Raw genomic sequence first — 70,961 nt, 5'->3', positions numbered from 1 at the left:
ACATGTGCACTTGTGTTAGCATTTTCACAATCATTTTCTTCGAATGAGTTAAGTTAGCTCACTAGGTTCTAAATGCATGCACATGAACAATGACACCTAGTGGCACTTGATAACCGCTTAGCCAAAGAATTCCCCTCTTTATAGTACGGCTATCTATCCTAAATGTGATCACACCCTCTATGGTGTCTTGATCACTAAAACCAAAACCCTAAGCAATACCTTTGCCTTGATCTCTATAGGGTTTGTTTTTCTCTTTCTTCTTTTCCAAGTTGAGCACTTGATCATCTTGTGGTCATCACCATCATCACCATGATCATCACTTGCTCCATCACTTGGCATGTACCAACCTTATTAAGTCTACACACACTTAGTATAGAGGTTAGTACTTAGGGTTTCATCAATTATCCAAAACCAAACTAGGGCTTTCATAAGCTTACTGGTACTCGCTGTTATTTGTGCGCGAAAAAATATAGATGGATTAGATGGAGATACTATAGAGCTCAAATTATTTTATAGTTTTTAAAATATATTTTGAAAATAATTTTTTAATGCGAGTGATTTTTGAGTGTGAATTTTTGGGATGTTACAAACCTACCCCACTTAAAAGGAATCTCGTCCTCGAGATTCGGCTGGGTCCTAAATAGATGAGGAAACTCTTTTCTCAGGGCATCTTCTCTTTCCCATGTTGCTTCCGCTTCAGTGTGTCTACTCCACTGAACACGATAAATTCGGACTGTTGTCGTTCGAGTTTGCTTGGTGACTGTATCTAGGATTTTTATTGGCACTTCTTGATATCTTAGGTCGTCTTGTAAATCAACTGTGTCTGGCGATATTTGTTCCTCTGGTACTCTGAGACATTTCTCCAATTGGGAGACATGAAACACATTGTGTATATCTGACATTTCTTCAGGTAGCCGAACACGATAGGCTACAGCTCCAATCCTCTGTAATACTTGATATGGTCCAATATACCGAGGTGCTAGCTTGCCTCTTACTTGGAACCTTCGAGTTCCTCGAATAGGAGAGACTTTGACATACACAAAATCTCCAACTGCAAAACTTAACTCCCGCCTTCTTTTATCAGAATAGCTCTTTTGACGTAATTGTGCCTCTTTCAATTTTTCTCTGATTTCAGCTACACGATCTTCTGCTTCTTTTATAAGAGCTGGTCCAAGCAAAGTTCGTTCTCCAACTTCTGACCACATCAGTGGGGTTCTACCTCTTCTTCCATATAGGGCCTCAAAAGGTGACATGCCCAAACTAGCTTGGTAACTGTTATTATAGGAGAACTCTGCATAAGTTAGGCTTTTCTCCCAATCTTTACCATATGTGAGCACACATGCTCTTAGCATATCTTCCATAATCTGATTTGTTCTTTCAGTCTGACCATCTGTTTGAGGATGATAAGCTGAGCTAAAATCTAGCTTGGTTCCCATAGCTTCATGCAAACTTTTCCAGAACTTAGAGGTAAATTGGGTACCTCGGTCAGATACAATTCTACTTGGCACACCATGCAATTTTACTATGTTATCCACATATAGCTGGGCTAACTTGTCTCCACTATATTTGGTGCGTACAGGTATGAAGTGAGCAACCTTGGTAAGGCGGTCCACTATTACCCATATTGAATCATTTCCTTTCAGAGTTTTGGGTAATCCATTCACAAAATCCATGCCTATCTCATCCCATTTCCAAACAGGAATAGGCAATGGCTGGAGCAAGCCTACTGGTTTCTGATGCTCTGCTTTAACCCTTTGGCATACATCACATTGTACAACAAATCATGCCACATCAGCTTTCATGCCATTCCACCAATATCTTTCTTTTAGGTCCATGTACATCTTGGTGGCACCAGGGTGGATAGAATAAGCTGAGTTATGGGCTTCATCAAGGATTAATTCTTGAAACTTTTCCTCCTTGGGCACACAAATCCTATTTTTATACCACAATACTCCTTTGTTATCCACTCTAAAGTATGGAGCTTTATTTTCTCCAGTTTGCTCACGAATCTTCATCCGATCCTTATCCTTATGTTGTGTCTGCTTGATTTCTTCCACAAGAGTTGGCTGCACCATCAGACTGCCATTTTGAGGTTGACGTACTATATGCATGTTCAACTGTGCTATCTCTTCTTGTAGGTGAGTGTTCTTAGGCACCAACTGCTGACCATATGACCTTCTGCTTAGGGCATCTGCTACCACGTTGGCCTTTCCTGGGTGGTAATGAATCTCAAGGTTGTAGTCCTTGATTAACTCCAACCATCTTCTTTGCCTTAGGTTCAAGTCTGACTGTGTGAAGATGTACTTCAAACTCTTGTGATCAGTGTAGATTTCACACTTGTTTCCAATGAGGTAGTGTCTCCAAATCTTGAGAGCATGTACTATAGCTGCTAACTCCAAATCATGGGTCGGGTAATTTTGCTCATGAGGTCTAAGCTGACGGGATGCATACGCAACCACTTTTCCTCCTTGCATGAGAACACATCCTAAACCTTGTCTTGAGGCATCACAGTATATGATGAAATCTTGGTGAATGTCTGGCAAGGTTAACACTGGTGTTGTTGTTAGTCTCTTCTTCAACTCTTGGAAACTCTTCTCACATGATTCTGTCCAAGTGAATTTCTTATCCTTCCTAAGAAGCCCTGTCATAGGTCTGGCTATCTTGGAAAATCCTTCTATAAACCTTCGATAATATCCAGCTAATCCAAGAAAACTTCTAACCTCACTCACATTGGTGGGTTGCTCCCAATGGGAGACAGCTTCGACTTTCTCAGGGTCAACTGCAACTCCTTCAGCTGTCAAGATATGACCTAGAAATGCAACCTTCTCAAGCCAAAATTCACACTTGCTGAATTTAGCATACAACTTGTGTCTTCTTAGCTTTTCCAACACTACTCTCAAGTGTTGCCCATGTTCCTCAGCACTCTTAGAGTAGATAAGTATGTCATCAATGAAGACTACAACAAACTTATCTAACTCTTCCATGAATACCTTATTCATGAGGTTCATGAAATAGGCAGGGGCATTGGTTAATCCAAAAGACATCACTGTAAACTCGTATTGTCCATATCTGGTTACAAAGGCTGTCTTGGGGACATCACTATTCTTGATCTTGAGTTGGTGATAACCTGATCTCAAATCAATCTTGGAGAAATACTTGGCTCCTTTAAGCTGATCAAAAAGGTCATCTATCCTTGGTAGGGGATACTTATTCTTGATGGTGACTTCATTTAGGGACCTATAATCCACACACATCCTCATACTTCCATCTTTCTTCTTCACAAACAAGACTGGGGCTCCCCATGGTGAAGAACTAGGTCTAATATAACCTTTCTGCTGCAATTCTCTTAGCTGCTCTTTCAGTTCAGCTAACTCTGCCGGAGCCATTCTGTAAGGTCTCTTGGCTATGGGGGCAGTCCCGGGGATAAGATCAATGATGAACTCTATATCCCTGTCTGGTGGCATTCCAGGTAGTTCCTCGGGGAATACATCAGGGTATTCTTGCACTATTGGTACTTCCTCTATGGTCTTTGCATCCAAGTTGAAGACCATTGGATTAACTTTAGATCCTCGGGTTTGGCATTTCACTTTAATCCCTTCATGGTTAACTAATGATACTTCCTTGGTTGCACAACTAATAATTCCATTGTGTCTGGTTAACCAATCCATTCCAAGGATAACATCTATTCCTTTGGACTTGAGCACTACTAAGTCAGCTAAGAAAACTACCCCACTTAGAATGATCCTTACATTCGAACAACCTAGATGACATTTGATGTCAGACCCAGGTGTTCGGGTTATTAGGGGTAACTTTAGTAGTACTGTGGGTATTTGATGCTTCTCAATAAAACTTGATGATATGAATGAATGTGATGCTCCAGAATCAAATAATACTGTTGCAAGTACTGAATCGACTAAGAACTCACCAAGTACCACTCCTGAAGCAGTCTGAGCATCCTGAGCATGAATATGGTTGACACGGGCTCTACCATAGGATTGTTGAGGTTGCTTCATCATCTGTCTATTATTGTTGGTGTTGCTATTGTTGCGAGGGAAACTACGGTTGACTCCAGACACTGCAGGTCTTGGTCCATTAACAGTGTGGGACTGAGTGGATACTGCTGGTGGGTTGTTCTTGTAGGGACAGTTGGCAATGTAGTGTCCAGTATCATGGCAATTAAAGCAAGTCCTAACGTTGTTTGTGACTTGACCAGTGCTGTTTTGTTGAGTCTTGCCATAAGTTTGATTCTGATAGGTTGTCTTGGGCTGATATGATGATTGCATTTGGTTATTGGAGACACTAGCAGGAGAGCGAAACTACATTGGGGCTTGAGTCCGCTGGCTTGGTTGGCTAAAGGTTTTCAGCCTTTGGGATCTAGCACCATCTTGAACCTTGCGCTCTAGAAACTTGCGCTTGTTTTCTTTCCTTTCTTCAGTCTTGGCCACATCTGTCAGAATGGTCCTGTTCATCAAAGTGTTGAAGTCTGGATAGATCTGTGGGGTCATGAGGGTTCTGAGCTCACAGGTCAATCCTTCTATGAACTTTGTTTGCTTCTTGGCATCGGTGTTGACCAATTCTGGGGTATAGCGAGACAATTCAGTGAATTAGAAGATGTACTCACTTAGAGTTTTATTTCCTTGCTTCAAGTTGCGAAATTCATCAGCCTTCAGCTTTATGATCCCATCGGGAATGTGGTACCGGCGGAATTCGTCCACAAATTCTTCCCATGTGATCGTGTTGGCATTGTCCACAGCTCCACTATAGGCTTCCCACCAAGAAAGGGCAATTCCTGTCAGCTAATGAGATGCTAGCAGAACTCTATCCCTTCCATCGCAGTGGATTGTGTCCAACTTCCTTTCAATCACCTTAAGCCAATCATCTGCTTTCATGGGGTTGTCAGATCCAGTAAAGGTGGGCGGCTTAAGCCTCACGAACTCAGTCATCTTGTCTTGGACTCCGGCTCCATGGTTGTTCCTGGGGCGGTTCATGCCTTGAGCCAAGGTCTCCAGAAGGCGAGTCTGAGTTGCCATGACTTGTGCTAAGTCAATTACTGGAGGAGGGGGCAAGTCATCTCCTTCATTATGGTTCCTAGTCTAACTCACTTCATCTTCATGAATACCATCAACATTTGCATTGGCTTGACTTCCATTTGGATTTTGACTTTGCCTACTAGCTGCACGACCACTTGGTTGAGAGCAGGTAGCTGGTTTGGGAGGCATCTATTGGTTAAGATGAGAAAGCATTAGATAAGGGTTAGATCTATTGAGTGATGTTGTTTTTTTTGTTAAGACGTTATATTTTAAAAAAAGGTGCAAGTTTTAAGACTTGCTATCCCATAAGGGAACAACATAGAGCACTCAATTATTTAGCACAGCCAACAAGCACAAATATATATTTTGAATAAGAGGGCGGTTTACAACATAGTAATGGAGGAAATAAGCGTACTACAATACGGTTCATCTACTTTGGGGGGTTGAACAAAAGTGAAGTAAACTTCACTTCCCCAAGACATAAGGAGGACTAGGTGCTACTATTCTTCAACTTCTTCGGACAGAACAGCTTCATTCCCTTGGTGTTGAGGTGGATCATGCTTCTGGCATCTGTGGTTCTTCCTTTGCACTAAGAGGTGGGTCACCGTCTTCTTTTGGTGGTGGCTGGGTGAGGAGGGGAAATCCTTCTTCCTTACTGGGCTCCAACTCTAAAGCTTCATGAGAGGCTTCTGTGGGTGGGGGAGCTGATGGCCCTTCTATGTCCATCTTTCTTTTGGTTTTTAGGGACATGATTGGGATACCTTTTAGGACTATGGGCTCTTGGTCTCCCTCTGCTAACATCCTTCTTTTGATCCTGGTGATAAGGTAGGCATCCTTCAACTCCTGAGCATGGCGGTCTTCAGCTGCCTTCAAGACTTCAGCAATGGCAGTTTCACGACTTTCGGCTGCAGCTGCTTGGGCCTGAGCTTCTGCAAGTTGCACATGGAGCTTTCTAACTATGATCTCAGCTTCCTCCGCACGATGGATGCACTTCCTTAACTCTGAGGCCTGCTCATCATATTGCTTATCTAGAGCAAGAAGGTATGTGGTCATGAATACCACAGTTGGGTCATCTTCAGGTGAGTAGCGTCCTTGCAAGAGCTCCATGCGGGTCCTCCAAACTGGTCGATCTTTTTCGTCGGGTGGAAAGAACCTCATGGGTGTACGAGTGATGGGCTTCTCGTAGATCTGGCATAGGTACCTCAAGGCTTTGCGGGCGACGGCTTGATATGTATCTGCAAACCGAAACCCGGTCGCAGTCATGCTCCAAGCTTCAGCTATATTAGGGAAGTCCTCACTTTTTCCAATATAGACGGTAACTTCACACCGCTCAGTCTCATGCTCTTCATATTCTCTATCTTCATATTCTGGACGATCCTTGATTCCAAGTTTTTGCATGATAGCATACAAAAGCTTGGGAAAGCCTTCTACACTTAGACAGTAACTGTTGGTCCAAACTCCTTCTGCCATCTGAGAGACATAGATGAGAGTAAATATTTTTTTTCTTTCAAATAGAGGGAAGAGGGTAAGAACTTTTGTAAAATACGTTTATTTAGTAAAATACTGGTCCAGAAAAGCCTAAGGTCACGTCCTACAGCCAACTACGGCTCTGATACCACCTGAAGCGCCCCTGGTAAACCAGGAACTCAAATGTGATACAATACTAGTCCCAGGAGGCTAGTAACACATTTATTACATCAGATAAGTTTCAGCGCAGTAGTCTCGGTATGCGTGGACAAGGAAGGCACGCTATAATAATAAGACACCAAAATACAACATAGGTCTAAAGGACCCAGAAACAAATGATATCGCCATCGAACATCTGACGAGTCCCAATGCCACAGGCTTAGTTGGGTGCAGACACGACCTTACTCGAACGCCACTTCGGGATCGAAGTCCGGATCTTTCTCTGTTTAATAAAGCAAGGGTGAGTACAAAGTACTCAGCAAATCCAATCTTACCCTACGGAAGGGGATAACAATATATATGCATAAGGATAAATCAAGGATGAGGCTTAGTTTTATTTGCATAAAGCTATCTTTTTATACATACAAGGTTTCAGTTCACAAATACTGTTATAAAATACCTCTTTTTCCATATGTGATGGTATTTCTGAAAATAGGGTTTGATCACAATTTTAAGTGTTGTTGAACCCTTGTTCCTACAACACAATGGCAGTCAACCATTTATTTCTAAAATCACACTCACTCTCATGTTTTCACTCATCCCAACCCATCTAGTTGTTGAAACCAAACCATAACCCGTCCGAGACCGCGGACACGGCTATCCAGATAGATTTACACTCTGCAGAGGTTGTACACTTTTCCCACAAGTAGGATACCATAACTTACACCGTCGTGCAAGCACAGATCCATCAAAGTCATTACCCTCCATAGCTAAGTAATGGCGCTCACCACGGGAACACTAAGGCCACATCTCATGATACCATAATAATTCACAAAGCTTTTTCATACATTTCCACAATTTTACATACATCACTTAGTGTTCCGTTGCACACCTGCCTCCAGGTGATTGCCATACTAACTAGAGGGATTTAGACTAAGCCTTTCTCATGCAAGGCGAGTGGTTGTACGATAAATGAGTTAGGCAAGATGAATCATCAACTCAGTCCTTAATCGAGACAAGGCGGATATCTTCACGCTTAACCCCGCAAGGTATAAGCCACAACACCAGGGCATCCCCAAAAGAGATCCCATCCGCCCCATCTCCATAGTAATCACATCTATAACTTGTTCATTAACCCTTTCATAATACCCACAATATATTTTCACCACTCACACCTTTTACTTTTAAAATCATTATATTTGAGAAAATATAGCGATGAGTATCCAGAATGAGTAACAAGTCCTAAGCATACTAAATAATAATATTTCTGTCGTAGCATATTATTTGTTTCTAGGTTCGAACAAGACAATTACCGGGTAATATCAATTCAAGGTGGCTATTCAACAGGTTTTAACTAAGCAGCAAAAATACTTCGTACATATATCGTACATGCAATATTTAAAACGGCTTCTACGGGTTGTGTTTAAAAATAGGATCAATATGCATCAAAGGGAATCGGTTGGACTTGCCTCCGTCGGCGTCCTCAGCAAACTCTTGCTGACAGTCCGGGTCCTCGGCGTCAAACTCGCGGTACTCGTCTCCAACGTTCTCGTTCTCCGGCTCGTTCACTCCGTCAGCTAAACTACGCGAAGACCGACACAGACAACAAGCACATATAAATAATCACATAAATTCAAATAAGCTCTAAAAATCATAAAATTAATATGGGAGATAGATCATGATTTTAGATGAATTTAGAAAAAAGAATTATTGAAATCAGAGTTAGCATATGGTATTTGTAAAATGGCCGAAATTTAATCATGCGAAAAAGGCTAACGGTGATTAAGAAATACATGCTTCACGAGATGAATTTTGGCTGGTAGTGCATGTTGCATGCATGCATGTACTATTTGGAGTTAATGCTTATGGCCCACGCATGCATGGTTAGAGAGAAATTAGCAGGAGTCATTAGAGCTCTTCTGTATGTCATGGTTCTATTCATGGAGTTCTTGGCAGTGAATCGGTACAGACAAATACAAGAAAAAATACAAGAAAATACTACAGAAAGACAGAGAAGAGCAAGGAGATGCTCATGAGCTGCTCACCTCGTCTTGCGACGACAGTCGAGCTCGGCTTGTGCGTATGGCCGTATACGGTATACGCGAAGTGAGAGTGAGTGAGCGAGTGAGTGAACGTGCTTCTCGGGTGGTGAGAGTGAGCACCCGAGGCTGGCTTTTTATAGGCCAAAGCGCTCAGCTGCGTGTCATTAAAAATGCTACTGTAGCGCATGGTCGGTGCCTAATTTACATGCACGATGCATGCAAATGGACGGTGCCTAATCACCGTGTCCTTGCATGTAGGCATGAGATATATATTCGTGTAGGTGAAGTTTACTGATACTCGTTGTTATTTGTGCGCGAAAAAATATGGATAGATTAGATGGAGAAACTATAGAGCTCAAATTATTTTATAGTTTTTAAAATATATTTTGAAAATAATTTTTTAATGCGAGTGATGTATGTGTATGAAGGCCTTGTAGGGGACTCAAATCCTACTTGCTTTGTATCGCTCTGTTCGTTTGGCTAAGTCATGACATAAAGTACTATTAGCCGATTTGTTGTGAGAGAAAAACACTATTGATAAGCTCAAGCGAACAAACTTAAAGAGCAATAATTAGGAGTGGGTCAAGAGGATTAGGCTAAATAGTTCTATTACACTAAATTCTTATATAATGCAAGAGTCAGTGGGCCCTAGAGGATCAAATAGGGTTACAAGAGAGCAACAATCAATTGTAATTTTTAGAGTTATTGCGTGTAACTAGGGGTACCGGTTTCTAACAACTATACTTTGGGAATAGAGAATGCAGAGAAAGACTACTAGAGTTAGATGGTCTCTCATAACTAGATATGCATTTATTTTTTAATGTTAAAAGTGCACTTTTCATAGGAAGAAGGGAGTAGATATAATTTAGTTGAGACCCAATCCAAGCTGCTAGAGTCGCAATACATACCGGGCACATATATTTTTCTTTCTTCCATCCTCATCACACCATCCATTCCTCAACTTTTTCTTCGTCCCCGCTATGGTCTCAGGCTGCTTTAGCATTATGGACTTTATGGTGGTGTCTCTCTTGGGCCATGACCCATGCTTAGGCCTTGTCCGTTTCATCCCAAACGAAGAGAGTTAGAGGGGATGAGAGGAGTTTAATGCTCTACAAGTCAAAACATAGTGCTAATTTTTAGCAGCCAGGATCTAATTAAGCAGGCCCTTGATAAGGGCACTTCCAATGCAAGACTCTATCACAGAGTCCAAGACAATTAATTACATATTATTTATGGTATTTTGCTGATGTGGCAGCATATTTATTGAAGAAAAAGGTAGAAAAAATAAGACTCCAAGTCTTATTTAGACTCCAAGCTCACATTGTTCGAGATAATAAATAACTTTAGACTCTATAATAGAGTCTGCATTGTGAGTGCCCTAAGGCATAGCGCTATAATCTAGGCGCTCGTTGAAGGCATCAAGTATGGTCTAGTGTGATAGAAGGCATAGGCTATAATCTTGCTCCATACCTCTCTGGAGAAGCATCGGTCCAACAAAATACAACTCAATAGGAAACTAAGAAACATTCAATATTATTGATCAATACAAAAACTAAATGAACATCCATGGGAAACAAAGACATGCATTGCTATAATTTATAGAAATTAGAAGGCTGAAATTAATCTATCCTTCTGATCATCATTTTGCTGCAACAAAGGTCAAAGTTGAAGCCACGTCCCTGAAAAGTACCCACAATTTTTTTTGTGAGCTAGTAAGCTTAAACTTTGGCCCTTTTCCTTCTTATATATTTTCATCTCTAGTTATCTCTTTTCTTTTTTTAAGGGAAAGCTATCTCTTTTCTTCGGATTATCTTCTAGCTTGTCCGGCCAGATAAAATCTTATAAAATTTCAGAGGTAACTTTCTCCGGCCAATGAGTGCACGGTAAAAATGGGTAGCAGCACGAAAGGCTGCCTCGAGTTGGACCAAACTTCAGGCGCACAGCGGCTACCAGCTGGAGGAACTGTGATGAAAGTACAGAGCCGGCAGTCTGGCCAATAATTCTAAGGAGAAAAGGACACTGTATCAGTATGTGCATAGTGCGGACGTGTATAGTACTCGTCACAAAAAAAAATATTTCGCTTTTCAGAAATTAAATATATATGTAATACTTAGTACAATATATTTTTATAATAAATAGAGTTGAGATACGAATGCTGCTATTTTTTTATAAATCTAGTTAAAATTTAATAGCGAGAAACATATCGTTTTAGTGATGAGCAGGTAACGTCAGTGCCGGTGTCAAGCAGCCAGCCGGCATGCACCAAAAGCTACAGAGTACTTACGCATGCACGCTGCAAAGGCCGCAGCAGATTATCACGTTTGCTGTCCTTATCTATATTACAAAATAAAAAAGAAAAGTTTATTGCGACGTGCAGATGATCAAATCAAACCTCTGAATTTCTTTGGGTCTTTTCATGGTGAGTCTTGGTGCCCCGGAGTGGTCTGAAACTCTGAACTCCGAGCTCTGAACTCTGAAGCAATTTTGAAACGCTCCCAAAGTACTGTTAGCAACGGATTGAATTGGAGAATTGAGAAATGACTAGAAGAACGAGAGTTGGTAGGACGGATGATTGCTGAGGAGTGGATTCTTTCAGGACTCAAATCCACGACCTACGTATAATACCTTTCTACTAATGCACATATTTAGAATTCATTCTATCTTTTCTATACATATCAAAAATCTTGCATTGAACATTTTGGCTATTAAATGAATTTAAATAAAAAAATCAACTATATAGTTTTAAATCCTGTCAAGCACTGCAACTTCAGCGTTGAACATCAAAGAGGATGAGCACAAAAAATAACCATGTCAGATCGATGAGGTTTGCATTCTGCCTTCCGTTTACAGAACGACTCGAATAGCTTGCTAGAATGCTAGATGATAACTAACCTCTGCTAGAAGGTCGAACATAGTAGTTGGCAAGCAGAGGGCATTTATCAGAAGAATTCAAGGTTCATTCAGCTTAATAGTATTTTCTTTTTTCGAATCACACTGGAGGCAAGCTTTATTGCTGTTTACAGTTCTAAGTTCTTGGCTATGTACAACATACGCCAAAAAGAATGGAGCAATCAGAAAAGGGAAAAGGTGGCAAGAGAGACCACAAGCTGTCTTCTCAAAAATATAAAATAAAAAAGGAAAGAACACGCAACTCCACGAGCTGTTGTCAATGCAATCAACTTTGAGTAACTCAGAGCACTGCTATTACCAAATCAAGCGGCACCGATTTACTCCGACTCTCCGAGCACAAGTGAAACCAACCAAACAAACACACACAAAATTGCGCTCATAGCGACGTGCGACCTGCTTCGTCACTCATCATCCCTTTGAAACTTCTGGCCAGCCAGATAGCGGTTTCTCGTGGGGACACCTTATTCTTCCCAAAAGGCTTGAGAACAATGGCTAGCTCCTCCAGCCTTTGATTCTCCAGCAGATCCGCGGAAAGCTCCAGAAGCCCTTCGAGAGCCTCAGCACGTTGCCGAAACGATGTAACATCAAGTGCTTCCTTAGTAGGGGATGCCTCTTCCTTCATTCCGTTGCTGGTCCCCGATGAGGCAGCAGATAATTTTACATTGTCCGAGGCAGCTAGTGCCTTAGTAGCAACATTGGCTTCTGAGACATGTGGTGTAGCAGTAACTGATGAGGACCGTGCTGGAGGCAGGGTGTTTGATGAGCTGCTCCTTGCATCAACCACTTCTGGTACCACATCCAGTAGTTTGATCACATCAGCGCTCTGAGCTTCTCTTTGAACACTTTCTTGTGTTGTCTGCTCATCACTGACATAGAAAGTGCTGTGTCTTATGGTCTGTATAACATCATCAACTGGAGGGTTTAAATGAGAAACTACATGTCTCTTCCATGACTGAAGAGAAATGGGTGTGTCCAATAGTGTGCCTCTTGTGGCTGGAATAGAATGAGCAACTTCTGGAGCTGATGAAACAGGAGGAGCAACTTCTGGTGCCGATGAAAGCAGCTCCTGGACAGTGAACTTATCTTCACCGCTTTGGAATGCTATGTTGCTCTGCTCATGCTTGCTAGATTGCACATCTTTGGAAACAAACTCTTGTTCAGAACTCAGAAAGGATGGTTCCAAATCTGACTTCAGGCTCGAACCACCATTGTTAGTCACAACATTCTTGTCAGTGTTAACTTCTGAACATGGTATGGAGCCTTTGTCATCCTGTTCAATTGTGTTGGGGGAACAGCCTGTACATGGTGAAACCAAGCAGACAGGTGAATTAGGTTCAGATAGTTCAGGCTGGTCCATATTTTCAGTACAACCAATTGTAGAACTTGAGCAAGCGTTGCTGTGTTCCTTTGCTGAAACAGAGAAAAGCTCCCAAAGATTTGTTGAATTTGCTTGCGAAGCATCCGGTTTCAAATGCTGTCCTTCTGAAGGATTTGGAGAAATCATTAAACTTCGTGGAGGATCACTAAGAGCATCCAGTTTCATATCTGGGCTACAGGATGGTCGCTCTGGAGTTTTCTCTCTCTCTGTCATGAACTTGGCACGTCTTGTCGTTGTGGCTGGGAAGCTTGGAGTCCCTGCTCCAGCTCGCCTCTGAGGGCTAGGACGTCTAGCAGGTGACGTCTTGTTCTTAGTTTTTCCTGAAGCTGCAGCCCCATTTTCTGTGATTTGTTTGGCAGGTTCAGGAGTTGATGGCCCAGCGGTTTTCATCTTTGCACTATGTTCAACAATAGGTGACTGCAGGACCAACACCAGGAGACATAAGTAAGCAATATATGGAAAAAAATGGATTTCATGAAAACAAACAAGTTAACTCATACCAGTTGCTTCAAGGGTGGTGATGCTTCCACTTCATTTACATGTTCATCATGGGATAGAATGTTGCCAGACTTTAAGCTGCATGGCATGTCACTGTTTGTCCTTGAAACCTGTAATGGTTGCTCTACTTGATTATTGCTGCTGAGGCCAGAACTCGGCTTTACACCACCTCTGACAGGAGAGTTGATTTCTCTCAGCCTGCTCTCCTCTCTAAGGGTGGTCATTATCTTCTCAATGATCTTTGGTTGTTTGCTCTCTGGTCTGGGATGGTGATCAACATGTATGGATTTCAATGAATCTTGCCTTTTAAACTGAACACTACAATTGTCTTTGTTGCCTCTAAGATCTTCAGGTGTTGCGCCATTTTCATCTGACTTCACTTGATCCACATCTTGAATGCTTGCAGTATCAATGGTCTTTCTGTCAGTACTTGTAGTTCCGCCTGATGTGCTTCTGTCACTTGATTGGGCACTGTCAATGTCACTACTGGAAATGCTACTGCTTTGGCTGTCAGACATGCTTCTCTGACTGTTCCGTGAAGTGGGTAATGGTTTCTCTGGCATCCGCATTGGGTTTGAAGAATCATAAAGGGGGAGGTATTGATTAACATAAGGTTGCAGGTACGGGTTCTTCAGGATCTCAGATGCCTGTTCAAATGATTTAACATAAACGTTCAAAATCCAGATGAAAGGAAGAACTACTGCATGGAAGGTTCAAGGTTCATAATAGCTTACAGTAGGTCGATGCTCTGGACTCTTCCTCAACATACTTTTGATTAGGGTTTTCCTGTACCCAACAATAAAAAATGATCTTTTGAGCTGTACATTCTATATGAAACTGTTTTAACAAAATGTGTATAAAAATTAAAAAAAGGAAACATTTAGCAGTTTACTATTAACATTACTTGGTTCTCGGGAACAAGAATAAGCACTGCTTATATAGAGAGTGCATACCATGTGATAGAAATGGTTACCAAGATCACTTTTTAAACATGCAAATCACAACTTTTCAACTTCCAAAAGATCTACTTGTGTAGAGAAGTACACTTACATAGACACCGAGTAACAGGCAGGCAAAGGACCCATGGAAGACCGATTTATCTTACTTATTAATCCAGCCATATCCTGCAAGCAATGAAAATCAGGTAAGACCATCAGAAAATTTGAAGCAGTAATTACATACACTAGGATCACCAAAACAGCGCCAAAGAATACCCATGTTCCCTTTATTCTATGTAATGTAACATAAAAGGAAAAAATTCTGACTCAAATCAACCAGAGGAATCAACATATGGGTAACCGTTTTGAGTATCCCCTCTATTCCAAAACAAAAAATGCAAAAACATGTGGATCAAATTAATTTCATTAAATTCACCATGAAATATGTCTTGATAGTGGATTTATTTGGTATTGTAGATGTTAATTCTAAAAACTTAGTCTAAGTTAGAGAAATTTGACTTATGACAACTAAAAAGAACTACATTTTGGGACACTGATAAGAAATAATATCAGACAAAAACTCACAAATGCCTTGAAGGCAGGTCGATGAGCTGCCATCTCATACATACAACATCCTATGCAAATGAAAACATGTTAAGTTAGAAAATTATAATAAATCATCAGTTATGTAAACATATTACATTACAGAAAGAACTGAGCCAGATAAAACATAATACCGAGAGACCAGATGTCTGACTTGAAACCATAGGGAATATCGGCTAGCAGCTCTGGGCACATGTAATTTGGTGTCCCTACAACCTAAAAAAAGCATGGTGCCACCAGTTATTGCACAGATGAAAAACAAGAATTATACCTTCATACATTCCATGAGATGGACTAGCATATGTACATGGTTCATGGTAAATCTATCTATCTACATACAACTATGAATTACGAAGCGATATCGTCTGCCTGGCTACCTTTCGATTCACCATTGCCCCTGACGGTGATGACCACCACCGCCATCTCCCTCGCCAATGCCGCCATCGCGATCACCTCGCGCCGCCATCGACCACCAACCCAGCCCATGGTCTCAAATTGGAGTTGCTAGGCCTCCGGATCCCCTACGAAGCCTGGACGAGGGGGCGAGCATGGGCGCTGAGGCCTCAATGCGATGACGGCCAAGGGTGCTGGTGTCGTGCCCCCCTCCCGGTTTCTCCCCCACCCCCACCCATTAGTCTGGCGTGATGGCACCCCGAGCCTGGTTGAGGCAGGGTGGATCGAGTCAAATTGCCCCCTCCACGCCACCACCTCCCCTTGCATCACCCCTTCAGCGCCGCTCTACGCCATTGCGGACCTAGGACCCGTACAAGCAACTGGAGGTGGCGCACAAGATCATGGCCATGGCCATGGTTGCTCGGGCCTCGCACCTCGAGCTCGAGGCCGTGCGACTACGATAGAGGCTGGCGGACAGGAATTGCCTTTCTATCGTACTCGACGACAGGGCTGCCAAACTCGAGCTGGCTCTCCACGACGTCGACACGCGTTTCTGCATCAAACTCGACAACAACATGAAAGTTCACCACCTCGCTTCACCTGGCTGCTTGCTGCTCTGAATTTTTTGGTTTTGCCGGTATCTTGCTTGACTGATGAGCCAATTGATTTCACTGCTATTCTGGTTTAGACAAAGGACAAGATGGTCAAGGAGCAGGACTCGCTCATGTATATATACTGGAAGCTGGCGAGGGACCTCGCCAAGTGACTGCTTCTTGTGATCTAACAAGATGTTTGGTTCACATTGGTTGTTTCTTTTTTATATATATTTCTTTAACTGAATCCGTATTTGGAAACCTTCAAGCAGCATCTCATGAAGCTGTTAGGCGATGATAATTCCCAAGTGAGTCATCCCCTTCCCTGCATTTCTTTTTCCATTAGTTTGTGCAAATCAGTAAGGCAAAGAACATTCACACCCTGATTCTCTAAGTTTTCTAGATTTTCCTCTCTATTGGTTCATGTGCACATGTGCTGCTGGTGGCAATTTATTTGAAATTGAACATATACACAGGTCCTTGTTAAGTATATCAAATTGTGCTTGGGCGAGGCCGTGCCCGAGGCAAGGTGCGGGCTCACGTGATCCAAGGCTGAACACTGGTGATGGTAGCCAAACAGCAGAGCGACGTGATTGGAGGGACTGTCCATGAATACCTTTCGTTGTCGCTATAGGATGCCTCTAGACTCACGACCTTGCATAAAGGAATTGTTTGTGATTATTGATTGCACTGGTTCTATTAATGTTAATTTGGTTTTTCACCACTTCATTTTTGTCAACTTGTAGCGGAATCCATGACATTGGTAGCGCTGATATGCAACACGTACCAAAGGAAGGCCTTGCAGGTGCGTGCCCCCCTGGGCGCATGACTATGTTGATTGCATTGTAGCGAGTCCTATAAATTCACGGTTGATGAAAACCTTTGTAGTTGTATTGTGTGAGTGATTAACGAACTCAGTAATTTTTTTCTATAAACAGTAGGATTACACAAGTTTTTTAGACAGAACAAAGAGGAAAGAAAGGAAATATGCAGTAACATCATACCGATGAAGCTAAATCATCTTCCTTCAAAGTCTTTGCTAGGCCAAAGTCTCCTGCATGGAGACCAGATAAGAAGATAACTTGATATGATGAAGCATAACAAGAAACATATGTAATATGTCAATTGGAGACTTGCATTACTGTATTTGTTGTGAGAAACTAACCAAGGCGTATGTCCTGTTCTTTGGTGAGAAATATGTTGGAGCACTGCAAGTTTGAGGAGTCATGACCATTTATTGCATAAAAAACTGGCAATTATGATCATCTACTGTGTTTCACTTACCTTCAGGTCACGGTGCAAGACATAGTTCGAGTGCAAATAATCTACAGCCAACACCAATTGAGCAAACCATTTAAGCAATACCTGAGGATTATTCGATGTTATGAGTGAAATGTGGATGATTTCCTTCCTTCAATCAGATAAACAAAACAGACAAGTCTTCTCATACCTCCTCAGAAAAGTAGGTACCATTTGATTTCTTCATCAGCTCATCCCTGAAAAATAAGACCAATGTGAGTATAACACAATGTGGTTATGTTGCAACTAAAAGGATGACCTCCAATTCCAAAGCACTAAATCACACTCACATGTCTCCACCTTCACAATAACCCGTGACAATGCAGACATAACAACCCTGCATAACTCACCTTGTCAACTAAATAAGTTCAAACAGAAGAAACAAGGTAAGAACAAGTTCCTGAACTACAAAACCTTCTCAACCCAAGCCTCCTTGAATTCAACAATGTAAGGGTGCTGCAGCCGAGCAATCAGAGCCATCTGCAATTCAGCTTTTCTCTTACTAACTCTTCAAGGCACAACCGATGAATCAGAAACAAAGCATCACATTTCACCAACCTCTTGATGGGCAGACTTCCGACAGCGCTCCGTCTGCCTTGCAAGCCGGATTTTCTTCAACACATACCTGCAAGGCAATCATACAGTCACCCGAATGGTAGCCATATAGCCTACATACTGATGGAAGAGCGCTGTATCTTACTTCTTCTTTTCAATCTTGTGATTGACTAGGATGGCGGCACCGAAGGCCCCACGGCCAATCTGCTCCATGATTTCGTACTGATCCATCCGTGACTCCATAAGCCTCAATACTTGACAAAATAATCACAGTATAGCAGCAGCAACTCGCAACAGGTACGTCAATCTCTATATACCCGAACCAGTCACATTTCTCCTGCTCAAGCCCAACTGAGGTTCAAACACCGCGACATCCCAAGCCAGCGCTGCAAAAAAGAAAGCACAAAGACACCTAATAAGCCAAGCAGCAAGCTGCTTTGATGAAAGCGCACGCGCTATCACGTGGCGTCCAATCAAACCCACAACATTTGCCTTTTCTTAGAAAGGAGGGGTGATGTTACACAGGACGAAAGTTATTGAACCACGGGAATCGATGAACTACTCGGCGAGAATCTAGTGCATCGGTTATCCAAAACAGTAGTGCTACTGATTTCGCAGCAGCTCTGCACACAGCACGCTGCTCCCACCAACCGGAACAGGGCGCCGACAGAGGCAAGGCAAGGGGCCTTACCGCGGCGGTCTCCACCTGCATTGGCGAGCGGCGAGGATCACCGGATGCCGCGGCAGCGGCGACGAAGCTTCTCCTCCGATTCTGGCGGGAACCAGCGACGCCAGCGGCGACTGGACGACGTCGCGGCGAGATCTCCTGCTCGGTGGATGCCGCCGGCTCGCCGCCTCTGCTCTCTCGCGAGCCGCGGGCTCCTCGCGGCTCCGCCGCCTACCACTCCCTACTGGCTCCGGATTTGATTTGGTTGTTGGTTTGCGCAGTGCGGCGTAGGCTAACGGTGTGGCCGACGGAGTTTTGCTCGGCAGCTTTTATACGGCGCAGCCGCAACAGCGGGCGGTGGCGGTGCGGCTGCGGTGGGGGTTAAAGGCACATCAGCAGAGCCAGGGTGATGGTTGCAGGGTTAAAAGGGACCAATTTTTGGAAGCGTGGCTTCCACTAATCCTTTTTAGGTTATTGTTATGTTTATATCCCATTATCTAAAGTTTAGCCTCTAAAATTTAGTTCATTTTAGCTCTTAAAAAGCCTTAAATGTACAGTTTAAAGTGCCATGTGAAGTTTAATTAACCTCACAAAAAGATCATTACCTTATTAGACCACACAAAAAAATCTTTAAATTTAGCTTATTAAACTTTAGACCATGAGATCCAAACATACCTTAGTTTTTAATGTGACTTACACCAATTTATTGTCATGTGACATGTGCCACACTGCTGAACCCAATTACCATTTCTTTACGGGAGTACTTTCATGGTTTTGAATATTGAAAGTTTCAATAATCAAAATTCTGAATTTAAATTCCATGTTTGAAGTAATAGATAATAAAAATATTATTTGCATTTTGAACATGAATTTAGATTTTTTATATAAACTGAGGCCTTGCTTACTTCCCAAAATTTTTGCAAACTTTTTTCAAGATCCTGCGTCATATCGAATCTTGTGACGCATAGAACATTAAATATAGATAAAAAAAATTAATGAATTAATTATATAGTTTACTTTTAATTTATGAAACGAATCTTTTAATTCTAGTTAGTCCATAATTAGATAATATTTTTAAATATAAACGAAAATATTACGGTATCTATTTTGCAAAAAAAAATTATAACTAAACAAGGCCTGAAGTACATTTTAAAGACTATCTGGCGCTCCTTGCATGTGCTTTTTTTATTTGTTGTTTGAAAGGTCTCTCCTAGTCCTGAAGCCAAAAATAAATAATATTGAAGCTAATCAAATCATTTGATGCCGTATCATGCATGGAGGATTAGTATAAATATTATTATACAAACTGACGATACGAATCCGGTTGGTTTGCTACTATACTACAAATATTCTGCAAGCCATCCAACTGACTGATTTGATGTGTGAACCAAGGCAGAACCATGAGTCATGACACATCCTCACAAAATTAAAAAAATATATTTCCTTTTAGAAAAAGAAAAACACAATGCATCACATATTGGCTTACATGCCGTTTGGAGTGACCAACTATACAAATGTATGTCTGCGAAAAAAATATATACAAGTGGTCAAATTATTGCTTACATGCTATGCACATCTCACGTTCTCAACTTGCCTGATATTTCATTCTAACAATAATATATGGTATGGTTCATTTCGCTTCACTGTACTTTTAGCAGTTTATTGTTCGGTATCAACCATACTATACTCCCTCTATCAAAAATGCAAAACTCATTTTGTTTCATTATTATGTCAAGCTTTTGACCAACAATTACTCTGTTAACAGATACTTTTGTGGCAATGTTGTTCTTTCTGTGGGAGATGGAAGCCATGGTACAAGTTGAACTAAAAGTGGGGTGTGAGATGGAATATTTTCAACCAAATATTTAATTACACCAATTGTACCTAAAAAGTTTGACCATGATAATTAGTCACCATAATTCTATTACAAGTCGAGTGTAAATCTAGCATGAGAGAAACCAATTGTACCTAAAAAAATTGACCATGATAATCACCATAATTTTACTTATACTAATTCTATGTAGCTTGACTTGAATCGCATCTACAAGTGCAAGATTTTTGTGACGGAGGACTGTTAGTAATTCGTTTGGCTGATAAGTCATAGCAGAAAGTACTGTTGGCTGATTTATTATGAGAGAAAAATAATGTTGAGTAGCTGGTAGGTTCAGATGGTAAGATTAAGGCCTCGTTTAGATTCAAAAAAATTTTGGATTTTGGCACTGTAGCACTTTCGTTTTTATTTGACAAATATTATCCAATCATGGAACAACTAAGCTTAAAAGATTCGTCTCATGATTTACAGGTAAACTGTACAATTAGTTATATTTTTTATATATATTTAATATTCCATGCATGTATCGCAAGATTCGATGTGATGGAGAATCATGTAAAGTTTTGAGTTTTTGGTGCATCCAAACAAGGCCTAAGCGAACTTCAGCGCAAATAGCGATAGAGCATGCATGCTGTTACCCCCAGGTAGACGACGTGGGCTACAGCACGCCATGTCGGCATAAGTTCAAACTGGGCAACGATCGGATAAGGAGGAATTCAGAAAGAGGAGGCGCAAGCAGGCAGGCCGGCACACTCCCGTGCTGGCCGCTTGTGCTCGTGCTGATCCGGGACGAGCTCCAGCCCCCGAGGTCAGGTCATGGCTGGGTCTGGGGCTCTGGGCGCTTGGCAGGCTCACTTCTGAAACCAAAGCATTGACCTGTCCTCTTGTCAGGAGTATTACGATTGCAGATCACAACCACTGAGGCAGTGACGGCGTGCCAGTGATTCTCCATGTTCCCGGGTGCCCGCCGTTCTCGCTCGTGCGACCGTGGTAGAGCCAGGCAGCCAGCTGCTCACCGCAATGAAACGTTTATTAGACATATCAGAAGTATACTACTGTTACATACCAAAATATCTTAGGCCAATTTCAATAGTAAGTTTCACATCTCAGTTTCTAAAAGATGAAACTCTAATATATAAAAGGTCTATTTTATAGTGCAAAGTTTCACAGTATGATTTCATAGCTTATTTTACTTTTTTTTTTAAGGTCCCACCAGTCCCTATCCGTTCTGCTCTCATCCTCACTTCCTCCTCTTCCCCGCATGAGGCCGAGCATGGAGACCGGCTGTTCGCACTTCGCAGTAGGTGCTCGCGATGAGCTCAGGGTCAGGGCTGAGATGGACCGCAGCCGGCAGACCTCGCCCGTAGGGAAGGGGACGGTGCTTGTACTGCTGTTCTTCTCTAGTGCAATTAAATGAACTATTTAGTTTATTTAGTTACACTAGAGAAGAACCACGGGTATCTATTTGAAAAGTCATACTCATCTTTACTCACCCGCACCCGGCGTCGAAGGGCCACGACAGACTCGTCCCTTGTGCGGAGGGCCAAGACGGAGGAGCTCTGCGACGGACTCGCCCCTTGCAGCAGAGTCACCCCTTATGCGCGCTCTCGTGGCCGGCGGATCTAGCGGTCGAGCTCTGTGGCGGCAGGCTGCTCCCCCGCGCCCAGCGACCCCTCTTGCAGCAGCGGGCCACTCCCTCGTGGTCGGCGTCGGAGGGCCGCGACCAAGCACAGTTTGCTGATGTGACACTCTATTAAATATACATGAAATTTTCTACGAAACTACATTGAAATTGGCCTTATAGTATTTAAAATAGAGAGAGAGAGAGTAAATACTACTTTTTAAATTTATTAGAGGAGATGTTTTGTATTCTTCACCAATATATTCTAAAATAAGTCACTCTCACCATTTGAAACGTTAAACACTTTGACTAAAATTCTGGGTCTCTAGTATCATGAATATTGGTTTGAGCACATCATTTAGAAAAATAGTCACTCTACCCTTTAGAAATTTGTAATTCTCGTTTGTCAAGGAATCAAATAATAATAAATTTGAGCATATCCATAGAAAAATACTAATATTTATGTTACTAATACTAATAATTCTCGTTTGTCAAGGAATCAAACAATTCTCATTTCTAAATGTTTTTATAAAAATAAGAGGTTAAAGTAGAGGTTAAAGTTGTGTTTTGAAGACTGTGTCGCTGTTCTAAAAGACATCTAAATTCTATACGGAGGAAGTACGTATCGTTTATATTAACTAATAAAAAATATATATTCACAGTAAACATATCTAGAGATATAAATATTGATATTAATTTCTATATACTGAACCGTATTTAAATTTTTTACCCGTTTCAAATTTAGATTTTCATTCATTTTGGAGCAAGGAATTTCTCACTTCGTCCAATATACTGTAAATGTTATTCTAGCTCTGGGCACAGAAAAAAAAGATGTGGTGCACAGGAAATGGGGAAGAGAGAGATGAAGATGTATTAGAAAAAGAGAAAAGTGTGTTACGAAGTGAAAATAAAAGTTATTTTAGGATAAGTATAGAATATGTGAGAAAGACACTTATTTTATAATAATAAATGAAGTGTAGTAGTTGGCAGCGACAACAAGACTGTAGGTAGGATTCAAGCACCGAACCACCTTCCATACGTGCAACTTCAGTGTAAAATAAAATTTGTTGCCTCTCCAGAGAACCATGTCCAAGGACAAGGTATTTTTGCTAGAATAACCGTATTTTTGCTTATCAGACAATATCATTGCGAAACTTGGACGCGTACTTGGGACGATGTGATCCACGATGTATACAGTTCCAAACACATGTCACGGGATGGCTGCTGAAGACAAAAGTCGGATTTTAATTAGCTCCACAACCACGATGTAGTAATCAAAATCCGAGAAAGCTAGCGCCACCTCCGACAAAAAGGGAACAAGGATGAGCGGTACCGTTGGTCACCATGCGTGTCCATGGCCAACCTTCCACTGAAATTCCAGCTTCCAGGATTTGAACCGGAAAAACAAAGCTGTACGATACGAACCCATGCATCTAAGGTTGGTGCCCCGTCGGCGTCCGACCGTCGGCGCGGCCGCCCAGATCTCGTCGCCGGGCAGCCCCCGCGACCGCGAGGGCAGGACATTATCCCGGCGCCGGAGAAGGACGCCGCAACCACCGCGATGGCTCGAGGACGAGGAGAGACAGGACACGGGACTAGCCAACGAAAGCTACAAGCGGAGCAGCCGAGCACGGAGCAGTCACCAGCGACCAGAGGAAGATGCCTTCGGGTCGGGGCGTGCGCGAGGGGTCGTGTCGGAGGCGAGGGTTGATCCGCCGATGGCGACGCCTCTCTTGCAGTTGCGCTGCGCGAGTGATTTGATACCTGCTTCTGCTTTGCCTTTTGGTAAAGTACTACTACTGTAAGTACTTTAGTATGGTTCAATTATTGTTAATCAGGCTGTCCCGTCGTCCATGCGTAAGCTGCTGGTTTCGGATTCTGGACAGAATCGTTTTTGTCTGGCTACCTACGCCTACTTTCACGGAAGGAAGGAAGGAATGTGGGCCGTGGATGGTGGTGGATTTTAGAGGGGTTCCTACGTAACATCAGCACGGTGCGACGTTTCTATTACCAGCTTATTGGTGTATGTACTGCGTGCCTGCCGGCCGTGCAACCACTTCGAATCGATCAGGACTAAACAGGAGATAAAAGTCCGACAACCAAAAGATGGCTAATACTAATGTCTTATTTTCTCTATGTTTTACGTTAATATGAGTCTAAGCACCCCCTAGGACGCCTAACTTTTCAGCACCGGGGATTGGACGTGTTACCAGCTTATCATTGGTGGTGCAGAGGCTATGAGCGGCCTACCCAATGTTGTGCATCTGATTATCTGAACTCCCTCGTCAATCGGCTGAACAACTCATTAGACCAGGCAAAATGAGCGATTTGGGCCAGAGCTCTGATGAACGGCAAAATGAGCCATCACAGGGTTGGGCCACAGACTATACATCAGCAGCTGCCGATGTATGGTCGCGGCAGCATCTCGGTCGATCGTGTGCCCCAGGACGCGCGCGCGCGAGCGAACCTGATCCGAACCCCGCAACAGGAATTTGGCGACGAAGCTGCCTGCGGGCTGCGGCCTGGATCCGTGGAGAGCGCCTGGGTGCACTGGTGGAGTCCACGTGCGTCCGCGTTGGCCACGGAGAGGATGCCAATCCGGCGGGGAGCAGCGGCACGTTGCCTGCACGCGACCCTGACGCCGCCCGTCGAGACCGCAGACGCTTGGAGTTGGAGCTAGCAACTGGCAACTCCTGTGCGTCGGCCGTCGCCGCCATTGGCACCAGTCAAATGGGAACGAATTGTTCAAACCATGTTTCGTTGGCAGAGTACCAGAGCAGTTATGGCTTTCTTATCATCGTAAACCATTATTAACGCCATGCTCGCTTGAGCTTCTCTAAGTGTTTCTCTTATAATAAATTAGCTAACAATACTTTCAGCTATGTCTTCTTAAACAAGTGAACTGGTGAAGTGCTATGAATTTGTACTGGTGGCACGGATGATTGATTTCTGAAGGTTCTGTCTACTTCACTCGATTGTCAGCTGAAATCACCTCACACCTTGGATTTTGCTTTAAGTAGGATAAATTGGAATGGCGCGCGAGAGGTTCCCTTCAGATAAATTTGTCACGGTAAGGCATTAGTATTACATACTTGGCCTTTCATAAGTTATGAAAGTGCAAGAAAAAAGTACTGAATATATCTTGGTAAATTGAGTTCAGAATAGGAAATTCAGAATAAACAAATAAATACCAATATCGCAGTTAAACTGCTTTTTCTGCGCCAAGCGAACTCGTCTGTTGACTCCAGAGTGCAAACCGGCTTTGCTAGTATCCCTGTCCAAAATAAATGAATTTCTAAGTGTATTTTTATTAAAGTATCTAAAGTTTAACAAAATATATAGAGTAGGTAAAAATATATGACATCAACTAGCTATACTAGGAAAATACATCTCATAGCAAATGTAATGACATTTATTTAATAGTTGATACTCTCTCCGTTCATAAATAAATACACGTTTCGCTTTCTAAAGAGTCAAATTATTTTAAGTATATTATTAAAGTATATTTTATGCTCAATCTAATGATAAATATTACATATGATAAATATTAGTATATTTTTATATATATTTGGTCAAATTAAAAAATTAATTCCTTGAAAAATGAAATGTGCATTTATTTGTGGATGAAAATTGTACTTTACTTGAATTTTTGTAATTCTTTTGAAAGGAGAGGGTAACCTTTTGAAAGGAGTATAAATGTATAATGTGCACAGCATGTGAGCAGCCTGACATGACAGTGCTAGCAGTAGCCACATACCAGTATGCCAACTTGCCAAGATGCAAGATCCGAACCGCCCAATAGATTCCATTGGATTTTCTTGGTGTTTTCTAGCTTAGTTTCCAAAATTTTTTAAGATTTTTCATCAACTCAAATCGGTACATGCATGAAGCATTAAATATAGATAAAAAATAACTAATTATATAGTTTATTTATAATTTACAAGATAAATATTTTGAGCTTAGTTAATTCATAATTAGATAATAATTATCAAATATAAACGAAAGTGTTGTAGTAGTCAAATTCGAAAATTTTTATGAACTAAACAAGGCCTAGGTGCACGCAGCCTTTTCTTGGTGTTTGCCACTAGGTGCAAGCGGCAACATATTGTGTTTGTGTGTGGTCTGTGTGTGTGTGTTTTGGCAATGGCAAAAAATGGTAAATTTCAAAACCTACCGTAACCATTTTGGCATATATTCTACAAAATGAAAAGTGCAAGATCCCAACCTCCCAAAATAGCTATACGTTTTGAATTTCAATTTTTTTTTGAAACCAGTTTTGAATTTCAATTGAAAACGAAGAAAGACTCGCAGCAGAACTGCTAGCGCCAAAGGCCCATGTACTTACATCTCCCGAGGAGAGCAGCACAAATTAGAGCCCATGGGCTCTCATTCTGGCCCATGCAAACACCAAGTCCGCTCAATGTTGCTGGGACACTGATGAGTCAGACTGAGGCGTTGAAGGTTGAACAGCAGCGCCGTCACTGGAAGCGAAATCCCCCGCGCCGAGCCGCCGATGGCGTCCGAATCCTCACCGCCGCCGGCGGAGGCGCCACCGCCGGTTCCGGGAAACAAGCTGGCGGTATTCTGGCACGAGGGCATGCTGGCCCACGACGCCGGCCGCGGCGTGTTCGACTCGGGCCGCGATCCGGGATTCCTGGATGTGCTCGACCAGCACCCGGAGAACGCCGACCGCGTCCGCAACATGGTCTCCATCCTCCGCCGCGGGCCCATCGCGCACTTCCTCTCCTGGCACTCGGGCCGCCCCGCCCACGCCTCCGAGCTTCGCTCCTTCCACTCCTCAGGTCAAACCCCAAAGCCGAAATCCCCTCACAGACTTTCTTGTATTCCCTCCACGTTGATAAAAGAAGTCGTTTTGTATAAGGTTTAGGTCAAACATGAGGTAATTGTTGAGTTTGGAAATGTGAAAACCATATGAATAACTTTGTCTTGAAATGTGCTTTCATAAAAATACACATATATCACTTTCCAATAAATATTTTTATAAAAGTAAGAAATGGAAGTTATGCTTTGGAGATTGTGTCGTTGTCCAAAACAACTTCATTTACCAACCTGGAGCAAGTAGCTCTCACTACCTGATCATCATATTCTGGAATCTTAGGTTCACCAAATTCAAATTGTCTCTTTTTGTGGTGTTTGCATTGTATTGTGGAGTATATTTGTAAACGCTGAGCAAAATTCAGTTACCTTCACGGTGCTAAAATCTTCTTGTGGTTGGTTTGCAGAATACATAGAGGAGCTTGTGCAGGCGAACGCCACCGGAGCCAAGAAGCTCTGCGAGGGCACATTCTTGAACCCGGGCTCCTGGGGCGCGGTGCTTCTAGCGGCCGGAACCACGCTCTCTGCTGTGAAGCACATACTAGATGGGCACGGGAACCTGGCCTACGCGTTGGTTCGGCCCCCTGGCCACCACGCGCAGCCCGGCCATGCAGATGGTTACTGCTTTCTGAACAATGCCGGACTTGCTGTGCAGCTGGCTCTGGATTCCGGGCGTGCAAAGGTTGCTGTTGTGGATATTGATGTACACTACGGGAATGGTACTGCAGAGGGCTTCTATCGCACAGACAATGTGTTGACAATGTCTCTTCACATGAGGCATGGTTCTTGGGGGCCATCGCATCCGCAAAGTGGCTCCGTCGATGAGATTGGTGAAGGCAAGGGGCTTGGGTACAATCTCAATATACCTTTGCCTAATGGAAGTGGAGATGCTGGGTATGAATATGCGATGAACGAGTTGGTTGTTCCAGCGATTGATAAGTTTCAGCCTCAGCTTTTAGTTTTGGTGATTGGCCAAGATTCTAGTGCGGTAAGTTTAGTTCACACACTTGTTTTCCACTTTTCCTTGCTACATTACATGTTGCTTCCATTAATCTAGTTAGAATTCCATGTATTTGTGCGGTCAATCCATTGCTTCATGAGCCAATTTTGCTAAGTAAAGATTACATTAGCAGTTAGTGGATGTGGCTGACGTTGACAAATAATGAGAATAGTTGACTCTATTTAACTGGTGCTTTATTGTGATGCTTAAAATCCATGGACCAAATAGCCAATAGGTCATATTTCTAGGTGTTACCTTGGTCCCAGATGTACTTTTGGTGATTTTGATTTGTCAAGTGCAACCTGTTGTAGGATAAGGTGCACTTTAGCAACTAAAAATGATTCCCATACAAGAACCATGATAAGATTGCTGTAAACATGATGAACATTTAATCAGCGGATCAGGACAGATTTTATGCTACTCACAAAGTCATAAGCAAACATCATTTTTACTTGGCACAATAACCAGGTGAATATAACTGGAAAAGAGGCTACAGGAATTATCCTCTAATGATTCTCTCAGTACGGGTTACCAAACAATGATCATCCAAGGCCTAAAAGGCTTTTAGGATCCTTGACTAAGCACAGTAGAATCCATTTCCAGAATTTAGCTCAACTAGTTCACAGTTGATCAATTACACACAATTATCATGAAGTATACAGATCACGTTGCAATGAGAAAGTGCTCAATGGAGATAATGTGACAACATAAACGATCAATGAACAAATTTTTTCATGAGTAAACCAGCCTTTACTAGATTCTTAAATATACATGAATGTCACTGAACCCATATTGATCATCGAGCATCACATTCGAACCCATAGCTGCAATTCAGCCTTTAACCAATAATAAGCGCTTGTTCTGAGGGAAAAAAAAGGCTAAAAAAGAAAGTAGCATTAGATATTGCACATATAACAACAGATAGCTGAGTGCAACACACTTACATAGTCCTTGTAGTTGAAGGCTTGAAGCAGGACAGAGAGGCAAAGCACACTTGTGCCTGTCCCAGAAAATTATTCGCCCCCTCTATGCCGAGGTAGCAAGGCGTTGTCTTCGGAGATATGGTGCTGCTGTGCCAACTGCTGGGCACTCTGCAACTGCCCCCTGAGTAGTAGATCGCTGCTATTCAGAGGGCCCCAAACTAAAGTCATAAACAACTGCAGTCTAGATAGGACAGGCTCAAATTTGGCTAGGTTATGTTTACATGATAGAGAACATTGCTGCTTCATTCGCTCCCTGGCAAATTTTATCAAAGTTGTTCATAATGTCCTATTCTCTTTTCTTCCTTTCCCTGAGACCAACTATGAAAGAAAGAAAGAAAACTAGTGCAAGCTTGATTGGCTCTGCCGAGACCACCACCTGCACTTGTGGATCCAAGTTTTGTAAAGTATATTTCTTGGGTCAATGTCTGGGAGCAACCTGTATGCATCCTCATCATTAACTTCGGGCAATCGCACTTCCACACGTGACTCATATGTGATCACAAGGAGAGAGCTGAACAGGCTGCCAGTCTGAGTTATTATGTAAACGATTCTTTTAGGGTTATTTACTCTTATAAGAAGTTAGTAAGATTCTCTGTTTGAGTTTTATATGATTATTAATCTGACTCAAGTGAATACATGTTAAAAATTTCCACATAACCCAAACCCACATTTGGTTTTGATATAGTATATCCTAGTGAATCCAAACATTATCTTTAGATTTTAGTAGTTATGACATTGAATTTCTTTTGTCATGTGATGCTGCTTGAGCACACCTAAGTTCACATTTTCCTCGTCTTTCTTTACTGTTCATCAAAATTCTGTTGGTTGGTGATAATTGCAAACGTTTTTAGAAAGAGAATTTTTCTTAGAGACACTATGGCACCTGCTAGACAAACAATAATTACATTATGTTTTGACTTATGCAGTTTGATCCCAATGGAAGACAGTGCTTGACCATGGAAGGCTACAGGAAAATTGGACAAATAATGAGGAGCCTGGCTAATCGACATAGCAACGGGCAAATATTGGTTGTCCAGGAAGGGGGTTACCACATCACTTATTCAGCATACTGTCTGCATGCTACACTGGAAGGAGTTTTGGATCTGGAAGCCCCGCTCCTTGATGACCCGATCGCTTACTACCCCGAGGATGAGGAGTACACTATGAAAGTTGTCGACATGGTAAGGAGTTGCTGGAAGGAATCGGTTCCTTTCCTGAAGGACATTTAGAGGAAATCATGTTTTAGACGCCCCGATTGAATTAGGAAGATCACACGTTGGAGTACGTTTTTAGGCCTTGTATTTAAGATTCCCTGGTCACAAACAATATTGCACAGGATAGGTTAAGAACATTGTTTGCTGCTGCTGTTGAGTTTCTGAAAATCAGGATCTCGTCAGCCTATTTTGGATAAACAGCTGATCTTTTCCCTGAGGTGCTCTTGGTGGCAGTAGAAGTTAAACCTTGATTGGCTAGTGTCCAAGCAAAACGGTCGATGCTTGCCCGCTACCAGAACTGGAATGTGCTTTTCCATCTGATGGTCGAAATTGCAGCATGCCGGGCCAGTCAATTCCAGTGCATGAATGAAGCATATATCCGCTGGAAGGAAAAGCTCAATGTTGATGCCAAAAGCGGAAATGACCTGGAGGAAGGAACGGGCCTCCTTGTTTGGCTGCTGGCCAACGTCTTCCTCGCCGTATTGCATCAGATTCTTGCATATACTTGCTGCACTTTCTACGTTACCAAGGTTTTGCAGCAATCATATGCCGTAGTCAATCGTATATCTTCAAGCTTTCCCGGTGTTTTGTAGTGAATTCTTGTGGTTAGGCATGTGCGAACCTATTGTTGGGCGTGAGTAGGTACTAGTACTAGATACCGCTGCTGTTCTTTTGGTTTGGAGGTGCACACGACCTGTTTTTTTTTTTTTTGTTAATGTACAAGCTTGCAGCGCAATCTGGGTGGCCACCTCTTCCTTCGCTGATCGCTGCTGGTTTGAAAAATCATAGCTAAAAATACTATTTATTGATTTATTGTGAGAGAAAAATAATGTTGGTTAATAAAAAAATATGCCCGACAAGACAACCAATGGGCTTTACCTTGCGCCCGGCGTGCTTCTTCTCGGTTACCTTGCGCCGTGCCGATGCCGATGTGGCGCACATTCGGTGCGGTGCGGGGATCCGGAGTCGTTTTACTGCTCGTCATGGGGTTCAGAACCCTCGAACGAGACGCGTTTTTGCCGCGGGATCGTGCCTGCCGACAACGCTTGCGACCATCCATCAATCAGCGCTGCTGTTGAGGCCTTGTTCAGTTCATCCCGAAATCCAAAAAGTTTTCAAGATTCTCTATCACATCGAATCTTGCGGCACATGCATGAAGCATTAAATATAGACGAAAACAAAAATTAATCATACAGTTTGACTGTAAATTACGAGACGAATCTTTTAACTCTAGTTAGTCTATGATTGGACAATATTTACCACAAACAAACGAAAGTGCTACAGTTCCGAAAACTTTTCAGTTTTCGAAACTAAACAAGGCCTCAGTTGTACTTCCTCTTAGTCGAGAAACCTTCGTCCTCAAGTCTTCGGCCTTGTATAGTTCACTCTGAAAACCAAAAAGTTTTCAAAATTCTCCGTCACATCGAATCTTGTAGCACATGCATTAAACATTAAATATAAACGAAAACAAAAACTAATTACACAATTTAGCTGTAAATCACAAGACGAATCTTTTGATCCTAGTTAGTCCATGATTGAATAATATTTGTCACAAACAAACGAAAGTGCTACAGTACCGAAAACTTTTCGCTTTTCGCAACTAAACAAGGCTTTCGGCATGTTCCCCATTCAACAAGATCCGTGTAATCATTAAGCAACGAGGGCCTGGTTTAGTTTACCCCCGAAAATCAAAAAGTTTTCAAGATTCTCCGTCACATCGAATCTTTCAACACATGCATGAAACATTAAATATAGACGAAAATAAAAACTAATTGCACATTTTACCTGTAAATCGCGAGATGAATTTTTTGATCCTAGTTAATCTATAATTGGACAATATTTGCCACAAACAAACGAAAGTGCTACAGTACCGAAATCCGAAAACTTTTCGAAACTAAACAAGGCCGAGTATCGTTTTTATTGTTGCAAAATTGTCATTTTGTTTCGGCGAGAATGCTACTCAAACGAGAGTACCAACAGTATTTTTGCAATTTTCTAGTAGCAAATTCACCGAGGCCTTGTTTAGTTCCGAAAAATTTTGGAAAATTGACACTGTAGCATTTTTGTTTGTATTTGACAAATATTGTCCAATTATAGACTAACTAGGCTCAAAAGATTCGTCTCGTCAATTCCGACCAAACTGTGCAATTAGTTTTTATTTTCGTCTATATTTAATACTCCATGCATGCGTCTAAAGATTTTGATGTGACGGAAAATGTGAAAAATTTTGCAAACTTTTCTGGGAACTAAACAAGGCCTGAGACATTGCTTTTTGTGCACTTTCGTCAGTTGTCAAGCGAACCAAGGCCTTGTTTCTAAAATATTTTGCAAAATAGACACTGTAGCTCTTTCGTTTGTATTTGACAAATATTATCCAATAATGGACTAACTAGGCTCAAAAGATTTGTCTCATCAATTCCGACCAAACTGTGTAATTAGTTTTTATTTTTCTTTATATTTCGTACTTCATGCATGTGTCTAAAGATTCGGTGTGATGGGGAATCTGAAAAATTTTGAAAATTTTTTTTGAACTAAACAAGGCCCAAAATCATCCTTTTGACAGCCAGCAACGGTTACGGGCGTGACGCCCGCGTGAGATCAGCGTCTCGTGCATCCTACGGCCCACCGGCTTTCCCCATTTTGTCCTTCCGTTACTCAAACGCGCAAGCCACCTCCTCTTCGCTTCCGTCCCTCTCCTCTTCTCTTCTCTTCTCTCTCCCTCCTCCGCCGCTTCTGTTCCCGGCTCAAATCGACTCATCGACCGCGCCCGCCGGCAGGCTCCCCCCGTCGCCATGGGTCTCCTCTCAAACAGGTCACCCCTCGGATTCATTCCTCCTCTGGTATTTGTTCCTAGACTCATCATCCGTATTGGCCAGTCTGATGTCTGCAGTGCATGCGCGGTTATTTTCTCCCCCTTCTTTTGTGAGAACTTTTTTTCCCTTGTGTTGTTGGGATAGGATTGGGAAGGAGAGCCTCAAGGCGGGAGATCACATCTACTCCTGGAGGGCCGCGTGGGTCTACGCGCATCACGGTGAGGTGATTCGTATTGTATTGTATTGCTCATATTATGCTTATTACTCCGTTGTATTTAAGCTTTGATTGGATGATTGGATGGCATTAATTTGCCGAGGTTTTGGACTCGTGTATTTGCGAAATGGGGACTTGGCTTACATGTTATATGCACCACTCTCACGCTATTCGATGATGTCTAATCTACTTCATGCCGTGCGTGTAGATCTCATCACCGCATGTTTTGGGTTTAGCAGGGAGGGGATTTCTCTGAACTGATTGGCCCTGAAAATGTTTTTAGGCTAGAGGTCTGAGGTCTCGTTGGCTGCCTGGGGCTTGGATTGATTATCTAGATATCTTGAACACCAGCACCGTTTGGTGAGCATATCTACGGACCCTTTGTTTGTGCATCAAATCAGCATGGTTGATCTCTAGATGCTCTCCATGGTCTGCTGTACCGTTCTTCGAAGTTTGAGGTCCAAACTCAATAGGAGTTTTATGTCAGACCAAACAAAACAGACAAGTCCCATTTGAACTAGATAGACCCCCCTAATCTTGTGGAAATTGAATCGAACCAGGTGAAATTCTTGCCTTCAAAGGAGGTCCTACCTTAAAGCAATGCAATTACATGGTAAATAATTGCACGCTAAACAATAGATTGATTATCCATGGAATACATAGATACATACATAGGCAAGGATCATCTAGGTTAGGTTTATAGGAGTATTACCACCGTTGGATATCCTTGCCTATGGTTAGAAACCAATCTATAGAAACCATACCCGGTCAATAAGGCCTAGCCGGTTACCTGTCTAACACTACTGCCTACGTTCCCTCTTTTTCCCTCTTATTTTTATTTATCATTTCCCAAAAGTTTCTGTTTCTTGTCGCTCTCAAGCTCTAACAGCTAAGAAAATTTAAATTGTAAATTTTAGGTGAGTGGGGTAGCTTCGAAAGTTCACTGTAAAAGAAGATATTTACAGCCTTTTATGTTTCTCAAACTAAAAGTTTGTGAATATGTACACAAAACAGTGCATTGTGATTTGGAACTGGACATACCGGATTGGCTTGGTAATAAATGGTTATAATGGCTCTGGAGACACTTTCATTAGTGTAAAGTTGAGATCATTTAAGTCCTTCCTTCAAACTGCACCATATGAGATACATATGTGGACAGTTTGTTGGCAATCAAATTACTTGTCTTTTTCCGCGAATTGGCAGGATAGATGATTATGTTGAGAAAGAATATATGATCTGGTTACATTTGATATAAAAAAAGATGGACCACATATAAAAGACCACACTCTACAAACTGAAGGTACAAAAACTGCCCGGGAGGAATGAAATTATGTTTAGTGTTTTGCCGTATGCATAGGTGTTTTTGGGTTTACTTAATCACTTTTTGACAGCGGCTACATGGAAAAAGTGAAATTGTTATTGCAGATTGTATATCTTTGGGTAACCTTATAGGAAACATTGTAGGCATTTTGTTGGGGGAATTTTCTTATGTATGAATGTTCACCTTACCTGTTATATGCCACTTCCACTCATTGTGTTACTGACACGGTGATCCAAACAGCCTGAACCTACCTTGTGATGCATTGAGGAATTTTTCAATGCACACAATCCTATGCAATTTTAGGTGTCATTCAAAGTAAATTTCTGTAAACATACATTTCTCACAGGAATATATATGGGTGATGATAAGGTGATCCATTTTACAAGAGGAAGTGGCCAGGAGGTTGGAACAGGAACTGTCGTTGATATTCTTCTTGTGAGTTCTGCCCCAAAACGAAGCAACACGCCTTGCCCGGTATGCACCAACGAAACCAGTGATACCAGCACAGAGACAAACGGCGTGGTATCCTCTTGCCTCAGCTGCTTCCTAGCTGGGGGTGCTCTTTACCGTTTTGAGTATGCAGTCAACCCAGCGCTCTTCCTTGCCAAAGCGCGAGGAGGAACGTGCACTCTCGCGTGCTCTGATCCTGACGATACGGTGATTCGCCGTGCGAAGTACTTGCTGAACAATGGTTTCAGGTGCTACAATCTGTTCAAGAGCAACTGCGAGGACTTTGCGATATACTGCAAGACTGGCCTTCTTGTGGCTGAGCGCGGTGTTGTTGGGCAGAGCGGGCAGGCTATCTCCATCATCGGTGGACCTCTCGCCGCAGTGGTCTCAACCCCGTTCCGCTTGGTTACCACAAATATCTATGGAATGGCAGTGATGGCCGTCGGGGTGTACTGTGCAAGCAGGTATGCAGCTGATATTGGCAATCGCCGTGACGTGGTGAAAGTGGAAGTCGAGGACCTGACGGCCGGACTGGCCAGTGGCAGGATACGTGCTGTGGAGAACATCGCCCAGCTGATGGCTCCGGCAGCAGAAAGCCCGGCCACGGCCACGGCCACACTGGCTGCTTAAAATGTAACATTGTTGTGACATCTCGAGGGACGAGGGATGTGCGTCACAGCGTCAGTCAACATGTTTAGGTTTACAATTGTGTTGGTTCATTGTGTTCAGAATCCGCTTAAACTCTGAGTTCATTGTGTTCAGAATCTGCTTAAACTGTGTTGAAGTGAGCTTTCCATTCGGCAATGTCTGTACGAAGCTCGATCGTGTATGTCTTGTAAGTGTTGTATTTCAAAGATAAAAATGTGACTGTTGTGCGTCTTGTGCTGGTATTATTATCGAACTTGACGTCTAAAGAAACTTGGTTGTTTACACTATGTATGACAGCTTCAGAAAGGTCATTCTCCGCCGTCAGTGATTTAGATCTGTATCATAAGGACCTGACCACCTGAAGCACTCTCATCCGATGGTAGATGAAACTTGTGTACCTATGTCAAACTTCTGTTAAGATGTGAGTTGCTGAGCATGTTACAGTAGGAAAAAAAAAGGCACTTTAGAGTTTCCTGGATCATGGGACATGGGCCAGTTAACCTCATATCAACAGGTGAAGGTATATTTTATAGCTCCTGTTTTATAAGACTGAAAAAATGTCTGATATAATTCAACTTATAGTTCTTCAATTTGGTTAACTATGTCTTCGAAAACAGGTTTCTGCTATCGAGTCCTTATATTTAAGTAAGAATGCTCAACTCTAGATAACCCATTTGGGGGGAAAAGACAACCATAGATATTAAGAATTAATAAACATGTGCTGATTCTATGAAGTGAATTCAATTTCTCTACCTGTATCAGCTAGAATTGGGTGACTCGTAAGAATTGGTGATGGAAAATAGTGAGCAGAGGCATGTCGCGTCGACAGCAGGGTTAGGTGCAGCAAGCATGGGTGAAAACATATAATTGCATCAAAATATTATTTTCATTTAACTAAAGAATGTAGAGGCGGCTATTATTGTCACCCATCTCTAGAAAGTCTATTTTTTAGGTAGTTGGGCATCCACCTTTATAAATCGCCGATTTTTTTCGAAAGACACCAAAAGATTTTGGCTAGATTTTTATTAGACGGGTAAATAAAAAGAAAAAAATTACAGCATTACAAAGTGGAAAACTAGAGATGGCTGTGATATTCGCCTCAATAGAGGCATGCCAACCGCTTCTAAAGTTAATTAAAATCTATTCATATTTTGAAACAGATGACGTAACTTGCTTCTTTACATGCCCGTGCTGCTCGAAGATCGGCACACAACTTAACTAAACATAGAGGCGCATCCTTTATTTCTGCGTGTTCTTCTTCTATTTTTCTAACTTACGCGCCCAAAGTTCCATGCCATTTCCCCGCTGGAGCCTTCGAGGGACCTCAACCGGCACCGCGTGCAGCCGGAATGGAATTGTTTAGCCCCAAAAATCAAAAACTTTTTAAGATTTCTCGTCATATCGAATCTTACGGTACATACATATAGCATTAAATATAATTAAAAATAAAAATTAATTATATAGTTTGCTTGTAAATCACGAGAGGAATCTTTTGAATCTATTTAGTCTATAATTAGATAATATTTACCACAAATAAACGAAAGTGCTATAGTGACCGAAAATTTTTTCATTTCGGCAACTAAACAAGGCCGCTGATGCTGATCGGTTTCCACTCCTACGCAATTTCGCTGCTGTTTGCATGTGCTCCTGCACCCGCTTGCTTGTGTTTGGGCTCGATTGTGACCTCCTCGGATTGTTGTCCTGTGTGTGCATGGTGGAGTGGTTGGCTTTGATTTGTCTCATCTATCTATGATGCACATGCACACGCACTAGGTGCAGTGCATCTCGCCAAGTCGCCATGTCTTAGCACCGGAGAAACGATCCAAAAGGATGATGAAAGGCAGTACCTGTGGCGTCATTATATTAATTAATTCACTATTAGAGCTCCTTTGGATGTAAAGGAGAGCAAAACCCAGAGACGGAAAACTCCTCACTAAGAACTAGAATGATAATTAAAACGATATCCCATAGATTATTCACTTAGGAAAAAGTTTAGGATCCTAGAGAGATTGGAGTTTCCAAATTAGACCTTAGTCAATGCAAAAATGAATCGCTAACCAAACGGTGCATTATAACTTCTAAAATTTATATTAACATGCAATGTATTCTACATAATGACTATATTTCGATTTGGCAAGGTTTGTTTAAAAGTAAGCCACGGTTTGAGAAGAAACTCTATAATTAGAATAATTTATGGATACACGTGTCATTCCCTTAAGTCGTCTTAAAATTTATAGAATATAATGTATTACGGGACAAAGCATGTCCTCTATGTAACACGTTACTATAGCAATAAAGGTAAGGTAGGACCGTAGGAGTGATAGCAAACTTGCATTTGGGCATCCCTTTCACTTTTCTAGTCGAAATTGACAGTCTTAGTAGTCATGCCAATCATTTTCATTATTAGCTCAGCACCTTTGTGTTGACCGTAACTAGGCCAGTGAACTAGCAGATTGTTGTTGTAAAAAAAGAAAAGAAATAGTTGTGCTCTGATGGCCTGTCCGCCTGTCCTTCATATGCACGTGACACGTACTGATATCGCTTATTCAGATTTGCGTTAGACAGGATTATTCATCAGTGTCCCATCCTTACTGTAATCTAACTAGATTACTTAGGATTATTGTTGGCCTCACTACTTTTTTTTTCACTTTTTATAGTCTCATGAATTGGATATGTTCGTGCCCTAAAGGCCTATATCCGCTTTCGATCGGCACACCTGAAATGGTACATGGAGAGCTGGGTGAAAGCCGCGATGTAGCATATGCTTGTGTAACTCAAATTTCATGTGATTTCAAGAGCCTTTTGTATACATCCGTAACATTCATGCCCACATCAGGAAATCAAACTCTGTAACTCCCGTTTCCAGCGATCTGATGAGCTTTTGATTGCCATCTTGCGCAAAATTAGTGGCTTCTATTTGCAGTTATAATATGCTTTGCCAAAATTTTGATGTTGATTTGATGGGGCCAAGTAACTTACGCGGTTGCGTGTTTGACCCTTCTTTCTAATGTGGTAAATTACCATACAAATCACCCATATTTATGTGTATATTTATGCAGGAAGGGCTAGCTTAAAGCGCCTACTTTAGTGTCTGGAATTACTGTATGAGCACTCGAACTAATGCCGTGCTCGAACCACACCATGGTCATGATGTCTCCTTCAGCAGGTGTACCACCACGGCACACCCCACACACCATGAACCATGAGCTGCTCAGAGCTGCCGCCACCGGCGACAAGGCGCTCCTAGAGCAGGTGCTCGGTTTGAGCAGCACTACTGACAATGGAGGCGAGCTCGAAGCTACGCACCGAGGCAGCCGGAGCTGCCTGAAAGGCGTCACCTCGGAGGGGAACACGGCGCTCCATATCGCCGCCGGCCGTGGCTACCTGGAGCACGCCCGCATAATGTGCGACCTTGACGAGTCGCTCGTCAAGGCCAGGAACAACATGCGCAACACTCCTCTGATCTGTGCCGCGAGGGCCGGGCACGTCGACGTGGTGTGCTACCTTATCGGGCATGCCCTTGCCGCCCCTGCGACGATGGCGGCGGCGCCGGCGCCGGCGTGGGATTCCGGCGCGTCTAGCGGCGAGGAGTCCATGCTCCGGGCGAGGAACTCGGAGGGCGCGACCGCGATGCATGAAGCCATCAGGAACGGCCATGAGCCGGTCCTGGCGAAGCTCATGGCCGCGGACGGTGGGCTGGCCGCGGTGGTCGATGGGATGGGCTTCTCCCCGTTGTACCTGGCGGCCGCGTTAGGCCGCGCCGACATGGTCGACGTCCTGATCGCAGGCTCTCCGCCTGATGGGGTGAAATCTCCGGCGTACTATGCCGGACCCGATGGACAGACTGCCCTGCACGCTGCGGTCCTTGCCAGTGAAGGTAAGCTGCCAATCTTCCTTGTGCTGTTGTGCATTTCGTGCTAGCTTTTGATTTGATATGGTTCCTCATGATGTGTTGCATTTGCATACAACTGGAACATTTCAAGAAATGAGCAAGTCACTGTGGTGCTGGGAGCCGACGCTGGCGAAGAAGGTGGACAACTCTGGGAACACGGCGCTCCACCATGCGGCGTCGGCTGGGAAGATCGGAGCAGTGAAGCTTCTCCTGCTGGAGGACTCTTCGCTGGCGTACATCCCGGACGTGGACGGACTCTTCCCCGTGCACACCGCCGCGAAGATGGGCAAGGTCGGCATCATCGAGCAGCTCATGGAGACGTGCCCCAACAGCGACGAGCTGCTGGACAACCGAGGCAGGAACGTCCTGCACTGCGCCATCGAGCACAAGAAGGAGAAGGTGGTGCAGCACATGTGCAAGAACCCGCGGTTCGGGAGGATGACGAACGCGCGGGACAGCAGGGGGAACACGCCGCTGCACCTGGCCGTGAAGCACGGCTGCGACAGGATCGCCATGCTGCTGATGCGTGACGTGAAGGTGAACCTGAGCATCATGAACAACGACGGCGCGACGCCGCTGGACCTCGCCATCAACGAGCTCGACCACGGCTACACGAACCCGATGAACCCGGAGGTCCTGATAGCGCAGTGCCTGGTGTGGTGCGGCGCGCACCGCAGCCCCCGCCGCCGGGACGAGTGCCTGAACAAGCGCACCGGGGTCGGGTGCTCGGAGAAGGAGCTCAGCAAGTACACCAACCTGACGCAGAACCGCGCCATCGGGTCGGTCCTCATCGCGACGGTGACGTTCGCGGCGCCCTTCACCATGCCCGGGACTGCCGCCGACGCCGCGGAGAGGCCGGCGTTCTGGGCGTTCGTCCTCTCCGACGCGCTGGCGTTCATGTGCTCCACGGTGGCGACGTGCCTGCTCATGTACGCGGGGCTCACCACCGTGCACCCGAGGCACCGCAGCCGCTACCACGTCTGGTCATCCAACCTGCTCCACGTTGGCATCCTGCTCGTCATCGCCACCTTCGCCGTCGGCGTGCACCTGGCGCTCAGCCCACCGGGGACCGGGATCCCCGGCGGGAACCTGAACGCCGCCGTGTGCGCCATGGCGTGCGTGTCCGTGGTCTTCGCGCACCCGGGCACCTGGTGGCCCATGGTGCTCGCCAAGCCGATATGGGCGCGGCTCGGGCTGAAGGGGCTCCTCGGCGTGCTGCTGGGACCGCGGCCGATCCCCTGCCAGAAGCTGCTACTCTCGCGCACGCCGTGGCTCAACCTCTTCAAGATGGTGGCGACGCTACTCATCCTCGCATTGATCCTCGTCACGTTTCTGTTGGACATGTCCTACCTGCGGCCACCTGCTGCTCAGCACCGCTTCTCTCCAAATCTTCTCGTGCAACCTCAGCTCCAGTTTTGCTCGTACCCGACATGACCTGACAGTAGTTGAAGACGACCACTACCGGAACACTGAACACTGAACAGAGTATGGCTCCGGCGTCCGGCCAACTCGTGCTTCAGAATTCAGTCTGTTTGAAGCTAGCCAACCATCAAAACAAAGAGAGCTGTGTACTGTGTACAGGCGTTTGTGATTGATAGGATAGTTACATTAATAATTAAGCAGGAGAAGCACTGAAGCAGCTCCTCACATCTTTAAAAACAATACTACTACACAACACATATCTTTTCTACAACTGGCACCGATTTATTATAGAGGCACCGTTCACATACGAAACCACATATATAACTAGAACATGAACACTGTAACTACACCACACCTGAAATTAATTTTAATGGACAAATCCGCTAAGAAAGTAAGAAAGTTGTCCTTATAAATATATCCATTTTCGAGATGATTATTTTAAAAGAGCTGCCCCATCAAATGAGATGTTCAAGGTTGGATTTGTTAAGAGAACCAGCCCTAAAAAATCAGATGTTTCTAGGGACAGTTGTGTTAATAGAAGCGTTCCTAAAAAAAATGTATAGGGCTGGTCGTCTTAGTGAACCAACCCTGAAAAATTATTCCCTTTAAAAGCTTTCTTCTTCCTCACAACAACTCTACATACACTCCATTGAACTTGGAAGCTCACTTGGAGACGAAAATGTTGCAAAAATAGAGGGGGAAGATTTTGCACTTTGAAACTTTGAATGAGTTGGCTTTTAAGTAAGATTATGTCATCTAAATGTCTTCTTAGAGGACTACTTATATATTTTTTTTCTTAATTATGGTCTCCATCTTGCTAATAATTTTGGCCGAATTTTTTTCCCAACTTTTGCATGGAGTAGGCGGACCTCAATATCTAGTTATTTTGTTTAGATTTTGGACCTAGGACTCGATATACTAGTGCTACTACTATGGGCTGCTGACCATCATCAAAAGAAAAAACTCTACATTACATTCTTCAACTTTTGCAAAAGTCTGTGTTTAGGGCCTATTTGGCAGGGCTCTTCTCCGGTTCCAGCTCTGACTTCTTCAGAGGAGCCCTGCCAAACGTTTTTTCTAGAGAAGTCGTTTTTATGTAAAAACCAGAGGAGCTGGAGCCGTTTTGGCGAAGCTACAAATTACGGCTTCTTCAAAACGGCTCTGGCTCCTCTAGAGGAGTCCCTCGTGAGGAGCTGTACCAAACAACCCCTTACCCCCTGAACTCTAAAACCGGGTAAACTACTACTATGATTTTTCTGGAGTCCAATAAAATTAGATTTATTTTATTTTATGATTTTTTCTGTGATTTATAATGATTTTTTAAAGATTCAGTCAAAATAAATAGAAAAAAAAAACAAGACCGCTTATAATAGGTTTGGAAGGTAAAACGAATGGTTTTAATGTTTAGAAAAAAACAGACTTTCGGAAAAATTAAAAAGGTAATATGAATTTTTTCTCACCAAACGGAAGAGGGACTAAGGGTCTTTCAGAACTGAATCCTCTGCAATCAGGCCCATCTATTAGTGAGCCAGCTGAGGATTTCATCGCAGGCCTTCCATCCCGTGCTTTTGCCTTTGCGGAGAGCAGTGGAGGCAAAGGTACGGTGTCTTACGGGTGCAAGCTGCGTTGGTGCATGGCCTATAAAGTTTTAATTTTTCTTCTACACAAAGACCATATATCTCCCTCCTTTTGCTAGTTTTTGTCAACATTTTACTTTCGCAATACGTAACACATTTGATTTTTTTTTTTGTAGAAATGGGGATGCTGATATCTTGGGCCATGAGTAAAACATTTAGTGGAGACAAATGGAGAGAGCACTAGCGTTTCTTGGGCCATGGGTCAAATATACCCCCTCCGTTACCCCCTCGATCAGAGGAAGCCCATGTGATGGTTTGCTTGCGGCCCTCCAGTGTTTATACTGTAAGTCACAGGCATATATCTTAATGTTTCAGCACACAACTCTACAACGGTAAAAGCAACACTGTATGATTTTGGTGGCTTAAGCACTCAAGGCACAAAAGGTTTATTATTGTTCTTACAATGGTAGAGAGAGAGAGAGAGAGAGAGAGAGAGAGAGAAATGAGCGCTATGCTAATGATCTAGGGCTCGGTTGTTCGATTGCCCGGTTCCCCTTTGATCATTATCTTCAGGAGTTCAGGAGCACATGCCTAGCATTATATATATAGGAGGGAAGTGGGCGTACAAGGAGGCATGGTTTTGGGGAGTTTCATGTCCTAATCTTGGGTTAGTAGTGGCATCCGGCGCAATCCCTCGTCCCTGATCCTAGTCCACAATCTTGAACCATCCCTAACATCTTCTGTTAGAGGGAAGTACTTGCCGTTCGGTCACCCATCCGGGGATTTTTTTAGGCCAAGCACGCTTAACTTTAGAGTTTTTTTGAGATGATCTTCCGAAAAAGAAGTTGCAACTTATTGGTATGAGTATCCTATTAATCCTATTAAGCCCTGGACCGAGATATTACACACCCTGGCGATGGTTGTGCGCTCATCCTAGTCGTGATGCATCATGCCCCGGTGTGACCCTGGGCAAGAAGTGGTCAAAGGCTTGCTAGAGCGAGAGAACAGAGCCTTAGCATGATCTTACGTTCTGTGGCTCTGCCCACGTGTTAGGTTCAGGACTCCTAATAGATTTCGAGGGAATATTCCTCACTGCCGGTAGGGGACAGGAAGTTGAGCCAAGCAACACAAGGGCGCTCACACCTATCCTTGGTTGATTGTGGCCTTCCAAGGTTGGGAACTTAGGTGGGCTAGGCCAAGCCCCGGGGCGTGGTTGACTTGGACATGGGTTTGCCCTCCTAACCTAAGGCCTTTTCCCTGAATTAGGAGCGCACATGATGGGTGTAGCCCCCCGAGTCTCTAGCTGACTAGGAGAATCAGTCAAGAGTTAATCATACTATTATGATGCGAATCCGAGAGTTCTGGTAACCCTACTGTTAGGTATTCAACTGGCATGTTTGAGGGCCTTAATGTAGTTGCTCTAAAAGATCCACCCAACTGTATCATAACAAATAACACAAAAAAACCCTAAACTAATTAAATTACATACATATGACATTCTAAAATTATCAAAAAAAATTCTATCACCCTTCTAAATTACCCACTTGTCATTATTTATGTAAAAAAATCCAACTCAGTGTATGCATTCATGTTTCACTGTGCAGACCGTATACATTTATTTTTGCGAAACTAAGGCCTTGTTTAGATGTAAAATCTTTTTGAATTTTGACATTGTAGCACTTTCGTTTGTATTTGACAAACATTGTCCAATTATGGACTAACTAGACTGAAAAGATTCATCTCGTGATTTACAGGTAAACTAATGTTCCACACATGTGCCGTAACATTCAATGTGATGGAGAATCTTGTAAACTTTTGGATTTTAGATATGTAAACAGACCCTAAAATCCAGATAAATTGACGAAGGTTTCAACTAAACACATGTTAAATATACATAAGGTTCTCTTGATGAATTTGCAAATTTGCTACTGGTTTTCAGTTTGTCTTTTTGCAACAGTTCCACCCGAATTAAGTTCGTAGACATGCTTGCAAATTTCTAGTGGCAAGTTTTTGGTAATAAGAGGTGGCAATTTTGCAGTTTTTTCATTTTTTTCTTTGACTATAGGTTCCATAAATCTACCAAGATTGGTCACATGGACATAGCATCGTCGAATTTATTACGGATAATAGTATCATAATAGAGTAATTTAATGGTTTTTGTTATAATTTTTCATCAAAAGAGAGTTAATCAGATCAAATGTGTATACTGGATACCATGTCCCTGCAAAATATCTTACATCTGCGACACAGAGAAAGTGTCTTTTCGCAACAAAATAAAAGGAACAGAAAAAGTGTCAAAACAAAGTGTCGAATTTTTATTACATTCTTTCTATATCTCACATGTATTCCCGTTGATCCCTTCATAATCCATGATCTGGACATGCTGTATATATATGGTCTATATAAATTACTCCTGAACATGATCACAACCAGGAAAAATAAAAGAGTGCATTAAAAACAATCACAAGCACGGTGAAAATCAACAGGGTGGAGTTAAAAATCACGGCCTGCACAGAGCTGCTTCCAGCCCTTGACAAGCCAGCGCACTGCTCCAGACGTCCTCGTCGCCGGCGAAGCCGTCCTGAAGGCTCATGGCGTCCTCGGGTAGCGGATCGAACGGCTCGTACTTGGTCCCAAGATGCCACGTCGACGGTAGGACCAGATCCCCGCCGTCCGGTGGCAAACCCAGCGAGTCGTAGCAGCGCGGGTCCACGCTGAGCGCCCCAATTAGCGCCTCCGCCGCACACGCACACGCGTCGTCGGCGGGGCGCTGTGGCGGGGCGGCGCTTGGCTCCGCGCTCGCCGTCGTCGCGGACAGCTCGCCAAACCCGCCGTGATCTTGCGTCGTGAACGGCTGATGCTGGTCCCGCGGTGGGACGACGACGGGGCTCACGTCGCCCGACGTCGACGACCCGCTCAAGGTGTCGAGCGATTCCGGCACGACGGCGGCGGCGCACGGCTCGGCCGCAGCCGCAGGCTGATGGTTCAAGAACTTGGCGTACAGCAGCGCCAGGTCGATCGTGGATCCCTCGGGCGCCACGACGGCCGGAATTTCGGCTGCGTCGTCGTCCGTCGGCTGGCACAGGCCGACTGGGCTGCCGATCATGCCTTCCAGTAGCAAGTCCGGCCGCAGCGTGGCGGGGGACGACGACGACGACCGGTTCGCCAACGCCGACGCGCCACCGCTGGCCGCCGCCACGGCAGCGTCGACGGCCACGGCTCGCACCACCGGCTTTCCCCGGCGGTTCTTCCGGCACCCGCCGCCGACGGGCACGTTGCGGAGGGAGCCGCCCTTGGTCCAGTACCGGCGGCAGCCCTTGCAGAAGTAGCGGGGCTGGCTGAGGCTGTAGTTGTTGTAGTAGCAGAACTTGGTGTTGGGGGAGTCGCAGCGCGGGCAGCTGGGCGCCACCTCGACGACGTTGGGGCGGTACCGCCGGTGGTCGAGCAGCACCGCCGCCCGCCGCCCCGGCGCGTACGGCAGCATGTTCTCGCAGTGAGAGGACAGCATCCGTGTAACGACGGCGGTGTTGCGGTGGTGCGGCGAGAGGGTGAGGTTGGAGCTCTCAAGCAGCAGGTGGTGCGACGAGGAGGAGAGCTTCATTTGTCAGTGGAGATCGAGTGGACGGGCCGTTATATATGTGTGTGGGGGAGACGAGTGGTTTCGTTCCCCTGCTTGTAGTTTCTTCGGTGGGTGTTGCTGCATGTGGGGTGTGGCATGCGATCGAGCTGATCACCACGGATGCGTCCAAGCTGTGGGTTGCAGACATGAGAGTGACCAGCTGCGTGCCTGCGTACGTCGTGAAATGGAAAACTGGCAAATCAAAAGGTACCAGCCCCAACAACCAGTGTTTGTGCAGTCCCTTTTAGCTGCTACAGCGCTACACAGCCTACAGCGATGGTACGTGAGATACATCGATCGCGCGCGTACGTAATGGCGCCATGACGATAACAGCCATGCACGCACGCACAGTGCAGTGTGATCCATTGATGGGGATGCAGAAAAAACTTTCAGGTTAAAAGAGAGCTTGAGCTGGAGTTTTAATTAGCAATTGCAAGATCGGCATCATCAGGTCGCGATAGATCGCAGGGGTTGGGTTTTAATATATCGCGACTTTGGAGGAAGCAAAATTAAACACAGTAGTAACTAGCGCTGCGTGTGCATGATTGGCGATTTGGCGCAAGCTCATGTGAAGGTACTCCAAAACCGAAGCAGGCAACGCCATGGGCACATGGTGCGCGCTGGGCGCTGTCGTCGCTCGCGCGCCGGCGTGAACTTGGCGGCCGTCGATCGAGTACGTCAGCCTAGCGCATGCAGGCCGTCGTCGTCGTGTGGTCCACCAGGTTCGTTCCTCACGTACGTGGCGGCGGTACACGTGGAGGTGACTTCGGGATCGAGCTCGGCCAGGGAAGTAGACGACGACTATTCCTCGGGATCGCCGACGTTTTCTCCTATGGATTGGGTCGCGCCGCGCATCGTCGGCGTCGCGCGCGCGCGAGTTTATTCCGGCCGGCGGAGCGGAGCTCCCCAACATGTGGTGTGATGGGTTGCCTATGATGCACCCCACACGGTTGCGCATCGGGACGCAACGCTTTTAAACTCCAGCAGTCTGGGTCACTCATTGGATCGTCGGCCATGCACACCTACAGATGTGTGCCCGATCTGGGCAATGCAGCAGCAAGCGATGGATCGACCGACGACGTCAGCGTTATGGTACCAACAGTTCAACCCGGCCTCCACTCCAGCTCAACTCGACGCGCGACGTCGTCAGTGATATTTGCTTGTCGTCGAGAGCACGCCTAGCTATTGCCGCAAGCTGCCAATAATTCGTCGGTAATTAACCGGCCCAAAGGCCATAGGCCCTAACGAGTAACGAGAAACGACGTGAACGCGCTAGCAAGCTGGCTGGCTAGGGCGCCCATGCATTGAGAGCGAATAATATTATACAGGGCACTGAGATCATGCATCTCACATGCGTGTGTCCTGTTATGTCCAGTTCGTATTCGTAGAGTCTCATGTCAAGCAAGATCGTCTCGTATTCATACTCCTATAGGTGTACTTAGTATATATGATCACACAAAGCAAGAAGTACACATATATGCCAAGATCATCTATAACGTACGTGTTCATCATGTACGTACAGAGCAAATGCATCAAGGGTATACATACATGACAACATCATTCGATGGATCAATCATGCGCGCGGCCGGTGCCGTCCCGGTCGATAATAATGCGCGCGCGGACGGACCCAGCACCAGCCACCCACCAATGCAAAGAGGTGCTGGACCTCACGCGCGAGAGGAGGACGACGACGACCGAGAGGGACATGCCAATACATCAGCGGCATGCACCACACCATGCATCATCCGTCGAACAAACCAACAAAAACAAACCCCAAGTACGTACGTACGTACGTACGGTACCTGCGCTGCGCATGCAGTGCGCCCGCCACGCACCCGCGCGCGCACAGAGTCAGTCGATCTCGACCGATCCTTTACACCGGCCCGGTCGTAGTGGAGCAGCGCCGCGCGCGGTAGCGGCCAATCAATAGAGAGCGCGGTGAGGCCGGCCGGCCGCATGCCCTGATCCGTCACGGCGCGCGCGGTTGGCGCGTCGTCCGTCCTGCCTCGCCTACTACAGCCGGCCCGCGCACCGGACAGCACGGCGCCACAGCGCGCCCCGGCGGCCCCGCGCGCGCGGCCGGCATGGTCCATGCCATTGACGCGCGCACGTACTGGAAACTGGATGATGCCGCGCGGGCGAGACCTTTGCGTGACTCGCCAACGGCCGTGCCACGCCGCGACGCTTAATTATTTTGAAGCATGCATTGCATGCATGGCCGCCGCTCGGCGTCGTCGATCGTGGCGTGGCGCGTGGTACGGCCGGCCAGCGCTCGCGCCTCTGGCCTTCTGCTGTCTGTCCCCGGCCCCGCGCCGAGAGCTGCGTGTTGCGTCTCCATCGACCACCGGTGGGCGACAGCGACGGCGTGCGTGCATATGGCTACGGATAGGCTAGCTCCGCGGCTGGTGGAAACATCGTCGGGGGGCGCGCGCCGGCGCGGGCTATTAACTTCGGGACAGCGACCGGTGGCAACGGAATCACATGGGGCATGCGGCGAGCTGGTGGATCGGAGTACCTGACTTGGTTCGTCGGGCAGTCGTGGACCGTTCAACCGCGCCGCTGCGCAGTTGGGGTAAGCCAACGACGGCCGGTCCGTGTTGACCCGGCCATGCACGGGACGTTTTCGATGTGGAGTGGATCTAGCCACGCCATGGAGACCCGGCTGTGTAGTCGAGCACGCAGCGGTGCGGTGCAGGGGTTGCGCCACTGCTCAAGCCGTTGCGACGTGGTCCGGGGGGCACCAAAGGTCCAAGGAGCCGTGCTGACGTGGGCCCGATCCGGACGCCGATCCGTTGCCCGAGACCACGTGCATGGTAGTCGGCTATTGGGCTTTGATGTAAAAGAGATGGGCCCTTGCTTGTCCCTCCGACTGTTCAGGCAGTGTGGGCCTGCTGTTGTTCCATCCATTTACGAGACTGTTGTGGCGAGGGTTTCCTACTGTTTTTTTCTGCCGAAAACTCTTTTAGATACGGAATCTTATTTCGGCCTCAGGAGAACATTTGGACTGAGTCAGTACACTATTACGGTTTTGCTTTTTTTTTCTTCTAGATTTTGGGAGCTCACAGAAGACAAAAAAAAAATGGAGGCCAACAAACTAAGCGCTAAACCTATTAGAAGAAAAGTAACCATACCTGGTGAAATTTGGCACTGCTGCAATTTCCAACATTTGACGGGTCTGTTTTCATTCTTTTGTGGGATTGATCATGATCACTTCCATTGAGTATCCCTAATAATAACATGTACACACGAGTATAACACTTGGTACTCACACCGAGGCCATAACCGGCTTCATAGGCAGGGATAGACCATGTCAATTGGCCTAGGACAAATCCAACCCGAGGGGGGTAGCACACCGACTTGTCAGACAAATCATATACAATGCAAGATATACATAGAAACTAACTCCACACTTGTTGTAACTGACTAGGAAACCAACATGTATAACAATCAGGATGGGACTCTTATCTATAACCTTACCTCGGACAATGCAAGGAGCAGTGGCGGATCCAGAAACCATGTACATCGAGGGCTAAATAGTAAGAGAATACTAGAAATCCTATGGCATATAAGTGCCGGGTATGGCTGAACACCTAGATTCTAAACTATTTTGGACTCGAGATGAAAAGATGTTCTTAGCAATTTTGGACCACACCTCGGACTATAGCCCCCCTAGCCCGGGGTGCAGTTCCGCCCCTGCAAGGAGAGGCAAGGATCCCTAATCAGTAACCTAGACATTATTCAATAGATACATAGTTGCAGTCCCCTACTCACAACTAACCCGAGCAAAAAGCGCATAAGCAATAAAAATATCATCATATATTGAATGCAAGGTATGTATATATCTGAACCAGTATAAATCTATATCGTCTCATATACTACCCTACTATGCATGATACACCGATTATTACTAGTCAATGGTAAAAAAACACAAACAAGTCCATACTAGCTATCACTACTGCATAAACTATTTTTTAGAGGTGATAAAATTGGAATCACCTGTCACTGCCCAAGGGTCTCTAGAAATTAAGCATTCCGGCATGCTTGGTATGCTACCGCCCCTAGAAATATTTTTTTAATAAATTAAATTGAAAATAACTTGTATGAATAGCAACAAATTGTTATAATATCAGGTCATTTTCACTAGCTAATAAGCATTACGATCATGTGTCGCATGTCACAAGTCTTGATTTTTCGTGCGAAATACATGTGTGTTTCTTACGATTTTCATCCGTGACCTCTTCTCACATGCACATGAAACAAACCCGAGCGTGTCCCTACCACTACAACATACACTCAACTGTGACTAAGGATGCTATCTTTCTGTATTTTTGGTACATAGTTTTTAATATGTATCTAGACTTATATTATAACAAGATACATAGCAAAATGATTGTACCAAAAAAGTTAAAACAACTAATAATTTAGGACAGAGGGAGTATTAGGTTTTTAGGGACCTAACCGGTCTCAAATGGAAAAAAACAACTATGAAAATTTGGATTGCAACTTTGGTATAAGTCATGTCTATATCAAGATCCTTTAGAAAATTCATTTTAATCTAAAAATCTAAGAACGTAAACATGCATATTTGGGACACTAAATGCTTTAAAGTTAAAAACTCATCGACTATAAAATTGTACATCTCATCAAGACCTATAACTTTGATATAAAATTTACATGTGAATTGTAAAATAAACTCTTCATCGTTTGGTAGTTAGAGGAAGGCAGACAAAAAAAAGATGGACGAAAAAAGCCTAAAATTTTATCTCTTTATTATTAGGCATGGATATATATAATTAATTAGGTAATAGAGATATAGATATAAATTTGATAGTTTTTTTTCTCCCGTGCGATGCAACGGGCATTTTTGCTAGTACAATACTAAAACGCCAAAAAAAAACATGTAAGCTTTTGGATAATGGTAATTATTATATTTTCCTTTACAATATTTTTGTAGCATCTGAGTTTTAAAATGTCCATCCAAATAAGCCCAGAGGTTGAGTAAGAAGGTTTTTTTACATGTGAATTGGCATGCAAGTATGCTAAAAAAAACTCACGAACATGGAAGAGAAGTGTCTGAACACGCAAGTGAGCACACGGCGGTTGTTTTAAGGAATCTGTCTAGCTAGACGAAAGACTGTTCATGCCATCGCTCGGACGGCACAAGCTGTTTTCATGAAGATGCTACTGTCCACGACATCATAGTTTGCTGAACGTGCGTTGGTACACGTACGTAGCTGGCTGTTATTGTCTTACCGTATTTCACGTCATATATATTTGATGTTCCCGTGCGTGCGAATGCGACAGAGAACAAATAAGTCAAGCACTAAATTATTAGAGGGCTTGTCGGCTTAGGGTCTTGGGTTCACATAAACCGCTCAACAACTAGCAAACATGCCGTCGGTTATATGTTATGACACTGTACTCCAACTAGCAATCATTCTAGGCATCTCTCCAAGACTCCAACTGTGGGAAACATGACTGTGTCAAGCGATAAACAATATGTTTTGCCTATGAATATAAAGTGAGCATAATTTAAGCAGAAGTGCAATTGACACCATTACACTACAATATACTACTTCAACCAACGAGCTACAAGATCAAAGTACTCAAAGTAGAGTCGCAAACTTGAAGAATGATATAAACAATTGCTTACTAGAATGAGAAGTTGATTTCCAGATAATCTCAGAAGCAAGCTCTAGGAGAAACATGATCCTGTAGAATACAACCGCATAGAAGTACCGACGGGCCGGAACTCCTCCAAAACTCTACTCTCTCACTCTATCTCTCTATCTCTAATACAAGACTAGATCCTATGTAGGAATAGTCTTCTTGATTGCTGGTCTAGATCCTGGTGGACATATGAATTAGGATTTCTGGCTCTTCAGCTCTCAGGATCTGACTTGACTCGGGGGTGCAAGCTTCATTATATAGCCCTGGAGAATCACCATGACCCCTTAGATCAAATCGACCTTAACATACGGTGGAGATACATCCTAAGAGGTGATGGAGGAGTCCTCTAGAAGCAGGAGATGAGGCGACGCAAGGTGACATCGGTCGGCCCTCCCTAGAGTCATTTCGGGGTCCGCTTTTGCGTGATGTCTTCTTGATCCTTCTAGAGTCTTCTAATGTATATTTTGTGGAATAAGTCGGTTGTTTCATTTGATGAATAGATCCTCCTTGATTGCTTTTCCAGAATAATACTGTAGAAAATAATAATTCACCAAAACTCATGGAAACTGTCAGTAATAACCTCTTATTCTATCATATTCATTGGTTATATAAGAAAAGTTGACGGTTCATAAAATGCTTTAGCTATCACCAACAGGTACTTTTCTTGAAGTTTGATGACTGACATGGTATTTTCATGGACCATAAAAGCTAAAAAAACTTGTGGGGTGGATTGTTAGATTGTAATAATTTAGTGCTGAACTAGTATTTTAGTGGGTAGTTTTCTCCAAGTTTGATGACTAACATGGTCTTTTCGTGGAACAAAAGCTAGAAAAAAAGCTCGAGGTGGATTGTTGGATTGTGATAATCTAGGAAAAAAGTCTACTTAACCCCATCAACTATTAGTGTTTGTCTATTTCACTCCTCACCTATAAAACCAAGTATCCTACCCCTCAAATTATTGAAAACCATCTAACTAATAACCCCTAAGACGGTTTTGAAGGTGGTTTTATTGATGTGGCATATGCAAAAGTCTATAGAACCCTAGTCAAGGGTTGACTGCAAGACCCCCTCAACTATAAAATATGATACTGTATCCCTTAAAGAATTTAATAATGTTCAAATAATGGTCATGTAGGTCGTTTGGACATCGTATCCCACCACTACACTGGCTTAAGCATGCAGGCTTGCGCGCAGTCCAATTGGCTACCTCCCTCTCTGAACTCTTTTCTAGGCTTTTGCTACCGCCTGATGAGCACCATCTTGTTTCCTAACTTATTCCACCACATGCACTCCTCGACGACATTGAGCACATGCAGTAGATTGTGCCCTTGTCATCTGGCTCTTGTGTGAAGCATGTGTGTTTATGCTAGTGTAGCAGGACAAGGTGTCCAAACGATACTAAAGACCCCATGAGTCATATGAAACACTATTTCATGTTTTATAGGCTATAATTTTATGTTGTACAGTTGAGGGGGACATGCAACCAAACCTTAATATGTTAGGGGGGGTTATATAAACTTTTTAATATGTCCCGTTAGCAAAACCACCTTCAAAACCATCTGAGGAGTTATTTAGATAATTTTTAATAGTTTAAGAGGTAGGATACCTGATGGTGAAGGGGTGAAGTAGACTTTTTCCGATAATCTAGACATGGAATGGTGGAAGAGAAGTTGGTTTCCGTACTCGGATGAAAACAAATAAGGCCTTAGCTGATATACGAACAGCTCTTGCTGCATTCACATCATGGCGAATGCTACTTTAGCTTGGATGATTTCCAATTCAAGCACGAGTCAGACCTCATTTGGCATGCTTTACCACACCAGAAGCTTGGCCGTGTTTAGTTTCTGAAGGGAAAAGTTTTGCGACATTGTAGCATTATAGTTTGTTTGTGATAATTATTGTCCAATCATGGACTAACTAGGTTCAAAAGATTCGTCTCGTAAATTTTGACCAAACTGTGCAATTAGTTTTTATTTTTGTCTATATTTAATACTCCATGCATGCGTCTAAAGATTCGATGTGACGAAGAATCTTGAAAAATTTTGATTTTTGAGGGTCATGTTCAGGTGGCTTCGCTCATGTAGCAGAAAGACGGGTCCTTTCTCTAGAGCTTCTCCCGCTGAACTGTTTTTTTTCTTTTCAGTTACCGTTTGATGGAGCATCGTCTAAAGTCACAAAGAAAACAAAACTAAAGCTGCTCAAAGAGCCCCGCCAAACATAAGCCTAAACCCACGGCAGCTTCTACCTTCTGTATATGTACACTAGCTAGTCTACTGCTCTACAGTCTCTACTGCAGTACAGACGTACAATATGCAAAAAAAAAAAAAATGGTCCGCACAGCGACAAATAAAGCTAAGTACTCCGACAGCTTACGGCACGAAGCCTATAGTTGGCTTAGCCTGCACGCCTGTTGCCCGCTCGCGGGTAAAATTAATGACGGGAACAACTGGAGCAGCAGCCGGTCAGGGCTTGTTCAGTTCCAAATTTTTTTTCCAAAATGATCATTGTAGTATTTTTATTTATATTTTATAAATATTGTCTAATTATAAATTAACAAGACTTAAAAAATTTATCTTATAAATTATAGACAAGTTATGTAATTAGTTATTATTTTTATCATTTAATACTCTGTGCATGCGTCATAAATTTTCATGTAACCAGAAATCTAAAATTTTTATAGAATTTTTTAAAACTAACAAGGCCAAAGCTCTGATAAGAAGAAGCTGGCCCGGCAGCGAAGGACGCCGGTAGGACGGAAGAACTGCGTATGCCTTCGTCTTTGCTGGCAGGTGCAGCACGGATGCCAGGCCGTCCCGCTTCAAGTTGGCGTACTTCCTCATATGTCACGTTTTATCTGACCTTGTTTAGTTCCCAAAAATTTTGTAAATTTTTTCAGATTTTCCGTCACATCGAATCTTTAGACGTATGCATACAGTATTAGATATAGATGAAAATAAAAACTAATTGCACAGTTTGGTCGGAATTGACGAGACGAATCTTTTGAGTCTAGTTAGTCTATAATTGAACAATATTTGTCAAATACAAATGAAAGAGCTATTATTCCTATTTTGTAAAAAATTTTGGAAGTTTAGTTCACCCCAAAAAGCAAAAAGTTTTCAAGATTCTCCGTCACATCGAATCTTGCGGCACATGCATGAAGTATTAAATATAGACGAAAGCAAAAACTAATTACACAGTTTAGCTGGAAATCGCGAGACGAATCTTTTGATCCTGGTTAGTCCATAATTGAATAATATTTGTCACAAACAAACGAAAGTGCTACAGTACCGAAATCCGAAATCTTTTCAGAACTAAACAAGGCCATAGTATTCCAACTCCTAGAGTTTGATAGCTCTGCAGAGTGTCAAACATACCTATAGAGACTCCGTTTTTCTCTGTTGACAAAGGGCTTGTTTAGTTCACCCCAAAAACCAAAATCTTTTCAAGATTCCTCGTCACATCGAATCTTACGCCACATATATAGAGTATTAAATATAGACGAAAATAAAAACTAATTACACAGTTTATCTGTAAATCACGAGATGAATCTTTTAAGCCTAGTTACTCCATAATTGGATAATGTTCGTCAAATAAAAACAAAAGTGCTAACTAAACAAGGCCAAAAGGTAAAAGTAGGCAACAGAGCTAGCGTTATGGGAGGCACACTACTTTGACATCACTTTTTTAGGATAAGTTTAGTCTAGGATAGAAAAGCAGCCTGCGCTCGCCAGGACTACTCGCCAGGACCACGATCAATAGAAATTGTAGTCTGAGGCCCTGTTTAGTTCCCCACCCAAAAATTTTTCATCCATTCCATCGAATCTTTGGACACATGCATAGAACATTAAATGTAGATAAAAAAATAAACTAATTATACAGTTTAGTTGAGAATCGCGAGATGAATCTTTTAAGCCTAGTTACTTCATGATTAGCCTTAAGTGCTACAGTAACCCACATATGCTAATGACAGATTAATTATGCTTAATAAATTTGTCTTGCAGTTTCTTGACGAGCTATGTAATTTGTTTTTTTATTAGTTTCTAAAAACCCCTCCCGACATCCTTCCGACACATCCGATGTGACACCCAGAAAATTTTCAACCCCAATCTAAACAGGCCCTTTGAGCAATAAAAAAAACTTAGTTGCCTCGATCTATGTGGCTCACCACTTTTTAGTGAGGCTAATACTCATAACTGTCTGCGTTGGGCGTACCCTTACTTGGACTGACTGACGAATGACGATGAAGCGAACGAATGGCACGCTGATTAGGGCACGCCCAACGCAGAGTAGTGAGCCACGTAGATCAAGGCAACTAAGTTTTTTTATTGCTCAACACAGACTATAATTTCTACTGATCGTGGTCCTGGCGAATGCAGGCTGCTTTTCCATCCTAGACTGAACTCATCCGGAAAAAGTGATGTCAGACTTGTGTGCCTCCTTGCCACAACGCTAGCTCCATCCACTGACTTTCACCTTTTGTCAGCTGAGGAGAACGCAGCTTCTGCAGCTGACACTCTGCGGAGCTATCAAACTCTGTGACTTTAAATACTAGATAGGACGTGGCATATGAGGCAGTACGCCAACTTGGAGTGTTGGGAACGGTATTTATCTGTAGAGATGATGGTATATATCAGCTGCAGTGCTACGTCGGTGCAGGTTGATACCTGGGCCTTGTTTAGTTACCAAAAAATTTACAAAATTTTTTCAGATTTTTCATCGCATCGAATCTTGCGGCACATGTATAAGACATTAAATATAAATAAAAGAAATAACTAATTACATAGTTTATATGTAATTTGCGAGATTAATCTTTTGAGTCTATTTAATTTATGATTAGACAATATTTGTCAAATACAAACGAAAGTGCAATAGTATCCATTTTGTAAAATATTTTTTTTTTATGAACCGGTGAGGGAGTCCCTCACCCTTTTTTTATTTCAATAGAATAAAAGAATCGATACAGGAGGTAAATACAAGGCACCCAGGCCCAAAAAGAAAAAAAATACAGTAGTTTAAAAGAAGCTATCTCTCCAAAGACTAATTAGTGTACTCTTGCTTCCTCTGGCTTTGGTGCAAACCAAGCCAAGTTCATCCTTGAACTGTCTCTTCCACTGTGCTATACATTTTTGTCCATTGTCAAAGATGACTTTGTTCCGGGTTTTCCAGATAATCCAGCAAGCTGTGATCAAGATCTCCCTGAAAATGATGTTGTGGAAGTCCTCTTTGGCTTGGAGGATCATATCTAATGGGTTGAGGTTCAAATTCCAACTGATTGGAATGGTTGCCCAGCAATCCCTACTGAAAGGGCATTCAAAAAACAGATGAAAGCAAGTCTCTTCAGTGCCAAGATTGCATAGTACACAGTTGTAGTCATCTAGCTGTACATTTTGTAAAATATTTTGGAACTAAACAAGAATCTGTCTTTGCAGTCTGCATCGTTGTCCTAAAAAATTTTCTTTACAGATATAGACAGAGTAATTATAAATAAATAATACAAATAGGGATATTTTCTAATTGATCGTCCGAAGGGCTACAGATATATAATTATTAAATGAATAATCCATATCTGAAACGGAATCCATATCTGAATAGTTGAAGTTGGAGATATTTCTAGACACTAGAAAGACTTATAATTAGAAGTTGAAAGGATATCACAAACAATATATATACTAAGTAATTGTAGGTGAAAGCCTTGTCCTATACTAAATTAAATATATCTATGTCGAGCATCTCCAACAACTCCTTAAAATTCACTTGGAATATCTTGAGTTATAGCAACTTGGTATTTTGTTTGGCAAGTGAAAAAAAGATATGTCTCCAACAAATTGGTATTTTGACTTGGTAAAATTGAAAAATAGGCCCACCTTTATCCAAACCGGTACTGGACCTGGACTTACGTGAAATTTAGCTTACCTCGCGACGACCGATCTCGCGTCGCGTCATCACGTGCGTGGCCGCCGCCGCCGGTCGAGTCGACCGTGACGCGCTACTCCGAACGAACGAAGGCTTCACGGACTTCATCCGAACGAAGCTTCACGGACGAAGCCGGCAATTCCTCCGAACGAAGCTTCACGAACAAAGAGTTTGGCGCGAGATCACTCGCGCGCGCGGGACAGGGACGTCGTAGCCCAAAACCGCGATACGGAGTCTACTCCGCGCGCGGAGATATACGCGTGCGAACTCGATGTTTAGCAAGTTGGGAAATATACCAAGTGAATTTAAGGAGTTGTTGCAGAGGTGTTTTTGTGTTTTTCTCAAAATAATAAGAATACCAAGTGGATTTGAGGAGTTGTTGGAGATGCTCGATCTAAAATTTTAGCCCTATTTTTTCGTCCATCTAGAAGTTCTATCTATAGTCTATAGCCCTCTATTTTATATTATTAGTCTAGATCCTTCATACTGTATATAACATGAGTAGTCAAGACCCCTCCTAATTTATATGACATGAGATAATCTAGATAGCTAGGAAACATAATTCTAATAGATCTCCGATCATGAATAATTTGAATACAAATACGAATCTATATCTATATGTATATGTACTCCCTCCGTATAGGATTTAGAACTTATTTTGGACTACGTTTAAGACAAAGATTGGAAATATAAATGATCAATAATTTTAAAATTATTGAGTTCGCAGATACATATATCATTTTTTCTAAATATTTTTATAAAAATAAGAGGTCAAAGTTGTGTTGTGGAGACCGTGTCGCTGTCCTAAACGACTTCTAAATTCTATATCTATATCTATATCTATATCTATATCTATATCTATATCTATATCTATATCTATATCTATATCTATATCTATATCTATATCTATATCTATATCTATATCTATATCTATATCTATATCGATGTTTGGACTCGTGACCCAGACACAAACAAGTGAGTATGTCTGTGTGTCTCTGAGCCCAGATGGTGATGCAAGAAGGACACAAGAGATTTATACTGGTTCAGGCCAACGCTGCCCTACGTCCAGTGTGGGGGTCGGATCTTGTATTATCTTGCACCTGAAGTGTTTATAGTAGGGGTTACAAACGGGCTGCGAGAGAGAGAAGGAGTCCCAGGTCTCGGCCTTGTAGGTGAGTGAGTGCTCGTGCGAGTGCTCTGCCTCTCCTTTTATAGTCTCAAGGGGAGGTGGGCATTTACATGTGTAAATGCTACTTTTTACTCCTACTGTACAGAGGTAGTGTTTCGGCGGGAGCGTAGCAGCAAGGCGTTCTATCGTCGGAGTGGTGATCTCGTCGTGGCTGCTCCTATTGTTCGTGTAGAGCCATCTCTGACGTTGTGGATCTGACGCCTTGCCCTGTACTCCCTTTGCCGGACCTTGTTTGAAGGCGTGGCCATTCTTTCCGAGGCCTCTTGTCTTGACCTGCGTTGTGGGGCGGTGGTACTTTATCATGGCGATAGTATCAAGATTCGACGTCTCCCATCTTCCCCCTATCCGGCCGTATGTACAGGAATGGGCTGAGACGTAACAGGAGAGGGAGCAGGTAGCACAATAAGCGCCATCCCCTGCCGCAGCATGGGGGAAAACGTGCCCTGCGTCCCATCTGCGGTGTGGATATCGTGCGCAGAAAGCCCGGGAACAAGTGGGCTGAGCCGAGGCCTGGGCTCAGGCGAGGCGTAAGTTTCGCTCGAGGCTAGAGCTCAGGCGAGTCGGAGCAACGGACCGAGACCTAGGCTCGGACGAGTCAGCGAATCGTGAGTGACGCATTGCCCTACTGGACTTGTTTGTTGGGCCGAGAAGAAACAATCCTGGGCCAGCCTGTTACGTGGTAAGCTTTGGTTTTTTTATTCCCTTGATGAGGGTACTTTGGTTTATGGTACCCGACAATCTATATCTATATCTATATCTATATCTATATCTATATCTATATCTATATCTATATCTATATCTATATCTATATCTATATCTATATCTATATCTATATACCTTAACTATGTCTATATCTATTAATCTCTATATCTATATCTATCTATATCTATATCTATATCTATATCTATATCTATATATATATCTATATTCTTATCTTACGTACTCCCTCTGTCCAAAAAAAAATACAATTATCGCATTTCGAGAAGGCAAACAGTTTATACATTAACTAAATTTATATAAAAACTGCTAACAATTATGGTACAAAATAAGTGTCATTACATGAGTCATAAATATATTTTTATTATAAATTTATTTGGAGACAAAAATACTAATATTGTTTTATAAGTTTAGTTAAATTTGAACTACTTTGACCGGTACAGATCTCATAATTACATTGTTTCCTAGCAGAGGGAGTATATCGTATATGACCTAGACTTATGGTTTTCGCTCATATAAATTAGAACAGCACGCATTTAGCAATGATATGAATTCAATCCCTATGATATTTAATTCTTTCACAACACAGAAACACATTTATTATAGTATATAATTCCCACCGCATGTTTGATCCGGTTTCTATTTTTTTCTTTGACCTCCTCCGTCTACGAGTCTATTTCGGCCGTTGGGCGTAGACGTCAGGTCCGGTCCCTTTTTTTTTTCATTTGGCTCATCCGTCCTCACGTTTGAGTCCGTAGGGGATTTCTTTGATTTTTCGTAAATATCAAAAATAATAATTATTATAATATTATGGACCTTTCAATCGTTGATCCTTCTATCTATCCCTAATACTTAATCAGAAATTTCAGTCTGCCCTATGAAAATCTGTCCGCCCTCCCCCGCCTCAGTCCCGACTCCTTCCGTTTCGAACTGGTCAAGAAGAAAATAAAATAAAAAGTTTTTCAGGGTTCCCAATGTAAAATCTTTTATACACATCAAAACATATTGAGAATAAAGAAAGTACAGGGACGTACAAAATATTTGTCTTATTAGTTTATTTTTATTTTATTCTTTAAATTGGTTAAAAATTGATAAATACCACGTAGTAATTCATAAAAAATCTAAAATTTATACAAAAAAATTGTTCAGCTCCGCATATGTAGATCCATGCAGTAAACGAAAAATATCACAAATTTTAGTATATTTTTTGTTGAGATGTTTGCCTATACTTTGTAGTATACAATTGATCGGTTGAAAATTGATAAATGCATAGTAATTCATAGAAAAATCTAAAAATTACAAAATAAATTTTGTTCAGTTCCACATACATAGATCCATGTAGTAAATAAAAAATATCATAAATTGTAGTACATTTTTTTGCTAGAGATCCTTGCCTATATTTTTAGTGTAAAATTGAAATTATAGTTATCTGCTCTAATTATTATGAAAATTTTATGGTAGCCTATTTAATGTGATGCTTGATATTTATGGTAAAAGTTTTAGTACTATTTCTGCATATCTTACCGATTTACTAATTTACCTAAATTTATGCTTGAAGATGCTTCCACTGTCATATGAACACTTCATAAGCCCATGTGTTCATAATCTACATACATTTAACTGATATATCATATTTTATAAGAATCCTAATCTAAATAAAAAAATAAAGCTAGCAACAAACTTCTCATGTTTCAATACAATACTAAGGTATATTAAGAGGTAATATTAGAGTAAGATAAAGGTTTGACTAATTTCTATTTTTATTATTAAATAAATATATCTCCGAGCTACATATTATTGTAAATATTAACTATCTAATACCATAGATATCATGGTTATCAATAAAATAAGTTATAGACTTTAAATTTTATAAAAAAAGATAAATATAAATAGATATGTAACATTTATTTGATGTTTTTTCTCCCGTTGCAACGCACGGCATATTTGCTAGTGTAATATAAACAAAACATCTCACTGTCTTGAGTTTGAGATTAGGAAGATAAGATGTAAGATCATGTTTTTTTATGGCTCATATAGCACAAAGTCCAGATCGGACGGCTATTACGCTAGTAGAAAAAACTTGCTCTTTTATAGTGTGATGATGTGATGATAAACAAAACATCTCACCACTAAATTGTTAATGTAGTTATGATTTGAAAAAACCTAATATTTTTTGTTAAAAGCTGGATCAACGGAAGTCTACCTAATCAGGCGGTTAGATAGTATGCAAACTAAAAGTATAATATATTTATGAGTAAATATTTTCTATGATTAGAAGAAAATATATCAAGGTCTTTTTTTAATTTGATAATGGTTTAATAGGGCATGATCATATTATTAACAACATTAACATATATTACAAAATGACTCGATTATCATTACCATTGTCATTTTTTATCAACATTTAATAACTTTTCTTCCGTTGCAGGGTCCGGACATATTTGCTAGTCTACGTAAATTCAAAGCTCCCTTCCACGCGGCCTATGTTGACTCGTCAAATATCAGAGTCTCATTCCATTCTGTTAAGTTGAGGACATTGCCGCCATTGGGTCTGAAAGCTCATGAGAGGGATAGGGAGAGGGAGAGAGAGACTCGCTCCATTTGGTTCTGAAAGCTCATGAAAGAGAGAGTTTGTTAAGCTATGTTATGACTCAAAATTGCTGAGAGAGATCGTTAAGGTACAATAAACTAAAACTGCTGTCAAAGATGTTGATGGCAGTACTACTTGTGAACACACCATTACTGTCAGGGAAGGTAACATGTCAGAAGCCAAGGAATAAGGAAGGTTGTTTCCTCTCCCTCTCACGGGTATAAATGCGAGAGCAATTCGTGCAAGGGCAATTCGACGTACTAGTACGCAGCCACGAAATGAATTCGCCGTGTCACGACGCGGACAGCGGCGTGACCCCATATGCTGCACCGTCCTATGGGTATACCCTTCCTTAACAAGCAATCGAGAATTCAAGCTTAGTACTAGGGCTTAGCTTAGGCAAACCGCACACTAGCTAAGTAACAGATAATCCGTCGATGGACACGGCGATCTTAATCGATCGTTCGATCATGCAATGCATGCAACCAACGAGCAATCAAAACGACCATTAACACGGCGTTGACAATCCCTTCCCCCCGTGATGGAGACCTCGCGGCACACGGCAGTGTACGTTCTCCTTACTGACAGATCGTGAGATCTCGAGTGGGACGAGCGGCACACCTCCGAGTCCTAGACTGGTGGAGATCACTGCTGGTAGGCCTTATTCGCTTAAATTTATCTACCGAATCTCATTCAGCAGTATCAATGAATAGTTTTCAACTGTAGTTTTCCATACAAGCGAATAGATTCGTAGAATGCTACTGTACTTTGTACTGCCGGAGTCGCCGAAGCCAGCCTGCTAGCATAGGTGGTCCATCATCATCCATGGATGACAGTGAGGTGAGTCGCAGGCGAATCGGCGGCCGCTCTCGGCCGGTACGGTGGGTGGGGACTGGGTGGAGGCGGCCGTCGGGCTAAGCACCGTGCCGGGGCCACGGGTTGGTGCCGGTGGTGCTCCTGCTCCTGCTCCTGGCCGCGCGATGCGATAGCGGGGTCCCTTGTCGTGCTCGTGCCGCCTGCCCGAACGGCGAGGGCAGTGGGGGACACGCTCGCGGCTCGCCCACATGCATGGCGTCGCTTCGTCGCAATCACACGCTGACAAAGCAGCCTCGCGTTCCTGGTGACTGGTGTACCCCTGATGACCTCGTTGGCCTCGTAGGTGCGCCCTCGCCCACTGCACGGCAGCTCCATTCGGCATCGGCAGCCACCCAGACCCGGTGCTCTCGCGCTTCGGCGTCCATGCAGAAGGAAGAAGGACTCCAAGCATGAAGGTGGACACAGGTCGATTTTGCACGGACAGGTGCTCTGTTCGTCGATCGCAGCTCACAAACAACAACAACAACAACAACAACAACAACAACGTACATACAACAAGATTCATCGCCAGGAAACATTGATAGACCTCATGGTGGACCTCGTGCTAGCTACTAAGGCGTGACGAGAATACGAGATTGGACGCCGTGTGAAGCCAGACGCCATCCTGGCCGGCGATGTATAGTACAGCGCAGCCCAGGTGCTGTGCATGCGCTGCCGTCGACAGTCGCTGCTGCTGCCAGGCCACCACCGTCGTCCCTCGCCGCAGCAGCGCCGTCGTCCGTCAACTCTGCTGAGCTCCGGACGCAGGCTGGAGCGCCGTCGCTGCAGCCGCAAGTCTCGTAGGCTCGGCTGGGCCTCGCCTCGATCGGCCCAGGTAGGAAGCACGGCTCACCAGAATGGCCGTCCGCCGAGATGCAACAATCGAGAAAAACACACCAGGCCGTCAGACTGCTCATTCTTCAGCTGGATCAAAATTGTGCAAGCACACACGCCGAGACGAATGCAAAATTCTCTGAACGAAACTAGTACATGATCTGCAAAATTCTCTCAAACTAAAACTACCAGATGTTCCATACCAGGTGACTGGTCTCTCTCTCTCTCTCTCTGAGGGACAAACAAAATCTAACCAAAACTTTAACATAGGATACAGACGGCTTCCGCCATGGGGGAGCACCGCACCGGAGCAGCGCGAGCTGACTGGATGGTTCACTCCTGCACATCTCCGTAGTATCGGAGGCCATGACCAGAAGGTCCTCCTGACCTGAACTCCTTGCTGTAGCGCCGGTGCTCGTAACTGTCACGGGGCTCACGCCTCGCTGGATTCCGGCCGCCGCCGTCGTCGCCGCCGGGCCTGTCGAAACCGCTGACGCGACGTGCGTAGGGATGGTACGCCCGATCGCTGAAGTGCTCATCACGACCACGAGGAGGAGCCTTTGTTTGCTGATGATGATGTCCGCCACCACCGGTGATGGTTTTTTCTTCCGGGGGAGGAACAATGTGCCTTCCGCCGTACGAACCGTCGTCCCTGCCGTGCGGTGGTCGAGAAGACGACGACGACGGCGGCCTGAAAGGAGGCGCGTCGTCGTTTTCCCTGCACGGACGACGGTCCCAGCCGGTGGCTCGCACTCGTTCTTGCTCCGGACTCACCCGGCCACCGGACGCGTCACGCCTGACCAACGATCCAGACGGCGGGTGGTACGAAGCGTAGCCCACCTTTGGCACTTCTGGGCCATGATGAGGCCCATGATGGACCTGCGGCCTTCCTTCTTGGCCTCGGAAGCCCTGCTGCCTCTGCACTGGGCCACCGTGCTGCGGCCTCTGCGCCCGCCGGCGCCGGCGCCGGTTCCTCGCAGGCGCGAGCGCGACCGGCTGCCCATCCGCCACCGGCGCATGCCGTCCACCGTCTTGTTGTTCGTAGTAGTGATGACGCGGCGGGGCGGGTTCCGAGCGCTCGTAGCGGCGCGGGGACCCGAATTCCGAGCGACGACGGCTCCCGCTTCGGGATCGGGCGGGCGACCCGCCGTCCTCGTCGTAGTCGACGACGACGCGACGTTGCTTGGAGATCGCGTCGTCGCAGGAGTAGGGCCTGCGGCGCCGCGACATCTGGGAGGACGTCGTGTCGCTCGCCGTCGCCGCCCTGGAGCGACCGCGCGGCGCCCAAGTCTCGGGCGACGAGTACTGCCGCGCCGCGTCGCCCTGACGGCCAGAGGAAACAACCGCCGTGGGCGCGTACCATGACGGCGGCGGGGGCGGGGGCGGGGGCAGGGGGAGCGGTGGGGGCGGGGGCAGAGGCAGGTCCGCCTCGTCTTCGTCCTCGTCGTCGAGAGAAGACAGCGGTGCCTCCAGGTCTAACACCGGAGACGGAGACGGCAGATGATGATGCGGCGAGGGCACGGGCACCGGTGCGGCCCGCAGCGGCGCAGGGAGAGGGTCGACCGGTGAGGCGTCCGGCGCCGGAGCTAGCGATCGCGCAGGGAGAGGCTCGTCCGGCGAGGCCTCCGGCGCCAGCGCTAGCGATCGCGCAGGCAGCGCGACGTGCGCCGTCGTCGGCTCCGCCGGCACCGGCGCAGGCGGCGGCAGCGGATCTTGCTGCGCCGAGGGTTCCGGCACCGGCGCAAGCGGCAGCGGATCTTGCTGCACCGAGGGTTCCGGCACCGGCACTGCGGACATGCCGTCCACGCCGTCGTTCTCTGGCGGCGGCGGCTCGTTGAGGTCGAAGTCGAAAGGCGGCCCGTGTGGTGTCATCTCGATTCCCTGCGGCCGCTCGGGCGGCGGCGCAGGACTGCAAAGGAGGATCGATGAATTGTGTAGCGCTAACACAAGGAACACGAGAACTGCCTATTCTGCCTGCGATTGCACAGGGTTTAGGCCTTATATCGACGCGCGGACTCCAATTCCGGAAGGAAACCAGACTGGTTTTCGGAGCCGCCAGGATCCCGACCTCCGATGGCAGGCTGTGATCGGGAGCACAGGTTGTGAGCAGCATCGAGCCTGAAACGGCAGTTGACCGCGGGGCTACAATGCGTCACCGATCCTTATCGCCTAGCGGCAAGCATCTGATCACTCGTCAGCCGGCGACCGTCTGCTAGTGCTACAGGCTACAAAGCTAGCTGTATCGGCAAGTAAGGGCCTGTTTGGTGCGGCTCCCGCACCGCTCCGGCTCCGGCAGCGGAGCCGCACTAAACAACGCAGACCGGGAGGAGCGTATAGAGCGCGGAATGAGAGAGGCCGAGTTCTTCGTACAGCAGGGGAAGCTACGATTTTGGGGAAGGCGGTTTTTTTTCTTTCCGTGAGATTTGCTTTGAGAAGTGTACAAACACACATCTCAAAACAGTTTTGGATTGAGATATGTGTTTGCACACTTCTCAAAGCGAATCCAATGGATAGGAGAGTGAGGACATACCCTCAAGGGCAAAATTTTTAGGTTCTAGCTCTAGAAGCTCGCGGAGCGCACTAGCCAAACAGTTAATAAATAGATTTTAAAAAATAGAAATTAATATAAAAAAATACACACACCTTTAACTATTTCTATTTTTGCATTTGCTCACCGAGAACAAGAACAGGAACAGAATAAGTAGTAACAAATATAGACGAAAAAAAGTAATCTTAGATATCGTAGCTTGGTGCGTATTTGGTTCTATTATAGCACATACAATGCAAAGACTCTTATAAAAACGCTTAGATGGAAAGAGAGAATTATGTAAGTAAGCATCTCTCTACGATCTTAACCCACACCGCAAAAACTAGTAGATGGCGCTTATGTTGCGGCCGTTGCATCACATATGGATAGATTTTCGAGCATGCAGCTGCCGGGATCATGCAAGAGGCGTCAATCAAGTATCACTGCCTCATGGAGCGTCGATGACAGTCGAAGCGCCTCCACGTCATCCGCACTGGAGTCCACGGTGGCAGAAAAGTGCGACCCATAACAGCTCATTAGCACCCAGCGGGGTACAAGCTCTTAGCGGCTAATTGTTAGCTAGCTAATAAATCACAGCTAACATTAGCTAGTTTTGTCCAACTAATAAAATAGTTGTTATAGTTAGATTCTGAGGTAACAAATAGCTAAATTATTAACTAGATCTGTTTAGATTGAAGGAGCTAATAATTAGCCGCTACCTACTAGCATATTGAATCGAAGCAAAATCTTAGTTACCTACTCAGCATGTTATGAGCTTTATTACCTACGCCTATTTAGATCAGCTAACTATTAACATCTTAGATCCAAATGTGACTTATAGCATCTCTAACAGTCCCCCAATACCTTTCCTCGTTCCAAAAAAACTATCATATAAGGAGAGATAAGTCATTTTTCTTCTTCTTAATCATTTCCCCAATAGCTCTCTTTTTTTGTTGCCACAAAAAAAACTCCTCATCACCCCTCAAATAAAGGGGGAGTTGCATCTCCCCCAAGAGCCCAAGGCCCATCTCAACTACCAGTCACCAACCATCCTTTACCCAAGTGCTAGCGGGCGTCCATCGCCAGCCACTACCCCATGCATCCGTTGTCGATCGCCGCTCCAACGAGCCCCTTCTCATCGTCTCCTAGCCACCTTAGTGAGCCCTTTCCTCATCAGACCCCATTGAGCTCCATCTGCCACCCTCTTTCTAATAGTTTTAGCATGTTGCCTGCATATGTGTGGCACGATTGTTCGTACAGCTACTATATTCTAGGACCAAAAGACTTTATAGTGCATAATGACTGCATGTACAATCATGCACAATATGATAATTGAGGATGCATATCTCGTGGCGTGATCGTAGACTTGCTAGATAGGACCAAAACACTTTGGGATGAAAAAGACTCCATGACACGGATAGATTTTTGAGCATGCAGCTATAGGGATCATGCAAGAGTCGTCGGTCAAGCATCACTGCCTCATGGAACATCGATGCCAGTCGTAAGCGCCCCAAGTCATCCGCTCTGAGTCCACGGTGGCAGAAAAACGTGACCCATAACAGCTCATTAGCACCCAATGGGGTACAAGCTCTTAGCGGCTAATGGTTAGCTAGTTAATAGGTCACAGCTAACATTAGCTAGTTTTGCCCAACTAATAAAATAGATGTTATAGTTAGATATTCAGCTAACAAATAGCTAAATTATTAACTAGACCTATTTAGATTGAAGGAGATAATAATTAGCCGCTACCTACTAGCATATTGAATCCAAACAAAATCTTAGTTACCTATTCGGCATGTTAGAAGCTTTATTAACTAGACCTATTTAGATCAGCTAACTATTAACATCTTGGATCCAAATATGACTTAGAGCATCTCTAGCAGTCCCCCAATACCTTCCCTTGTTCCCCCAATACCTTTTCCTTGTTCCCAAATAGCCATCTTTTCTTGGCTGCCACCAAAAAAACTCCTCATCACCCCTCAAATAACGGGAGAGTTGCATCTCCCCCAAGAGCCCAAGGCCCATCCCATCTACCCGTGACCAGCCATCCTTTCCCCAAGTGCTAGCGGGCGTTCGTCGCCAGCCACTGCCCATGCATCCACTGTCGATCACCGCTCCCATGAACCCCTTCTCATCCTCTCCTAGCCGCCTCAATGAGTGCTTTCCTCATCAGCCCCTATCGAGCTCCAAGCTACCACCCTCTTAGTAGTAGTTTCAACCTCCTGCCTGCATATATGTGGCACGATTGTTCATACAGCTACTAGATTCTAGGACCAAAAGACTTTGTAGAGCATAACGAATACATGTGCGATCATGCACAACATGATAACTGAGGATGTGTATTCGTGTCATGATCGCAGACTTGCTAGATTCTAGGACCAAAAGACTTTGTGGCAAAAAGAACTGCATGTGTGATCATGCACAACATGATAATTTAGGATGACTGAGGGCAATCCGAGGACTTAAATTATGAGACTAGGTAATTGTCAAATCAACAAACTTCTAGTAGTGCATTAGAAGGTTGAGGACTGTGAGGGGCATAGCCAACTTTGGGATGACTTAATAGAACAATTGTGGCGGTTACATGGGGGTGAAAGCCCTAGTTTGGTTTTGGATAATTGATGAAAACTAAAGTGTACTAACCTTTGTTATGAGTGAAATACAAAAATAGGTTAGTACACATCAAGTAATGGAGCTAGATGATGGTCATGGTGACGGACGTGACCAAACTTAAAGATCAAGTGCTCCAACATGGAAAAGAAAAAGAGAAAAAAACTCATGATGATATGGCAAAGGTATCAAATAGGTTTATGTTTTGGCATTCAAGACACCATAGAGGGTGTGAGTGTGTTTAGGATAGATAGTCATACTATAAAAGGGAGAAATCAGAGTTGATACAGTTGTCAAGTGTCATTAGGTGATCTAACTCAATTGCATGTGCATTGAACCTAATGACCTAACTTACCCTTGGGAATTGACTAAGAATGCTGCTAACTACGTACACATGTGTTGGGATACTTCGAGTTGGCACACACATGCACAAGGGTGACGAGAATGGAGTTGAAAGGAGAAGACAGAGGCGACTGAACCATAGGTCAAAGGGGATCAGACCCTGGATGGCGGGTCCGATGGCATACCCTAGCCCTCAGGTTGTTTTAGCGTTCGAACCAGACCTAGCGTTGGCTCAGGACCGGACCCTCATCGAAGAGTTCGGTCAAACAATGCTGGCAACATTTGTATGCATGGCGTTTCCAGGTGCGTCAGACTGAGCGGGTGAGTCTAGTCATGATGACCGAACTCAGTCTGAAGCTGCTAGGGAGCTCTCGATGTAAAACTGGACACGACCGAACTCTACAGTCTCGGCCAAACCAGATCCAACGATCATGAGTCTGATCATGACTTTGTAACATGTGGGAGAAAATGCTGGAGAGAATCAGACCCTGGTTGCATCCGATCATCAGGACCGGACTCGGTTTGATCGTTTTTGCGCGATCTGTGAGCTCTTTGGAAATGATCAGGCCCTAGGTCGTTCAGAATCTAGTTATACTAAAGGCGGATCTGGTCGTTTGTCAGCACGGTGAGCGAGAGTGTGCAATGGTCAGATTTAAAAAGTGACAACACGGTGCTCTGTGAGTGTCTGCCTGTTAGGATTAGACTCTTATCAAGGTTCGATGGTTGGGTCTGGTCACCCCCAAGCTACATAACGGTTGGAATTTTAAGGGGGTCTATAAATAAACCTTGGCCCTTAGTGTGCCTCTCTTGGCCATTTGACTTACTTAACATCCGTTTGAGGTGAGAAACACCACTCCCACTCATTTCTCTTCATTGTTGATCATCCAAGTAAGTTGAGAGAGCATTCCAAGTGCATTTGTATTGCGTTGGTGCATATAGTGGCACTTGTGATTGTATCGGTTGTTGTTTCTCTTGTTACTCTTGGTGGTTGTCACCACATAGACTTAAGGATGGCAGCGGGTCGGTTTTGGTTCGGATATCCGCGGGTTTCGGGTCCAGTGGTTTTGGTTTTGGTGGTAGTTTTTCGTCCACAGTTTTTGAGTTTGGGGCCCCAAAACCAATCGGGTTTGGTTTTGAGTTTGATTTTCCACCCGTGGATATCCGAAATAAATCATTTGGAATTAAAATTTATATTTCATAATATGATAATAATGATTTATTTACTTAGATTATTAAATTTATTCAAAGTTAACTCATGAAAATATTTATTATTTGTTGCATCTTATTTATACATGTGAATATGTGTCTATATATCCATGGGTTTCACATAACCATTCGGGTTTTGGGTATCCGTTCGGGTTTCGGGTATCCGCGAGTTTGGTTTTGGTGCTGAATTTCCACCCGAATCAGTTTCGGGTTTTGACTTCAGGTTTCGGTTTTGGGTGCACGGAGACTCCACCCGATCCAAACCCGACCCGTTGCCATCCTTACCTAGACGGCTTAAAGCAGAGGAGAAGCATTAACATGAGTTGGTGATTATTCGTGGCCATCTCCTAATGATTGTGCTGGTTCTTGACCTTCTCTCGGCAAAAAGCCAAAAGGTACTTAGTCAATTGCTCATTTCATTGAGTTACCCTCACTTGTGGGTAGGTTCTTGTGACGCTCATTTGTTGGATTAGTTTTGTAAAGCACCTATTAGCCACCGAACCACCAAATGTGTGATTGACACAACAGAAACTAG

General features: G+C 44.0%; 6 protein-coding genes across 7 annotated transcripts; 3 read left to right on the top strand and 3 right to left on the bottom strand.

The window, feature by feature from the left end:
- On the bottom strand, nt 11,634-18,891 carry LOC8058528 (serine/threonine-protein kinase Nek4). Of its 2 annotated transcripts, XM_021447902.1 has the most exons (15): nt 18,557-18,891; nt 18,011-18,251; nt 17,869-17,935; nt 17,725-17,790; nt 17,601-17,647; nt 17,462-17,507; nt 17,296-17,376; nt 17,177-17,219; nt 17,016-17,065; nt 15,160-15,241; nt 15,008-15,057; nt 14,535-14,608; nt 14,219-14,270; nt 13,487-14,131; nt 11,634-13,403 (listed from the first exon to the last, which is right to left on the bottom strand). In XM_021447902.1, exons 2-15 carry the CDS (start codon nt 18,106-18,108, stop codon nt 11,985-11,987), a joined length of 2,820 nt encoding a protein of 939 aa, XP_021303577.1. In that variant the 5' UTR covers nt 18,109-18,251; nt 18,557-18,891; the 3' UTR covers nt 11,634-11,984. The 2 variants fall into 2 exon arrangements, with proteins under 2 accessions (XP_021303577.1, XP_002439873.1); XM_002439828.2 differs by lacking the exons at nt 17,016-17,065; nt 17,177-17,219; nt 17,296-17,376; ... (4 more) ...; nt 18,011-18,251; nt 18,557-18,891 and adding an exon at nt 16,799-16,866.
- LOC8058527 (histone deacetylase 8) lies at nt 26,423-30,237 on the top strand. The gene is made up of 3 exons (XM_002441131.2): nt 26,423-26,786; nt 27,228-27,808; nt 29,730-30,237. The coding sequence occupies exons 1-3, from the start codon at nt 26,498-26,500 to the stop codon at nt 30,030-30,032; spliced, it is 1,173 nt and encodes a 390-aa protein (XP_002441176.1). The 5' UTR covers nt 26,423-26,497; the 3' UTR covers nt 30,033-30,237.
- Nucleotides 32,666-35,716, top strand: LOC8058526. The gene is made up of 3 exons (XM_002441130.2): nt 32,666-32,829; nt 32,975-33,048; nt 34,712-35,716. Exons 1-3 carry the CDS (start codon nt 32,810-32,812, stop codon nt 35,443-35,445), a joined length of 828 nt encoding a protein of 275 aa, XP_002441175.1. The 5' UTR covers nt 32,666-32,809; the 3' UTR covers nt 35,446-35,716.
- Nucleotides 38,552-41,129, top strand: LOC8072500 (ankyrin repeat-containing protein At5g02620). Its single transcript, XM_002441129.2, has 2 exons — nt 38,552-39,340; nt 39,447-41,129. The coding sequence occupies exons 1-2, from the start codon at nt 38,584-38,586 to the stop codon at nt 40,787-40,789; spliced, it is 2,100 nt and encodes a 699-aa protein (XP_002441174.2). The 5' UTR covers nt 38,552-38,583; the 3' UTR covers nt 40,790-41,129.
- LOC8072499 lies at nt 44,600-46,071 on the bottom strand. The gene has a single exon (XM_002439827.2). It carries the CDS (start codon nt 45,953-45,955, stop codon nt 44,855-44,857), a length of 1,101 nt encoding a protein of 366 aa, XP_002439872.1. The 5' UTR covers nt 45,956-46,071; the 3' UTR covers nt 44,600-44,854.
- Nucleotides 64,075-65,613, bottom strand: LOC8072498 (serine/arginine repetitive matrix protein 3). The gene has a single exon (XM_002439826.1). The coding sequence runs from the start codon at nt 65,611-65,613 to the stop codon at nt 64,075-64,077; it is 1,539 nt and encodes a 512-aa protein (XP_002439871.1).

This window comes from Sorghum bicolor, chromosome 9 (assembly GCF_000003195.3).
Source record: "Sorghum bicolor cultivar BTx623 chromosome 9, Sorghum_bicolor_NCBIv3, whole genome shotgun sequence".
NCBI lineage: Eukaryota > Viridiplantae > Streptophyta > Magnoliopsida > Poales > Poaceae > Sorghum > Sorghum bicolor.
The sequence above is the reverse complement of the archived record's forward strand: the minus strand, read 5'-3'. Positions and strand labels throughout refer to the sequence as shown.

Bases quoted from the DNA above. Each gene is read 5' to 3' on its own strand.
- LOC8058528 (XM_021447902.1), bottom strand. From the start codon at position 18,108: ATGGAGTCACGGATGGATCAGTACGAAATCATGGAGCAGATTGGCCGT. The intron at 17,648-17,724 runs GTTTTGTAGTTC...TGAGTTATGCAG, and splicing joins AGGAGGCTTGGGTTGAGAAG to GGTTGTTATGTCTGCATTGT. The intron at 14,271-14,534 runs GTAAGTGTACTT...TGTTGGGTACAG, and splicing joins GCCTGTTACTCGGTGTCTAT to GAAAACCCTAATCAAAAGTA.
- LOC8058527 (XM_002441131.2), top strand. From the start codon at position 26,498: ATGGCGTCCGAATCCTCACCGCCGCCGGCGGAGGCGCCACCGCCGGTT. The intron at 26,787-27,227 runs GTCAAACCCCAA...GTTGGTTTGCAG, and splicing joins TCGCTCCTTCCACTCCTCAG to AATACATAGAGGAGCTTGTG. The intron at 27,809-29,729 runs GTAAGTTTAGTT...TGACTTATGCAG, and splicing joins TTGGCCAAGATTCTAGTGCG to TTTGATCCCAATGGAAGACA.
- LOC8058526 (XM_002441130.2), top strand. From the start codon at position 32,810: ATGGGTCTCCTCTCAAACAG. The intron at 32,830-32,974 runs GTCACCCCTCGG...TTGTTGGGATAG, and splicing joins ATGGGTCTCCTCTCAAACAG to GATTGGGAAGGAGAGCCTCA. The intron at 33,049-34,711 runs GTGAGGTGATTC...CATTTCTCACAG, and splicing joins GTGGGTCTACGCGCATCACG to GAATATATATGGGTGATGAT.
- LOC8072500 (XM_002441129.2), top strand. From the start codon at position 38,584: ATGCCGTGCTCGAACCACACCATGGTCATGATGTCTCCTTCAGCAGGT. The intron at 39,341-39,446 runs GTAAGCTGCCAA...GAACATTTCAAG, and splicing joins TGCGGTCCTTGCCAGTGAAG to AAATGAGCAAGTCACTGTGG.
- LOC8072499 (XM_002439827.2), bottom strand. From the start codon at position 45,955: ATGAAGCTCTCCTCCTCGTCGCACCACCTGCTGCTTGAGAGCTCCAAC.
- LOC8072498 (XM_002439826.1), bottom strand. From the start codon at position 65,613: ATGACACCACACGGGCCGCCTTTCGACTTCGACCTCAACGAGCCGCCG.